This window comes from Meriones unguiculatus, chromosome 3 (assembly GCF_030254825.1).
Source record: "Meriones unguiculatus strain TT.TT164.6M chromosome 3, Bangor_MerUng_6.1, whole genome shotgun sequence".
In the NCBI taxonomy this organism is placed as follows: domain Eukaryota; kingdom Metazoa; phylum Chordata; class Mammalia; order Rodentia; family Muridae; genus Meriones; species Meriones unguiculatus.
The window spans coordinates 8,443,568-8,513,832 of NC_083351.1; the positions used below are offsets into that span (position 1 = coordinate 8,443,568).

At 51.0% G+C, this 70,265-nt stretch overlaps 1 protein-coding gene and 1 long non-coding RNA gene across 4 annotated transcripts; both read right to left on the minus strand.

Moving 5' to 3' along the window:
• Positions 1–630: 630 nt before the first annotated feature.
• Positions 631–4,352, minus strand: LOC132652721 (uncharacterized). The gene is made up of 4 exons (XR_009590292.1): positions 4,214–4,352; positions 3,239–3,401; positions 2,429–2,610; positions 631–907 (listed from the first exon to the last, which is right to left on the minus strand). It is a non-coding gene; the product is annotated as an uncharacterized LOC132652721 (long non-coding RNA).
• A 9,382-nt stretch (positions 4,353–13,734) lies between these two features.
• Dhrs3 (dehydrogenase/reductase 3) lies at positions 13,735–47,794 on the minus strand. 3 transcript variants are annotated; one of them, XM_060379125.1, is made up of 6 exons: positions 46,938–47,794; positions 22,112–22,255; positions 21,402–21,521; positions 20,737–21,068; positions 17,064–17,189; positions 13,735–14,250 (listed from the first exon to the last, which is right to left on the minus strand). In XM_060379125.1, exons 2-6 carry the CDS (start codon positions 22,193–22,195, stop codon positions 14,166–14,168), a joined length of 747 nt encoding a protein of 248 aa, XP_060235108.1. In that variant the 5' UTR covers positions 22,196–22,255; positions 46,938–47,794; the 3' UTR covers positions 13,735–14,165. The 3 variants fall into 3 exon arrangements, with proteins under 3 accessions (XP_060235108.1, XP_060235106.1, XP_060235107.1); XM_060379123.1 differs by having other exon boundaries at positions 46,590–47,790; XM_060379124.1 differs by having other exon boundaries at positions 20,830–21,068; positions 46,590–47,599.
• Between the last annotated feature and the right edge of the window lie 22,471 nt (positions 47,795–70,265).

The following is a 70,265-nucleotide window of genomic DNA, read 5'->3' on the forward strand; positions in this document are numbered from 1 at the left end:
TTTCCAGTTTCTTTCCAGCTCCAGGCTGGGTCTTCAGCTCTCCTATTTCATCTATTCTCGAGATAGGGATGTCCCAGGCAGTTGTTTGCTGTGTTTCCTTCCCACCCCAGTAAGACTGGAGCTAAGCGTCCATTTCCCAGAAGACTGAACTGTGCTCAGGATAGAAAAGTGTCTGTCACAAATGCCAGTGGCAGAGCTGGCTGCTCCATCCTAACAGCCATCCTCCTGAAGGGCTTTCCCTGTGAGATGGAGCCCTGTCCGAGAGATGTGAGGTGGACATTCTGCTGAGAAGCCTAAGGCTGAAAGACCAAGCTGAAGAGCCAAGTTCGTGACCCTGGCCTCAGCCCCTGCCCCTTACCTCTAGATAAGCAGGCCTGGCCAGCTCCTCACTTAGCCACTATCATTAGGACTGCAGTCACCCAGCCACAGTCCCCACAACCCTACTTTAATGAGTCAACAGGTCATGTTCTGGAGCCCGGATGGGCACACCCTTCACCACAGCCCAGCTCACTTTGTGCCATATCCTCCGTGAAGCTAGGCTGGGCGCGCTGGTGATGAGACAGTGGGGATTGGGGGTCCCCTCCAGCAGTTCTGCAGGCCCCTCCTTACTGTGACAAAAACCCCTGAAGCAACCTCAGGAAGGCTTTATTTCAGCTCACAGTTCCAGGCAGTTTGTCATGCCTGGAAGGCACAGTGGCAGGCATGCACGGCAGCTGGTCCTATCCCTCTGACGTCAGGAAGCGGAGAGTGATGCATGCTGGTGTCCAGCGCCATTTCCTCTTCTTCAGTCCTGGGATATTCCCGACCACATTCAGGGTGGTCTTCCTTACTCAGTCAGAGCTTTCTAGAATCATGCTCGGAGACACGCCCAGAGGTGTGATTCTGTGGTGACTCTAAATCCAGTAACCTTGAAAATGAAGGTTAACTAGCATGCCTCTCTCCTTCCTTCCCAGGAGGAGCCTGTAATGCCAGCTTGCCCTGACACACAGGCCCCCGTTTGCCACAGGTTCTGTGGCTTGGTGGCCCAGAGGACCTGGTGCAGGGAGGCGCCCTAGCTGAGGACAAGCCTCTCTGTGTCAGGATCCCAGATCTGGGGCTAGTGCGCTTAGCTTCTTCCCCTGCTCAGGAAGAAAGTGGGTGGCCTAGAGGGTGTCAAAGCTGGAAGCCGAGAACGGCTGGGGTTTGAGCTTGGAAGATGCCACACGTCAAATGAGACAGCCCACCTGTTTTGTTTGGCCCCGTCCTGGTGGTGAGAGTGGAAGCCAAGGCCGTCCTACCCACCGTGAACTTGGGGGAGGGAGGGAAGCCCACCGACTAGTTAAATGAGGCAGCTGCTCCCTCCTGGGGCCTTCATTCTCAGATTCTCACCTGGGCCTGTGGGGGTGGGGGACTCGGGAAGGAGGCAGGTGACAATTCCCCCAGGAGAGGTGACAGCCCCGAGGTGGGAGCCGCCACCGCCACCTGAGAGTGGGTGAGGAGCAGGTTAGCTGGGTGAAAAGTTCGCTGCGAGGGGAGCTGTCTGTTTCCTTTGCTTAATTTATCCACTATTTGGCTAACCTCACTCTGAACCCAGGCCCGAGACCCCTTGACTCTCTCCCCCGCCTCCCCACTGGGCTCCTGGGCCACCACTATCCCTCAGCCCGCCTGTGGCCAGTCAGGAACATGCTGGCCTTGAAGCAGCCTGGGGCCCTCGGGCTGCCCAGGGAAGAGGCCTGCTGCCTGGACAGCAGTTATTTATAGCCGAGGTCTTCTCCCCATCTTTAGTAACCAAAATAAAGTCCAGTTGCCACGAGGTCTGGGGCCTCGGAGGCCAGACATCCACCGAGGCCTACAAGATGTCCCACCCGCTGCCTTCACCAAAAACACAATGGCCCTGGAGATGGTGACCTTTCCTTCGTGGCCATCTGTCATCCTGGCCGAGGGCTGCAGCTGGACGCTCGGGCCTGGTGTCAGACGCAAGGCCAGCCTCCTTCCCTTCTGTGACTTCCATCTGTCCTCGGTCACTCGGAGCAGGCCCTGTAGACCCGCGTTTCTGCGTCTCCCTCTCCACCTCACCTTGTTTTCACCCTATTCTGCTTATTTACAGTATGTGGTGAGCGTGTGCATGCCGTACAGCACACGTGTGATGGTCAGGGAACAACTCGTGGGGACTGGTTTTCTTTCTGTCATGTGGGACCTTCCCATTGAATTCAGGGGGCTAGCCTTGACAGCTGTCCTCTGACCCTACGTCATCCTGTTGGCCCAGTCCCTGTTCTCTTTCTCACATGAAAGAGGGGTGCGTGCAGTCTTGGCAGTAGTGATCCTTCTTCATCCAGGCTGTGACAAGGGGACAAGCTGGGGAGCCGAGACAGCACCTTAGGTCTCCTCATTATTGTCACAGCCTAGATCACCCTGCCCCTCTAGCCAGTGTGATCAGGCCCGTACTCACCTTCTCTGACAGCCCATCTCTGTGGCCAGCTTGACACAACTGGGAAGAGAGGATTGAAGAGCTGTGCTCATCAGATTGGCCTGGGGTCATAGCTGTGGAGCATGTTTGTGATTGCTAACAGGTGTGAGAGGGCCCAGAGCACTGTGGGCAATGCCACCATCTCCTGGGCAGCTGGGCCTGGGCTGTGGAAGAAAGGTGGACATGAGCCAGGGAGCCAAATTCCTCTGTGGCCACTTGTTTCAATTCCTGCTAGAGCCCCTGCCGAGCTTCCCTCAGTGATGGACTGTGGCCTGGAAGTGTGATCCAAGCGAACCTCTTCCTCCCCGAACTGGTCTTGGCCACGGTGTTTCTCCCAGTAACGAGCAAACTAGGAACCTTCCTGTCTCCCGTTTATTCTCCTGTAGTGATCTGTCTGGCAGCTAGGACGGTCACATGTTCCCAGCAACCGGTAAACTAAAGACACAGAAAGGACAAACTGTCCTGTCCCCGCCACCGCCGGGCCTCCGAGGCCTTTCCTCCACTCCCTGCTCTGACTTGTGCGTGCACAGGTGCATGTGGTCAGAGCATGGCTTGTTGTGGTGGTAAAGAGGACCTCCCAGGCACGGGGCACACACCTCTCTGTAGCCAACAAGCGATATCAAGAATGCTTTCTCTGTGTATGTGTGTTTGTACATGTATGTGTGTATACGTGCGTGTGCAGGCCAGAGGTCGACATTGGGTGTTGTTTTAGTTAGGATTTCTATTGCTGTGAAGAGACACCATGACTGTAGCATCTCTTATAAGGAACACGTTTAATTGGGGCTGGCTTACAGTTCAGAGGTTTAGTCCAATTATCGTCATGGTGGGAAGCATGGCAGCCTGCAGGCAGACACAGTGCTGGAGAAGGAGCTGAGAGTTCTACATCCAGATCAGCTGGGCCTGGCTTGAGCTTCAGAAAACCCTGGTGACACACTTGTAATGCAAGTTTCGGTTTCTTAAAAAAACAACAACAGCTCAGTTATGTTATATAAATACGGTTTGTTTGAATCCCCAGTGTGGGGTTTTAGTTGGGCTATACTTTGTACAGTGCAGGGCACAGCTTTTGCCAGCTGGTAGCGGCCTTCTACCCTGCTGCAGGGAGAGGGATGTGGTCTAGGGCTCTAGAGGATATAAACTGAGAGCCCAGAAAGAGAACGCATGAGGCGGCCTGCAGTGTTGGCCTGTGGAGTGCAGCAGTTTGGAGAGACCTGAGAGACAGATTGTGTGGCAGTTTGGAGCTGACAGACAGAGAGAAATGCTTCGGGGTGCAGCGGCTTGGAGGAGAGTGCTGGCTGCATTTGCCGTTGACAGAGAATGGTATAGCCCCCGAAGACCCATCACTCATCTAAACAGCATGGAGATGTAAAAGCGTCTGTGCCCTCTCTCCCCACTAACCTTCTCTCTCCCACCTAGGGTTGGGGGGGATTGGAGAAAAGGAGGTAGATTTGTAAATACCCCCAAATAAAATAGAATTAAAAAAAAAAAGTGCTACATACACTTCCTCCAATAAAGCCCCACCCCCTAGTAGCGTCACTTCCTGTGGGCCTGTGGGGGGGGGGGGGCTATTTCCATCCAATCACTTTGCACCTTTGGCTAGGCTGGCTGGCCAGGGAACCCCAGGAATCCTCCAGTCTCAGCTTCCCTGGCCTTGGGATTAACAGATGAGACACACACCCCCCTCCCGCTGCTGCTGGGGGCCCCTTCATGCCTAGACAACAAGTCATCTCAGACCCCCCCCCCCCATGGGCTTCTGAGATTTGAACTCACATTTCTTCTGCCGGACTTAAAGGCATGCACCACCACACCTAGCCAGGCATTCTGTTCCATAGCTGTGTGCTATTCCTAATCTGGATGAACTGAGGTTTCTGCTTGTTTTCTCTGCAGTGAGGTCGGAGGTATAGTTGGTCCTAAGCATAGGGCCCAGTCAGTGTCACGTGGGTGGCTGTGGTTCAAGATCCTCTTGCTAAATATCCCTAGCCCTTTAGGACTTTGGCCATATCAGTCCCAAAGATAGTCACTAGACCTGTTTTGAACTTCCTATGAATTGAACCGTTCTGAGAAGAGTCTTTTTGTCTCCAGTTCCTTTTGCTCAGTATTGTGTTTTGAGCTTTATCTGTATTGATGTGTATGGCAGGGACCCATCTGTCTTCAGCGCTATGTAATGTTCCGCCACGGGAATCTTAACCAGAGCCTCTCTATACGACAGGAGGTAGAGATGTACACAGCTCTGTGCTCCCCTCAACAAACACAATCTGCAATAACTCTTTCTGCAAACCTTTGTGTGCACTAGAGCTTTGTGACTAGAGACTGCACATGTCCGCCTGTGGACAAGAATAAAAGGTTTCTTTCTATGCTTTGTCCCAGAGATTTTTTTTTTTTTTTTTTTTTTTTTTTTTAATTCTGGAAGATCATTCAGCAAAATTTGTGGAGCCATCATGGTCTGGGCTGAGCTGGAAAGGGCCTGTCCTGTGGGCAATGGTGAGCTATTGAGGGTTCCAAGCAGGGAGCCATGCATTTAGATCTGTATTCTGGAAGGCTGCAGGGAGGGCTGGAGGAAGGAGGGGACATAGTGAGCGACCCCATGGCCACCTCACCAGAGTCTTCAGTCATAGCAGGGTGACCCCATCTCAGTGTAGTATCAAAGAGAAGGCAGCCTCAGAGGCTCAAGTCTACAGTCACAAACAGTACTTCCTTTTCCTGGGGGCCTCTGCCCAATGGTCACTCCCTGACTCCTGGAGATCTCTGTCTGTCAGACAGGGGCCTCCAGCCGCCATGAGAAAAGGTAGGAAAGGGACCCTGTGGGAAGGGGTGCGTGTCTCCCTTCTGTCCCAGTACACAGAGGCCCTAGGGAATGGACCCATTCTTTTCTGTCTAGAAGCAGGAACTGCTATCTCCACTACAGTCGGGAACCAGCCAACCCTGACCATCTTTCCAAGCTCTGGGCTTCTGTCTGCCTCCAGCCATCCTGCTGTTCCTCCCCCGGCTCTGTTCTCAGCTCTGCTCTTAGTGCAGATGAGCTGGGCCACAACCGTGATGCTGGCCTCATGAAATCCCATTTGGTTTTAGCCATCTTCCAGTCCTGGCCCAGGTCACCTCCCTCTGCTGGTTTGAGCGTTTCCTCACAGTCAGTTTTGGAATCTAGGATTTCTCTACGGAACAGTTTTGGCTATGGCCCTTCCCTATCTCCTTCTTCTCTTTCTGGTTCTGAATCTCTCCCTGGGTCCACAGGGTTCTCTCAGCTGGCTCCATCTGTGGTCATGGTCCTCTTTCCAGCTGTTCTGACCTTTTTTGTTCTTCCATGGAGCTACCCTGGCACCTCTGTGTCTGTCTGTTTTGCTGTCAGTCAGTCTGTCTGTCTGTCTCTCTCTCTCTGTCTCTCTCACACACACACCCCTTCCCCACACCCACCTAGCACACATCCCAGCAGCCTATTTTCAAGGCTAGCCTCTGTCCCTGGGAACAAAAATTTCAGAGATAAATCAGGACCCTTTCCAAAATTTCTTAACCTCTTCCACCCAGGGACCATGGTGGCCCATGGCTCCCAGAAGACACTGCAAGCCCCAAACAGCCTCTTGCCCTGCTAGGCAGTGGTAGTTGCTACCAAACAAGGACAAAAGCTTCAGAGCCTATGCAGCTATTCTGTCTGGGTAGTAGGAAAAGCTGTTCCCAGGGCCACTAGTGGACTAGACGCCATATGACAGCCTGGGAGTGGGGAGGTGAGAGAGTCCCTCTCCCTCTCTTCCTCAGGGCAGCAGTGATGGGCTGACAGACAGGCTGGGTCTACTGCCAACCACCATGCTGCCAACTGCCCACCAGGATGTTAACTGACCGCCCGTCTTTAGGAGCCTGCCAATTGCCTGTCACCTTGCTAGCCAACTGCCAGTCAGTCCAAGTCCTGGGAACTCCAGACTGCTTGTCAGGAACTCAGCCAACTGTCTGTCACTCCCCAGGCCAGGGGCAAGGCGCTGGGGGGGGGCACCACCAGTCATTCTGGGGACAACTACTGTTTGTGCTAACTAGCATCCTGTCACCCTCTCCTTGGCAAAGTTCTCACCATCTCCAGCTCTCAGTCCATGGGCTGCAAGGGACAGAACCCAAGACTCCAACTTTGTCTATCAGAGCATCCTCTGACTACTATCATTGGTTTATATGTGACAAGGGACACAACCCAAGCCCCCTGTAGCCAATGAGGATCAAGCCTGGGTAACTGGCATCGTGCTTTTTCTACCTCCCTGCAGGAGTTGGGCAGAGTGCTGGGGGATTGTAAGGGGATCTGGTAATTTATTGATTGGAACAATATGTACCAGGTATTTGGTTTACATAATTTTATTTATGTGTATGCATGCATTCACACACACACACAAAGCAAAGGAAGACTGTGCTTTTATTCTATCATTTTCTGCTTTATTCCCTTATGCTATCTTGCTGAGAACTGAGCTAGCTTGGTAGTCAGTAAGCCCAAGAGATCCTCCTGACTCTTTTGTCCTACCCTATCTGCCCACAGATAACCATCCTTATAGGCCCTTAAGTATACCCTTTTACATGGGTACTGGGGATTTGAACTTGAGTCCTCATGCTTACACAGCAATGCTTTTATTGAGTCATCTTGTTAGTCCCACCAAGGTCCTAACTTTGTGGGAAGGAGAGGACAGAGAAAAACAGGGAGGAAGAGCAAATAGGAAGGAAGGAAGGAAGGAAGGAAGGAAGGAAGGAAGGAAGGAAGGTGGATTGGGGGGGGAGAGAGAGAGAGTGCAAGAAGTACGTTCTACAGCTTCCCGCAGTGTATTGGCAGGGCTGGGGCCAACACTCTAAACAGAACGTCCCAGAAGGCCATTGGAAGTCCACCTGCTGGTCCCTCCTGCTGCAGTTGAGCTGGGAGTTGTTTCAGATTCCGGCAGGGAAGGCAATGCCATGGCTGAGACGTGGCAGGAAGTATCCAGGTTGGGCCAGGTAAAGATGCTGGTGAGTCATCACATGGATGGCTTCTTCACAAAGACATGAGACCAGGGGTTAAAAGCGGGGTTTTGCGATGAGACCCTGGGGTTCAAATCCCAACTGTACCATTTCTTAGACTTGTTTCCTTGCTCATCGCGTAGCTCTGGATCTGTCCTACCAAGCACAGACTCACTACTGTTATCGCAAAGTAATGAGAAATACATTTATTATTAATGGACACCTAGGAGAGCTGAGTATGTTAGTTCGTTATTTTTATTTCTCTTTTGATTTTTCTCTCAGAGGCTCCATCCTTCCGATGAGGAAACTGAGGCTTACAAAGGTTAAATTCAGGTTAAGGTGAAGCTCAAGGTCCCACTGAACCAAGACTTGGAGCTCAGCCAGGTATGGATTGCCTTAAGTTCCAGACCCACCCCTGCCCTGCGTCCTTCCCTGCTCTCAGCTGGTCTGGATGGACAGCCAAGATGGCTTCTCTTCATTCGGCCTCCCACAAAGAGCAGGCAGCAGGCCAGTAAGTCTGGTATGGTAAAGAAGGGTTAGAGCCTCCCCTGCCTACCCCCAGCAAGATGAAGCCCTTGGACTCCAATGTGGCACTTGGAGTGTGCAGCCTCATATTACCCTCACGCTAGGGTGGAGCAGCTCGCAAGCACAAGCTGGGTCCTCCCTCCTCTTCTGGTCTGGTGTTTTGCCCTGACCCAAGTCACCTTCCCAGGCAGGATCCAACTACATCCTAGCAGCAGCCTGGATTGAGCACAGCCTGTGTCTTCTTCAGCTGCTTGTTTCCTTTGTCTTGTGAACCTGGGAAAATGAAAGGAATGATAAGGATTTGGGGGTGGGAGTGTTGCTGGAAAATTCTGCAGACACTGGATATCTTACCAGGAGGGAGGCATGGATGCCTGAGCATCCTGAGACCTTTTGGAGGATTAGGGATCTCCACCCTGGAACAGAGAAAGGCTCCTGCTCCTGGATCTTCTGTCCCTGGGGTCCAGGCCGCTAAAGCTTCCTGAACCTTCGACCCACAGATATGTGTGGCAAACAGTGCTGACTCCAGTGGTGTTTGTTTGTTGAGACAGGGCCTCTCTGCAAAACTCTGGCTGCCCTGGAGCTCGCTCTGTAGACAAGGCTGACCTCAGATTTACAGAGCTCTGCCTGCCTCTGCCTTCTGAGTGCTGGGATTAAAGGCCTGCGTCACCGCACCCAGCAGTTATGGGCTTTTGAAACCTCACAGGCCATTCTCATGTCACACCTCCTCCAGCAACTTCTCAGACAGTTCCACTAACTGGGGACCAAGCATTCAAACGGTACGGGTGCCATTCTCAGTTAAGCCACCACACTCCCACAGCCCTGAATTATGGCAAAGAAAAAACAAGTGGCCTGAAAACCAAGTGCTCCCAACAGGTGATTCGGCTCCTTAGGAAACAGTCCATAAACCTGTGTGGGCCCGGCTGCTGAAGCTTTCTGTGCGTCCTGGGCATGCCGTTTGGAGAGCAGAATCCCAGCAGTGTGATGGCTGTTATTCCCAACTGTGCCTTCCGAGGAGTCATCCCTCTTTCTTCTCTTCCCAAGCCACAGGGAGCGGTGAGTCTCAAAGGACTTCTCAGAGCCGCCAATGCTGGGTTAGCGCCCACTAGGCACAGAAATACTGCAACCCTGCTTTCTAGAAAGCACCTTCCATCAGGCTGGGAACACAGCTGCCCTCCCTTGAAGCCTCTCCGCACCCCTGAGTCATTGCTCCTGACTGGGTCTTCTGAGCCTCAGCCAATCATACCATAGTCAGAGCCAGACACGCGTCGAAGGAGGTCACCACCCCAGGCCAGGCCAAGGCAGTGTGGTCCAGGTATTCTGAGGGACCATCAGGTTGTGTCTGGGGCCTGTGAGGACCACAGATACCTTGTCAGTACTTTAGCTTCACTGTGCCTTTTCTAGCTCGGTTCATGCTGGACAGTCACCCAGCTCCAAGAGCCACACGGGCACGAGAGATCTTTTCACAGAGGACGTAGCTAAGCCCATTGGACCCCAAAGCTATGAATTCCTTCCTGGAATAGGGAGCGTTAATTGCTGCCAAGACAGAACCTAGAGTCACCCCGGAGGAAGGGCCCTGAGCACACCTGTGGGGAATTGTCCGCTATGGGAAGAACGACCTTCATTGTGGGCAAGGAGCCACCCCCTAGGGAGGAGATCCTGGCCTGTAGGAAACCGAGGTTCTGCTGCGCCCTAGCACGCATGCGTTCGTGACTGCAGCCGTCACATGACCCAGCTGCTCCAGGGCCCTGCTTCCTCGATTTCCCCACAATGCTGACCTGTCCCTAAAACGATGGGCCGAAGTAACCCTTCCCCCTAAGTTGCTTTTGTCAGAGTATTTTATCACAGCGGCGGGACAGCCTCCCCTCCCACCAGACCCCAGGATTCCTCACTTCCGGAGGCGCTTTCTGGCTTCGCGGGGCTGAGGGAGCCGGGAAGTTTAGGGTGGGCACCTAAGCTTTGGCTCTGCTTGGAGGGGAGGGCCTGAGAGGTGGAGAGCTGGCGTTTTGAACAGATGAGACACGGTGGCTCCTGGAGTGTGAAGAACCAACCCAGTCTCGCCATGCACAGGTTTCTAGCCCCCCGCCCTACCCCACGTAGACACATATGGAGTCGTGTGTGCACGCGTGTGGGGGGTGGGGTTACATGTGGAGGTCAGAGAATAATACAAGAGAACTGCTTCTCCTCTTCTACTATGTGGACCTCGGAAATCTAACGCGGGTCGTCAGGGTTCACATCTGCTGTCTCTCTGGCCCCTAGTCAATGTTTTATTTGTTTGTTTGTTTGTAGTCTTGATACAGGCTGGCTTCAAGCTCCTTGGGTAGCTAGGGATAGCCTTGAACTTTTGCATCCATGTCTCAAGGGCTAGACATAAAAGCATAAAAGCATGTGCCAGGTCTTTTTTTTTTTTTTTTTTTTTTACTGTACTGGGGATCAAACCCAGGGCTTAGACGAGCACTCCACCAACTGAGCTGCACTCCAAGCCCCAAGGAATGTTTGGGAACTTAGTAAGATGTGTCTGGGAGCAGTTCCAGCCTTCCGTCTGCGTCAGCGGATATTTGTCGCCTTTGGCTTTGCCTGAAGCCAGGGGCGCGTGTAGAGAGAAGTCCTATGGCCTAGTTCTGTCCCCGTACCCCAAGAATAAGGACATTCCTCAGGGGAGGGGGCACACATTTGTCTTCCATCAGTTAGAGACAACACAAAGGTAAAGCCTTCCTTCCGTCAGATGAGGCTCTCAGGTGGGAGGGGGAGGGCCTAGCGGTGACGTCTGGAGTCAGCCCAGAGGTTTTCAGTTCCTTCCCTTTAGGCATCAGCTTGTTCCTGGGGGGTTGATGTCTCAAAGTATTTGGTCCCTGGGAGCTACTGGTGACCACAGGACCGAATTCCTGACCACTGGTCCGGCCAGACAGCATGCTCCCCTGGACCAGGGCCACACAGGGCTGAGGTCTGATGCCTCCCTGAGCTTGGCACCCACGCCTGATCTGTTTTCTCCTTGGGGCTGGGGAGAAACCTCCAGCCTGGCAACTGGGTCATTTCTCAGGACCCAAAGCTTCTTTGCAGGGTTGGCACAGCCTGTTTCATCCCTCAGGGGGGTGGGGGGGAGGGTTGGCGCTTGTCGCTCTCCTTCACTTAGACAAGCAAAGAGACAGAATTAGCTCTCCACTCTCACTCTTGAAGCTCTCCAGGCAGTCAACCCATCCCAGGGAGGCACCAGAGAGGCCTCCTGGGAATCTGCCCAAGGCTTTTTCTCTGGTTCCTCTGGGAAACACTCCAAAAAAAAAAAAAAAAAAGAGCAAAAGTGGGGTACTGTTGTGTATCTAGTGCTGGTGTGTATCTGTTGTGGGGGACAGGCCCCACCCTACCACCAAGAGAAGCCATTGAACCATTGGCATTCTGAGAAACCAAGAGCTGCCCCTGTTGCCAAGGCAGTGATCACGCTTGGTAGGCCCTAGGCGGGGGGTGGGGTGGGGTGGTGGTGGTGGTGGTGGTGGTGGCTGGCCAGACCATGCTCATCCCAGTGACCCACCTTATTGCCCTGGGATTCTCACTACTCTTGTGTGGTTGACCTGAAGCTACTTCAAGTGTTAATTGCTTGTCTGCTCCCCCCCCCCCCCCCGAGATCTTTACTGCTCAATGAGCAAACGCTCACTTAAACCAAGTGATTCTGTGTAACCTTGCCTCCCAAATAATCCCTGATTGGCCAATGGCCTTGGCTGGGCAGAAGAGAGCTAGGTGGAACTAAAATTCACGGGCTTGGAAGGCAGAAGGATTATGGGAGAGACGTAAGTGCAGAGAGGAAGGAGGAAGAAGGAGAAAGGAGGTCGCCATGGGTTCTCATGAACAAGAAGCACGTGCCAAGGAGGAGTTTGCTCTGAGGATTGGCATGATGGAGAGCAGCAGCCCAAATGAAGCATGTGCAAGTACTAATGGGAATTTTGGATGGGATGTGCAGCTGGGAGATAACGAGGTAGCTTAGGGGGTTTAGGATTATTAAAAAAAAAAAATCTGTCTTTCATTTCTATAATAGCCAGTTAAATAATAACTACTGCATTTATCTTATTAATCAATATTAAGTACTAATAATTCTATAACACACTGCATTTCTAGTTTATAGGCCAAATGCAACTTCATGGAAACTCCAATGATCAAAGCATCTTCAAAAGATTGGCCTGCAGGCCATGAGCACAGAAACATATCAGCTGCTGCTCAGACATCGTCAGAAAATCCGGGCTCAGTAGACAGCCCCCGCTCCTTGCCCCACTCACTTATCTCTGTCCCCAGATCCAGCCTCTCTCCTAAGAGCCATCCACAGGCACCTGTTCTGGGAGATTGTCCAGACACCACAGTGAGCTGAGACAGGTAGTGACATCCCATGCACTAGAGGCATCTGTCCTCAAGGACCAAAAGGCAGATAATGGATGGTCCTGATTGACTCCTTGTTGCTTCCTACTATCTTGCCATGGAGACCTCTGTAGCGATTGCTTAGCACTGGTGTGGGCTCCAGGACCACTGCACCCTTGAGTTGGCTTCTCCCTATCCCTGGATTGAATTCTAACTTCTCCTCATAAAGTCTTCTTCTGTGCCCTGACAGACCATGTGAGCACTGTATTCAGCCTCCCTGGATTTTTGGCAGGCGTGATCATATGACTGGATTTGGTCAGTGAAATGGGGGTGGAAGGGACACACACTGTTTCCAGGCAGGACTTGAGGAGGGCATGAGGATGGACCAGTACAGTACATTTAGCTCCTGGGACACCTCCTCTTGGATAGTGGCTTCCCAGAGCAAAGACAGTTTCATGAATAGGTCGAGGCTGTGGTGCAGACACCTTCCCTGTTTGAAGCCCTGGTGTTCTGGGGGTCATGTCTGGCTGACATCCACCACCAAGTGGGTACTTTCTGATGGTTACTCTGAGCTGGTTGGTTTTTGTTTGTTTGTATTGTTCCCCTCCCCCCTTCAGCGGCTGCAGGGATTGCTGATATCCTACAGTGACAGCACCATGTCTCAGCCTGGCTGTGCCCTGTCGTTGCGCCATAAAGAGCAGGTGCCAGCCAGCCCACTCTCATCTGAGTCATCTCATCCTCCCTGCTGTGAGCACAAGGGTCCAGCCTGAGGTGCTCGGGTCTCTGTGGCCTATGTGCAGCTTTCAAGGTGTGCCTCACTATGTCAGAGGCCTAAGACCTTCTCATTCCTGTCTGGGGAACCCCTACCTGCTCCCTGCCACTTCTGCAAAAGCTGTATAGATGGATGCTATAGCCAGATGGTCCTATCTGAATTGAGAGTCTCAGCAGAGGACCATGGGAACCTCTGCCCTTGACTGAGACCATGCCAGCTTCTTCTACTCTCTGGGCTTTCCTTCTCCCACAATCGGATGTGCGGTGGGGACTGGAACAGGCCACAGTGCTGTGCTAAGTGATGGGCTGTCACTGTTTCTGCCACCTCAGGATGCTTTCTCTCCCAGATGAACGGCATCTTCTGCTGCTATCACCTTGGCTTCATCATGCGGGGTAGACAGCAGGTGTTCAGCACAGGCTGTTTATTCTTACGTTGGTAGCCCAGTGGGGCCAAGAAAGGACAGACGGTATTCTAGCCATGATCAGCTCTTCTGTGGACTAGCTGTTAGGGATCTTACCGGGGAAGCCGCGTATCTGGAGGGGCCTGGCCATACCTCCTTCCCTCACTGCCCCCTTGGGGGCAGTCCCTCATCCACTCTCTGTAGACCTTGAGGCAGACCCCTTCTCTCTCACAGGATGGGGCTTGTGGCTGGGACAGGCTCCTTCCCGGCTGCCTCCCTGCCAAGGATGTGAGCACAGGAAACTGAGAAAGCCACCTCTTTATTTTGCGTTCCTGCCGTTTAACCAGTTTGCATGAGCTGAGGATGAGAGGGTTTTGCAGGCAAAGGTGGAGGGTCTGGGGGCAGACTCTCCTGGAAATAGATGCGCACTGCCTGGGTGGGTTAGACTGGAGAAGCAACTTAACAATAAACCCTACAGAGCGAGAAATGTACAAAGTTGTCGGGTGGCTGCTGGCTGGCTTCTTGCCTCCCCATGGGGGTCAGAGTTATACCCATCAGTCCTGCACAAAGGTCCTGGAGGTGACCTGGGGAACTGCAGAATCCTCCCTGGGGACAGGAACGGTCCTGCTCGCCCAACAGACGTGCCAATGCAAGGGCACATGGGTGTGTGCCTGGTTGCTGTGGCTGCCCCTCAGGCTCCGTAGCTCCTCAGGCATGTCATCCTCCGGCCTCTATGTCCTCCCCTTGAAGGTGTTCATACAGGTGTAGGTCCCTGAGAACCTGTGGATCTCTTCTAGTGCAGCCTGTGGGAGTATGCTGAGGAGAGAAGAGCAGACGGTCAGTAAGGCGGGCGACAGGGGTGGGGTCAGCGGTGACAATGACAAACAGGGTAGTAGACAATGGTCTCAGGCACTCTCCCCGTCTCCTCTGCAACCCACACTCCAGCTCCTCTTCCAAAAACATCCCCTGAACCCTTCGGATCAGCGATTTCGCTTGGTAGAGGGCCAAGCACGGGGACAGACAGGGCACCTTGTGCTTTCCATGAGCTCGGTCTCTTCCCAGACGCAAGCCAAAACTTGACTGTCTGTGCCGAGACAGAGGTGACTGGGTCATGAAGGGATCCGCCCAGTCATGGGTTGATGAGCAGTCCGGGGAGTGGTACTATTGCTAAAGCAAGCTTGCCAGGCATACTTGCTCTGTCCTGTGTGGGGAACTCTCCATCACGTCAGGAGGCGGCGGGGAGGTCCTCGCCAGCATGCTACACTAGGCTCAGCTTCCAGAGACATGAGATACGAGCGCCTCTGCTGCTGCTGCTATTAAGTCTTTGTAATTTTTTTTTTAACTATGTGGATGTGTGTATGCCTGTCCATACACTTGAGTGAAGTTGCTCACTGAGGCAGAAAAGGGTACTGAATCCCCTGAAACCGGAGTTAACAGGAGGCTGAGGGCTGTCTGATGTCGGTACTGGGAACTGAACTCGGATGTTCTGCAAGAACAGCAAGTGCTCTTAACCACTGCCCATCTCTCCAGCCCTCGTTGAAGGAGATCTGTCTCTCTATGTCTCTGCCTCTCATTCTCTCTCTCTCTCTCTCTCTCTCTCTGTGTGTGTGTGTGTGTGTGTGTGTGTGTACACACTCACTTGCTGCAGTGCACATATGAAGGTCAGACATGGGTGCTGGGGATCAAATCCAGATCCTCCTGCTTACACACCAAACGCTTTACCATCTGTGCCATGGTCCTCCTCCTCTGGTGGCAGCCTGGTGCCTGCTCCTATGGAGGCTCCTTGGGCAGTGAGAGAGCAATCTTGGATTGAAGGCTGCAGTGTGCTGGGATGGTGTGGCTGTTCCAAGTGCCCTCTCCCTTGCTCTCTACCCTCGGCCTGCACAGGGGCTGTCAAAGGGAAGACCCAGGGCCAGCTGCCACTGTTCCGCGCCACACAGCCAGCGGCTCGGCTTTTCTGGGAGTCTGGTAACGACAGGGTGGGCCTGGAACGAGGGGCTGCCCTTCCTGACAAGCAGGAGCCAGGCTCCTGGCCGCAGGGACACAGCTCTCCCCGTACTGGGAGAGCCAGCCCCATGCGCTCGCCCCTTCCGCCCGGGCTTGTCTTGCTCTTCTAAGTCTGGACAGTTCTAGGTGAATTCAGTGCTGAAAAAATTTTAGAGGACACGCCTGTCATCCCAGTACTCTGGGAGGAAGGCTCAGGCAGACATCTGTGAGTTTGAGGCCAGCCTGGTCTATACAGCGAGTCCAAGACAGCCAAGGCTACACAGAGAAATCCTGTCTGGAAAACAAAAAACCAACAACAAAAATTCTAAAGGAGAAAATATCTACATTATGAAGCCCACATCCCAGGGTGGGCTTCCCCAGTAAATCCCACCTTGCTAGAGCTACGGCACTTCTCCAAATTCTGAGTCTTTGGCATGAAAAACCCTGTTCTCATTAGACTGAGCTTACCTGGGAGCTCAGGCCATGACTGACAGTCTGTGGAACTGTGGTTCTTAAAATGTGGCCCAGAAACTCTTGGGGCTGCTTGAGATCTTTTTTCAGGATATTTTAACACCTCAGTATAACTTCTCTGTCTGTCTATCAGCAGGGTCTTATATCACCCAGGCTAGCCTCAATCTGCCTATGTAGTTGAGGATAAACCTCAGACTTCTGATCCTCCTGCCTCTGCCTCTCAAGTGCTGGGATTACAGGCAGCAGCCACCACACCTGGTTCACGAAGCACGGAGGACAGACTGATGCGCGCCTTTGTGCACGCCAGACAGGCTCTCAACCAACTGAGCCACACCCCCAGCCCATCAGTTTTCTTATCCTTTTATTCTCTCTGCACGTGCGGTGGGGTTTCCCAGAGGTTTTGCTATAGGGGACTAGCCCAGCTCACTGAAATAGGAAGCAGATGTGAGGATCTAGTTGTTTCAGATTGAACCAGACAATGGAGAGATCTGCAAAAACACAGCCCAGTGGCTCTCCTGACTACTTGTCAGTGTTTCAGAAAACATAACTGCTTGCCATAAATATGTACTTATGGGTTGGGGGTAGATGGGGAGACCCAGTAAAGGCCTGTCTAAAAAGACTGAGAAGGCAAGCAAGCAAACAAAACAGCTGTGATAATTTCACAGTAACCAAATCGCTCTGTTACTGCTCTTTCCAAGTGAAAAATCTAGTAAATAGAAACTAATGTGTAAATCTAATTCCCCTCTCTATTTTAATTTCTAATGCAGTACGTAGCAGTATATTAAATTCACATAAACAAGAGCTGTTTGGATTCCCTGATAATTTTTAAACAGGCATGATAGTGGATGCTTATAATCCCAGTACTAGAGACAGGAGAATTTCAAGTTCAAGGCCAGCCTTGGCACTGAAGTGTATTCCAGATTAAGCCTGAGCTGCAGTGGGCTTTGGCTCAAACATAAACAAACAAACATCTCACAGAGACCTTGGACCACCAAGCCTGCCTTATTGGCCAGGGCAGTCAGAGGAGCCACTCCTTGACCTCTACCCTCAGCAGACACGACTAATCGAGCTCACATTCCCATATTCTCCTGCCTGTTGCCTTTTTCCCACTGGAGTAAAAGAAAAAGTTGGGTCTGAACCTGACCAAGAGCTGTCTCTCCCCCATTCCATACCTTTTCAAGATAATGAGGATGTTCATGGTCCACGGGAGCAAGAGAAGGGCCTGGTTTTGCTGCATAGCTTCCACCGTCCTCCGGGCTACTGTCTCTGGCTTCAATGGTGGGAAGAGGTTGGGAAACCTAAAGCAGGAAAATACTGGTTTCTCCCAGAGAAGTTGACCTTTCTGCCAGGGATGACCTTTCTGCCGGGCATCTTAGCAAGGGGCTGAGTTTGTGAGGGCATTGTCTGGTCTCTTCTGTGTGAGGGAGGCTGTGTGATTCTCTCCCAGTCCATGCCCGTTAGAGTCCTGCCCTCCATCTTGCTCCAGGTGAGTGGAGCCATGGCTAGCAGGGAGTATCTCTGGCAGAGTCAGGGAACTAGAGTTTACCCTGCTAGGCTCATTCCCCACAGCCCTCCATGGCTCCTGGCATGCCAGACTCCCTCCACATTCCACAGCCTGGTCCAGCCCTCGGCCTTCTTACCCTACTGCCTGCTCCTCTTCCTACTTCCTCTGCTAAGAGACCTCCACCTCCCCCACGGCTGGGTGGCCTGTGCCCTTCGCTCCTTTCTAGCTGTCCTCACCACGCCAAACGCCTGGAATGACCTGGCCTGTCAGGTTGTTCCTCCTCCATGGCCTGTTCCCCCCACCAGATTATCGGTTCTCTGAGGGCAGAGGCCCGGTGAGTTGCATCCATTTCACTCTTGGAGTCTACTGGCACACAGTAGGTACTCTATACTTGTCATTTTGCCCCACTCCTCTGTTGGGCCTTTCTGCTAGGGAGGTCCTCAGCCTGCTGGTTGGCTATCCAGTCAGTCAAACACTTACAAAGTGTCTTCCCATGGAACTTCCGGGTGACCAAGCGGTCATACTCAGACAACAGGGCCTCCCCATGCCTGTTCAGAGGCACCTGACCTCAGACCCGTGCAACCACGGTGTCCCCTGAGTCCTGGGCCCAGGCACAGACATTCTCTCCAATGTATGGAGCAGGGAACAGGCACAGCGCAGCAGGCGACACACGGGTGAGCTCCTGGCCACTATTCCAATGTTCCAGGGTCTCTGTTCTTGGCTCTTCCTGCCTCCCTCAGTTTGAAGTTATAGTGCACACCTTGCTGGCCCTGACCTCTGACCCTCCAAGGGCTTGTGATCCGCTGTGGCAGGAGTGAGATTAAAGGTTGTTGGGTCATCAGGTGTGATGCCATTCCTGAGCAAGGGGCAGCCTCGGGGCTCACAGACTGCACCCCTTCCCTGCACCGCCTCCCGTGTGACAAGCCCAGCTTCGGTTGGTTTGTGTGTGTGTGTGAGTGTGTGTGTGTGTGTGTGTAAGTGTGTGTCTGTGCAGGAGTGTTTACATGGGTGCCGGTCCCTAACATGTCTGTGTGTGGAGCGCAGAGCTTAACTTGCAGTATCATGCCTCAGGTGTCATCTGCTTTGATTTTCTGGCCCGGGTCGTTCACTGGCCTGAAGTCTGCTGACTTGGCTAGCCTGGTCGGCCAACAAGCCCTAGGGATTGGCCTGTCTCTGCCTCCACAGTGCCGCTCGACAAGTGTATGCTATTTTGCCTGGATTTTTATAAATGGGGGTTCTGGAGATCAGACTCAGGTGCTACTTTGCTGACTCGGTTTTCTTTCCAGGCCGAGAGAGTGATTCTCAGAGCCCCACGAACCTACGGCCTAGAAGGTCGTATGCATACCTCGGCAGCGGTGTGCATGCCGAGGTAGCTCACTGATGCCGCAACTCCAGTGATGGAGGCTGTATCTGCAGTCCCTAGCACTGTCTTTTGGGGGAGGAGAGCCGGGACAGCAAGGCCCAGCTGTATGGGCTTCTGGGGGACCCTTCCTGCAGAAGGACACAACGGAGAGGCCTCAGACCTTTTAAGATTTCCCCCTTTCTGTCCACGGTGGGTGGGGATAACAGTGAGCATATGTTTTCCGGCCATGCCCTTGGCTCTCACCAGCACGGCTGCAGGTGGCTAGTATCCATCCAGGAATCACAAAGCGGACAGAGCCAGTCTGTTCCCACAAGGCACTTCCCCAACTTGTGAAGTAGGGGGTGCTATTCGCAATCACTTTAGAAAACATAAACAGGGAAACTGAGGCACAGAAAAGTCAAGTCACTAGCTGGGGGGAGGGGTTTACACAGAACTGGGATTCGATCCCAGAACATCAGGACAGCCATGAGTATAACCTCCCTGATATTCAGGGTGTATGATAAATGTGTTTGCGAGCCAGGGAGAAATATTGCTTCTGGACAAGCTCTAAAGAAACTGTCTTCTAGGAAAACTGGTAAAACTCACTTAAGACCATGTTTAGTCTTGGTAAAAATAGTGACAGCACGGCACGGTCATACACTGTTATAATCCCAAGCACTCAAGTAGCTGAGGCAGGAGATCACTGTGAGTTGGGGGTCATCATGAGCTACAGATGAGACCCTGTCTCAAAAAATAACAGAGGAAACATTTCTTTTACGAGCAACTTGTGTGTCCTAGGGTTTGTGCTAGGCACCCAATCTTCACTATTTTACCAGCAAGCTACCAGGTAAATACTGTTCATCTATGACATTTCATAGATGAGCGAGGAACAGCTCTGAGAGGCAACAAGTCTTCCCCTAAATTAGGTGTGTGATGTGTAGCAATATGATGGTCCAGATCAATGCCGTTTATTGCCTGTGACGTCAGTCATCACCCCATTGTACAGACTGGCAATGAAGCCCACCCCAGGTCCTGGCATTCGAGCATAAATGCTAAGCCCGAGTGGGCCTTGGGATTTCCTCAGATGGGGCTGTAATTTGCATCTATTAATTAAAAAGTTGTGTGTTTGTGTATGTGTGTGTGTGTGTACATGTTTGTGTGTATGTGTGAGGGCACATGTGCCACAGAATGCATGTGGTGGTCAGAGGGCACCTTGCTGGAGTCAATTCTCACCTTCTACCATGTGGGTCCCAGGGATCAAACTCAAATTGTCAGGCTTGGCCTTTAAGCCCTGAGCCACCTCACCAGGCCTGGCTCTGTAATTAAGGCTCACATCTTTAGGGTACAGCTCAATGAACTTTTGCTTGTTTCACCAGCACCATGAAGTTTCCTCGGTCTCCTTCCCAGGCCTAGACCACTGATCCTGTCTCTGGGACCATAATTCTGCCTGGTCAGAATGCCATGCACACGGAACGGTGCAGAGTGTGCTCGCATGGCTTCTTTCACTCAGCAGCACAGATATGAGCTTGGTTATGCAGGTCACACGTCAATACTCGTCTCCTTTTTTGTTGCTGGGTAGTATTCTGCTACCACTACGCACTGTCAGGACTGGTGTTTTGTGGAGGCCCCTGTACTAAGAAGCAGGAACCTAAATAAATCCGGGAAGCTGGTCTTGGACTGAACAAAATGGAGAAAGCCAGCGGAGCACCAGCATCCAGCTCTCTCTGCTTCCTGACTGTGGATACAGTGTAACGTGCTGCCTCCTGTCTTCCTACCAGAACAGAGTGTAACCTCAACAAACCCTGCCTTCCTTAAACTGCTTTCGGCAGGCTGTTTGTTACAGTATCTGCAAAAGTAACTAATACAGTGTAATTAGTATCCTGTTGCCTTGGGAATGGAAAACGAGGTGAGAGTTGCCAAGGCCAGGGAATTTGGGGCTCCTTCTGTGAAGACCACTGGCTGGGCTGACCCAGGAGAGGGGCTGGCCTCACCCACTGACCTGACTCTCATGCCAAGGCCAGAGGATTCTGGGGCTCCTTCTGTGAAGACCACTGGCTGGGCTGACCCAGGACGGGTGGCCTCACCCACTGACCTGACTCTCATGCCCTGGAACATCTCGGTGCTGGTGTGGAAGGGCAGCACGGTGGTGGCGCCGACACCTGGACAGTCCAGCAGCCCCAAGGTCAGGCTCTCCATGAAGGCAAAGGCCGAGGCTTTGGACGTGCAGTAGTCGATGGCGCCGGGGATGGCCGACAGCGCAAGCACGGAATTGAGGCACACGATATGACCGTTCTGCAGCTCCAGCATGCGTGGCAAGAAGGCCTTGGTGGTCTGGGGACGGATAGCGGGGGTCAGTGTGGAGCACGCGGCTTCTGCCAAGCCCTGCGCTCCTGCACGGGAGAGAACAGCCCACTCTGGTTGCACAGTTACTCCAGTGACTCAGCCTTTAGCAGGGGAGGGGCTGAGGCCTCCCACTGCAGAACACTAGGCTAGCGGGTCAGAGGTTCCTGTGTGTCCCTGCCAGTCATCCCTTTTTACCTAGTCACTTTGCCGTTGAGTATCCCTGCTAGCATGAGCCCTGGTCCCACTAAGGCTCTCTTTCCGCCACCCTACCTAGGCTCCCTGCATTGCCTATGGCTGGCTCTGGGCCAGAAAAACCCTTACCCAGAATTGGCCCAGGGTGTTGACATGCTGGGACTTGAGGAGGGCATCATCATCGCTGTCCATCAAGCTTTTCCCATGGACCACGGCGGCATTGTTCACCAGGATGGTGATGTCACCCACCTGTGGGCAAGAGGGGGCTGTGGAGCCGTGAGGGCAGCCAGTCCCTGTGGGCTGTACCTGCAGGGGCACAGACCAGGCTCCGCAGCCACCAGCCACATGGCCTTTCTGAGCATCAGTCTTGTTTATAAATGGCGCTGGTGCCATACCAGCTGTGTCTGAGGATTAGAAATAATTTATGGTACATACTATACCCAGAACATAGCATATTTATAATAAATGAGGTTATGCACATAAAAATGGTTAATGTTACTATGAGTGGAATATGTAGCAAGGTGAATTCTTTTCCCTTGGCGCTCACTGGCCTACCCAGCCAACATATCTGGGATTAGGGAAGAGATTTTCCCAGAAGGCAATGGGACTTTTGTTCCTCTTGGTCTCAGAAAGACACGAATAGAGCCTAAATGTCCAAGGGAACACAGAGGTCTGCTCTCACTGTGTTATCACCTGTAGTCCCTGCCCAGCTAACCTGGACCAGCTTCATGGAGAGTCCCCAGAGGTACCCTGCACAAACGCCAGCCTGCCACGGCAACACCCCTCCCAAGACCACCTCAATTCAGTGTGCCGGAGCCAGACATACGCAGGCTACTGACCTTCTCTCGGACGGCTTTGGCCATCTGGTACACTTCTTCCCGGTTGCCCACATCACAGACGAAGTAGTGGCACTCTGTGCCCATCTGCCGAATCTCCTCTGTCGTCTCCTTCAGGCATTTCTCAGTCCGGCCCCAGAGAACAATCTGGAAGGAGAGAAAACCTGCATGGAATGGGTGGCTCTGAAACAGGCTATATAGATACCATGACTGATACCAGGGATTCAGAATTTTAATAGTCTTTAAAGTGCTGGCTTCCTTGATGCCATCCACAAGTACCCAAAGGTTACCGGTGAGTTTTAAGTAAAAATTATTGTTGTTGTTGTTGTGTGTCTATGTGAGCACATCACAATGCATGCTTGTGCAGTGTGGAGGTTGAGAACTTTTACCACCATGGGTTTGGGGATGAGACTTAGGTTGTCAGGACTGTTTTTAACCTGCTGAGCCGTCTTGTTAGTTGTCTTAGGGTTTCTGCTTACATGCATGTCTGTGTGAAGGTTTCGGATCCCCTGGAACTGCAGTTACAGACAGTGGTGAGCTGCCATGTGGGTGCTCAATTTGAACTCAGGTCCTGTGAAGGAGCAGCCAGTGCTCTTAACCACTGAGCTACCTCTCTAGCCTGTCTTAGGGTTTTTACTGCTGTAATGAAACACAATGACTAAAAACAACTCAGGGGAAGGAAGGACTTAGTCAGCGTAAAGTTTCAGGTAGTTAACAGTCCATCCCTAAGGAAGTCAGGACAGGAACTCACACAGGGCAGGATCCTGGAGGCAGGAGCTGATGCGGAGGTCACGGGAAGGTGCTGCTTACTGGCTTGCTTCTATGGCTTGTTCAGCCTGCTTTCTTACAGGATTCTGAACTAAAAGCCCATGGGTTGCAGAACCCACAATGGGCTGGACTCTTCCTCATCAATCACTAATTAAGAAACATGTTCTCTAGGCTTCCATATAGTCTCATCTATGCAGACATTTTCTCAGTTGAGTCCCTCCTCTCTAGCTTGTATCAAGTTGACATAAAATTACCAAGCACACTGGCCAGCAATGTTTTTTTTTTTTATTTTTATTTTATGTGTATGTATGTATGGGTATGTGTACATGGGTGCAGGGTACAACAGAGGCCAGAACAGGGTGTCAGATCCCCTGGAGCTGGAGTAACAGACTGCCTGATTATGGGTACTAGGAATAGCACTCGGGTTCTCCGGAAGAGCAGCAAGCGCTCTTAACCCCTGAGCCATCTCTCCCGCCCCACCAAGATTTTAAAAGGGACACCACCTAATCTCAAGTGAGCCAGCACACGTATGGCCAGTCTGCTGGCATGTTACGTTCAAGCCTTTCTGAGCTACCTTCCCCAGCAGGATACCCCTTGCCAGCCCAGTGCCAGCCTTTCCCTTGATTCTTAGCAGTAACAGAAAAGCTTTCTGTACAATACTCCAGAGTGTTTTCTGTTAGGAACCAGCGGGCCTTCTCACCAATTATGTTTGGAGCTGGGATTATTCCCACCAGCCACCAGGAAGGACGGGGTCACACTCGCTTTCTACAAGGCCTTGGAGAGCTGCCACCTCCCTGTGGTCACAGTGGGAAGAAAGGATGCGAAGATAGACAGGAGAGAGACAGTGAGAGTCCTCCTAAGAAGCAAGGGCTTCCTTAGCCAGCAGGTAATAAGTGAAGGATTGACAGAGTGACCTTGCGGGACCTGTAAGTGGGTGCTTAGCGGGGTTGGTCAGATGCATCAATGGTGCACAGGGGATACATGTATGAAAGGACCATAGAATTCAGATACACCAGCATAAGAGAGGCAAGGCTCCAGCCAGGGTCAGCATTTTTTTTTTCTTTTTAAAAAAATTTACTTATTTTTATTTTATGTGTATGTGTGTGTGCCTGATGTATGTATGTGTTCTATATGGAAGCCAGTGCCTGTAGGCCAGAAGAACATTCAATCCCCTGGTGATTGGGAAACACCAGGTAGGAGCTAGGAACCGAACCTGGGTCCTCTGCAAGAGCAGCAAGTGCTCTTAACTACCAAGCCATCTCTCCAGCCATGGGGGCTGGATGTCATTATGAACCATTGTGGTTTTCCTTAGCACAGGGAGGTGTGCACAGGGTTCCATCGGAGGGAGCCTGGGCGCCCCATGACTCTAGAGGAAGCACTCCTCCTGGTTCTTGGTTGCGTGCAGACGGCCAGTGTCTAAAGCTTGCCGCAGTCTGCTCAGAATATTTGCATCAGGAGACCAGCCCTGCCAGCTAGGCTGGAAGATGGCCCTGGAGAGATAGTGGTGGTCAGGTCTGTGGGGTGAAGGTCTGTGCAAACCATCTCCTGTAATCGGGCAGTGGCCACAATCCTGGTCCTCTTGAGATCACTGTGTGCTGGCAGAGCGGCTCCACCTCTTTCCCTGGTACTGTGGCTAAGTGCCTCTGTGAACCTGGGGTGCCTAGGACCCAGTTCTGTTCTGTTTACTTCAGCATCTCAGCGCCTGCCAAGGCACAGGCTGTCTGTTGGATGAACGAATGAATGTCAAAGGCCGAAGCTGGGACAATGTGGCTGAGCTCTTCGCAGCCCTTGAACCTTCCATACACAAGTCGGTGTGGACCCAGAGTCAGTGGGGCTTAGGGTTTCCTGAACATCCAGCGCCGCGCACGCAGATGAAGAGCTAGCCATGGTGCTGGGCAAAGGTGCGTGGCGGAGGGTGGGTGGGGCGGCAGGGGAGTCTCTCTGGATGAATCTCTGTGTCGGTGAATGCCAGTGCCTGTCTGAGTACTCACCTGTGTGTCTGCAAGTCTAAGTGTGCATTTGTGCGTCTGCAAATGTCTGTGTGTCTGATTGTGCACCCCGCCTGTGAGTGTGCACTCATGTGTCTATCTGTGAGTGTGCATGTCATCTGTGGGTGTCTGTGTGTCTGTGAGCTTGTTCTGTGTGTCTGCACCTGTGTCTATGAGCCTGCCTCTAAGCACAGAAGCGCATCTGTGAATGTGCGCAGCCCTATGCGCCTGTGTCCTCAGGTCCTCTGGTAGATGCACACAGTCTTTGGATAGGACACCTATGTCCATCTGTCCTTCTGAGCCAGCCTGTACCTCTGTGGTGACGGTGGCTCCCATGTGGCGTGGCAGACTGCTTGAAGGCACAGGCCTCCAGGGTGAAGCTGTTCCTCCTGGAGCCCCTCTCTGGCCTCTGGGAAACTGAGTCCCTGACAGGTGCGACGCATACAGCAAGTCTGCCCATGTAGCTCCGCCACAGTCCCCTGGGGGGGACCACACTGGTGATGGGTCCTGCCCTGGGCCAGGTGGAGGGTGGCAGGGAGAAGTGAGATTTGAGGGAAGGTGGCTAGGACCCTGGGAAAGGGGTAGCCTGGACGCTGGTTCAGCTTCCATGTAATTTCCTGCTGACCAGCTGGCAGAAGCAGGCTGAACTAAGCTTATGAAGCCAGGATTGGCGTTTCCACACCTCTTGGCCTCCAGTTTCCTGTGAGGTTAAACAGCAGGCTTCTGTCCCCTTCCCTTCCAGATAGGTGGGTAGCAGGAGGAGGAAAAGGGTCCCTTGGCCCTTGGTGTGGACTGCCAGCAGGGCTTGCCCTGCTTTGCCTTACTGTCATCTGCTAGTGTCAGTAGCTGAGGCCCTTCTCATCCTCTTGGTTAGAGACTTTCATTACCTACTTTCCACACTTGAGAACTGAGGCTCAATTAATTAAGACAAGTGTCCAAAGCCATGCCTGGGATGTGACGGAGGTGGGACCTGAACCTAGGCTCCATCCTCTGCAGGTGCAGTCCTGAGCCATGGCAGGCTAGGCTAAGCATTAAAGACCCAACTCCAAACCTGTCCACTGCCGACAGCCATTCCTGCCCGGAAGGTCCTCCTTGCACCTCATCCCCCCACCTGCCAGGGCCAGAGAACAGCTATGGGTGGGGGCTAAGCCCAGTGCTGGGACCTTAGAGAACAAACACAGTTCCCCCCTCAGGAGCCCAGTAAGGAAGGTTGAGGGATGAGGGAAAGCTCAGTCACAACTGAGGGTAGAGAATAAAGAGTAAACAAAGGTACTACGGGGACCCAGGAGCTGGCCAAACCGTGGCTGTTCATAGGGAAGGAAGCTGCAGCTCAGAGAGGCTAAGCACCTATCTGAGGCCACACACACTGAGGACAGAGCCGGCGTTTGAACACCAGAGTTGTGTGGCTCCAAGCCCAGGTGGCCAGGGACAGCTGCTAGTCACTGTCAGAGGTTCAGGAATTCAGGGTGCAAACAAAAGGGGAGCAGCATGGAATAACCCAGAAACGCCTACCTCTGGCACCTACACAGGCCAAGGCAGCAGGCAGCTGCAGAGGGACCCCGGGGTTGGGGGGGAGGATAGTGCCTGGCTGCCACTCGCTTCTTCATGTCTGTTATGGGAAAAGTCTCTAACGAACAAGGTCGCTTCGACCTTTCACACCAGGGGCTGGTGAGATGGCTCGGCGGGTAAGGGTGACAGCCACCAAGTTTGATGACCCGAGGTCAGTCTCTGGGACTCACACTGGAAGGAGACAAATGACTACTCTAAGTTGTCCTCTGACGTCCTCATGCGTGCTGTGGGTCACCCTCCCCTGACCCCATGTGAAAATCGACAACAACCCAGAAACGAGGTGTAATGACACACGCCTGTAAGGCAGGAGGATGGCCAGTTCAAGGCCCACCTGGGCTACACGGTAGGACCCTGTCTTGAAGCAATATGGGTACCAGTAAGAGCAGAAGCAAACCAAAAGGCACAATGCAGACTTCCTCATTGTGGCCCAGCAGCAGCCCCTGCTTAGCCTCAGCCTGCCACCAATACCTCTTGAGGGCTCCACCCTAAAGAGAGGGTGGCTGTTTGTTTTCTCTCCAATACCATTCCCTGCAAACTCCTATTCATCCTGCAGAGCCAAGCCTGAATGTCCCCATTTCCAAAGCCTCTCTGGATGTCCCTTCCACCCTTCCCACAACACTGGGCAACAGCTAGTATTAAAGGAGCCCTCGGTCACGGGCCAGGCCCTGTGTCGAGTCAAGAGGGCACACATGTGCCCTCTTTCATCCTCACACCTTGTGGGTGGGAATGTTACTCTCCACACAATACAGACAGATACAGCGACTTGCCCAGGGTCACGCCCCAAACCCTGCCTTCCCTGCTAAGACAAGCCCTTGTTTTGTGTTTCAGCTGGCACACCAATGAGCATGTTGACCGTTTGCAAGCCCCCTGCCTTGGCTCAGGTTCCCTCAGGGGCTCTTACTCATCTTGGGAATCCAGCACCGGCCAGTCACGTGGTGCTGGCTTTGATTTTAGGACACTGCTATTCCTTCCTACTCAGCCTTGCCTTCCCTCTCCTGGGATATCCCGGAGACTGGCTTTGCGCGTGGCAGACGAGTGGGGGTGGGGTGGGGTAGGGCATCCTACCAGTGACAAGAGCCTGTGGCTTGGAGGCAGGCTGATAATGCTGGCCTTGCAGGCAGAAGGGAAATGCCTAGCCGAGACCCCCAGCATGGCGGGCGGGGCAGCAGACCGGGTGAGGGAGCTTTGGGAGGGGTGTGGCTGCTTGCCACCACATCCAGCTCAGCAGGTAGGCTATAGGAGGGTGCTTATTAAGAGCCACCCTCATGGCTGGGTTAGAGTGAGCATGGGAGTTTCAGTTTACCATACAGAGAGAGCTAGGGCGGTCCTGAAGAGAAAGAGCTGGGTGCAACCCCGGGGAGCACCTGTGGTGTCTGAAACATGGACGAGGTACTCTCTATTGAATTTGTTTTTTTGTGGGACGAGGGACTGAACTCTGGACCCAGCACATGCTAAATATTCTACCAGTGAGCTATAATTCTCCAACCCCACCTCTTAAAAAAATTTTTTTTTCTATTTTGAGACAGGATCTAATGTTGGCCAGGTTGGCCTTGAGTTGGCTCTGTAGCCAGGCAAGCCTTGAGCAGGTGACTTCCACACTGGCCTCCCAGGTAGCTTGCCTTACAGGCCTGGGGTTGGAACACTCTCCCGAACTTAAAGATGTCAGGCATGGTGGCACATGTCTGAACTATGAACAGTGGGAGGCTGAGGCAGAAGGATCATGAGCTCATGGGCTGCCTGTCTCAAAAACAGCCTTTACATTCCTGTCTATTTTCTGTGTCTTCTTTTAAATTGGGTATCATGTAGGGGAAGGTTGGCATCGGACTCTCCAAGTGGCTGAGGGTAACCTTGAACTTCAGACTGTCCTGTCTCTTCCTCCTAAATTTTGAGATTACACGTGAGTATCACCACATCTGTTTTGTTTTGTTTTTGAGTCAGGGCTTTATGCAGCCAGTACGGAGCTGAGGATGATCTTGAATTTCTGATCCTCCTGCTTCTACCATCCCTGTGATAGGATTACAGGCATGTGTCAGCATGTTGGGTTTCATGCAGTGCTGGAGACTCAAACTCAGGGCTTCATGCACACTAGGCAAGCACTCAACCAGATAAGCCTAAGGCATTTCTAAATATATCCTAAGGTATTTCTAAATATATCCTAAGGTATTTCTAAATACATCCTAAGGTATTTCTAAAGAGAGAAAACCCATCTCTTGAATACATCAGAAACTGGCTCTGGCTTAACCTCTCTGATCTGTCATTGTGAACTTGGAGACCATAGGTAACTTCCATGAGTTGAAGTCTGCCTGCTTGGAAGGGGAGTGGGGGTTAGGGAGGACTCATCATGAACTAGCTGGGGTTATCACCAAGAACACAAGAGCCACAGAGCCCTCTTTCTGTGAAAGATTTGCCAGGCCCACAACCCTGGAGGCGTTGAGGATGATGGCGGCCCAAAGCCCCCATCTATTGCACCCTGTCTTGCTTCCCCTAGACACAGCCTTGTCTGGGCCAGAACTCCAGAGCTGTAGTGGTATCTCTATCTCATCTTTCCCCTGACATGAGAGACATCCTTCAGCCACAGCTACGGGCCAGGCAGGCAGAGACCAAGGTCCAAGTTGCCCAGTCTGCAGAGGCAGCTGCAGGACCTTGGTGGGCAGATTTCTCTAGAAGGCTGGGTTTTCAAGCTGGACTCTGGGAATTCCTGGGAGTTCTAGGGAGGGCCTCTGGGGCTGGTAGGAGGGAGGAGGATGTGACTCCCTCGCTCTTTCTCTCTGCCTGCCAGGGCATCCACAGTTGTGCCACTTTAATTAAGCTTCTATCACCTTTGTCTCTACAAAGACTGGTTCAAACAGTAAGAGGCCTGAAGTTCTAGCCCCCAGCTGGCTCTGATAAGAGACCCTTTTTCCTAGCGACAGGCCCTAGGTGGTTGCCCCAGTCCTCATCCATTGCCAGTATTGTCCTGTCACCCTGGGCACAGACCGGAATCCCCCTTCTTTCTAAATGACAGTCATTCAAAGTGAGGACCGTGTGCCTGCTGAGCTGCCTGCTTCGCCGAGTCGTTCCCAGGGCTACATGCTCCACACTCACAGGGGACAGGCAGGGAAGTGGGGCTACTGCACCCAGCACGCTGTGACCAGGGCAGGCAAGATACAAAGCCTCAGTCTCCTAGCACCACTGGGGACAGGTCTGGTTTTACAGGACTTGTAAAATTTGTGTGCATGTGTAGGTCAGAGAAAGATGCCTACCTGAGACAAGGGGCTCTCCCAGAACCAGCAGCTCATCGATTCAGCAAGACTACCTGGTCAGCAAACCCCTGAGAGCCTCTTGTCTCTATCTCCCTGGGGCTGGGATCACAGAGCTGTAATAGTGGGCTCAGTTTTTCACATGGGTGCTGGGCATCCAAACTCAGGTCATTATGAGACTAGAGTAAGTGCTTTGTTGACGGAGCCATCTCCCGAGAGGCAGGATCTTTTATGAGAAGGGGTATCTGTTCCTTCGTTTGCTATGCTGATATCAATAATATTAGTATTTGACAATACTAATGTCCTTAGATTTATTACAGGAATCCCATGGCCAAACCCAGGTCAGAGGTGACAAAGCCCTTCCACAAGCCCCTGACTGCAACCTGGGGCCGGGTAGCAACTTCATCCAGGCCAGGTGCCACTACCCTGGAGTCTGGGCTTTTCAAGGTGTCACTATAGCAACCAGGGGTTCTAACACATGTCTTAGCAGGCTCTGGTAACACTAAGAAAGGGTCCACAGACACTGATACATGAGGAAACTGAGGCACAGAGGCAGACCACACAGTTTTCTCATAGGCTACCTCATTCTCAAACGTGTGCCTTTGGTCGCTGACTGCTTGCAGGAACAAAGAGACCCTGTGTGCCTGTTCACTACCCAGGTGTCACTAAGGACAGTGTCCGGGTATTACAGCGCCCACGTGCCTGCCTGGATGGTCTCCCAGAGAAGGAGGGGCATTGTGGTCCTGTATTTGTATGGCTCCTGCTCCTGCTGGCCGGGTGGTCACTGAGTAGGCAAGGATGCCCACACAGGTCCTGCAGGCTGGACCAAAGGCCCAGAAGTCATCTGCTCCTATTGGTGGCAGCATAGGAAAAGCAGGTAGGGTGAAGGAGGCCGCAGCCACCACTTCCTGGGCTCTTGCTTTGAGCATTTCCCTATTTTAGGGGCCTTAGATTAAATCCCTACAACAGCCCAGGAGCTGGAAGAATGGGAGGATATGTGACCTCGTGTGGTTCTGCCCAAGTGCTGCAGCCAGTGCTCTCAACTGTGACCTTATTTGCAGATACAACACAGTAAAGGACCTCAAGGAGAGATTATCGTGGATTCCAGTGGGTCTGAAGTCCTTACTCAGATGAAAGGGTTGAAGAGAGCTATCTATTGAGGGAGTGGGTCCCTGAGCTCGGAAGGAATACATTTTTTTGTTTTTGTTTTTTTTGCCTGTTTTGTTTATTTCTCATGGGGGAAGTAGGCCTTACACTTGGCAATCCACCTACCTCAGCTTGTGCCACTGTATTAGCTAAGACCTGTAGTTCTAAGTTACCTAGCTTGGGGTCACCTCTTGCAGCTTCCATAGGTGGGTCCTGATATCTCCATTCAACAGAAGTCACAGTGTGTGACACTGAGGCCAGAGAGCCACGGAGCCTGTGGGCTCAGTCACCACTGGCTTTCCCTGAGCACACCACTGTTCACATACGCCTCCTCTGCCCTCCCCAAAGATGCCATGTGGTTCCATATAGGTTCTAACTCTGCACACAGCCCATCCGTGTCTTGGTCATCCAAGTGGCTCTGAATCCAGCCACCGTAGGCCCACCCTTCCTCTCCCCTCAAGCAGACTGTGGCCATGGCCCCAACTGATCCCCTGCCACCCTGCTGCTGCTTCAGGTAAAACAACAGCCAGAGCTCCTCCTTGAACCTAAGCTGGACTTTGTCACTGGCTTTCATAACCCACTCGGTACAATTTAGCAATGCCATGTTTGCTATCTGCCAGCTTTCCCGGGACATGGGACACAGTATGGAGAGCGCAATCACCCAGCTTGGCCCTGCCTACCTCAGTATGGCATTTCTGTGTCCGTGAAGAGCGTCCTATCTCCCCGCGCCTGCTCCAGTATATACCCAAGAGACCTTCAGGAAATCAGCCTCAGTGACTGACACCTGATCCAACCCCCATCCCCGCCTGATTTCCCGTCCCATCTTCTCTTTGAAACGGATGTTCCCGTCTCTCCACAATGGATCTCTCTTGAGACCATAAAACTGCTACCTGCCAGGAGGCAGTGTTCAGCCTGCTCAAAAAACCAAGAGGGACCTGAATGGAGTTTCCCTCCCCCGCCCACCTGTGGTGTGATGCTTACACTGGTTCTGAGTCAGCTGCTCTCTTTAGTTGGAAGAACAAGGGCCCTTACTTCTTTCCACCAATATCAGTTACCACCGCAGACAGCAAAGGGCAAGCCACAGAGGTGGAGACACGCAGGCTACAGTTCCTGGCTGAGGCCCTGGGGGCTCTGTCCTGGTTCCTCCAGTTGGACTGTGTGGAGCAGAAGGCCAGGGGATCTTGGGGTAGTAGCTGAAGAGGGAGTAGGGAGACAGAATGTGTGGAATGTCACACAATGGCACTATCACCTTCTAGCCAAGTGGGATTTGAACCTAGGCAGGTCAAGGAACCTATGCCAGTTTCCCCAATGTGGAGTTTCAAAGCAGTACATGGACTTCAAAGCCAAGCTAATGCAAAACTTTGTTTCTCTGTCCACTCACTCATGGACTGTTTACTGTGTTTGTAAGGCACACTCGCAGTCGGTGGGCTAGAGCAGGGACAATTTATCCCATTCACGTGTGTAGTCTGCACATGGGTGTGTATGTGCAGGCGTGTGTATGGGGTGGGGCAGGAGACAAGACGAAACATGTGAACAAATGACCATATAGACTGGTGAGATGGCTCAGAGGGTCAAAGTGCTTGAAGATCAGATTTGGGATTCCCAGAGCCACACGGTGGCCCACCGGACATTCCAGCATTAGAGGCAGAGACTGAATCCTGGGAGAAAACTGGCTAGTGAGACCAGCCCAGACAGAAACCCGGGGTTCAGTGGGGGATCCCGCTGCAATATATGACCTGGAGAGTGACTGAGGAAGACATCCAACTTCAACCTAGGGCCTCCATGTGCACAACCTGGCACACACGCACTCATCCAAACATACCAGCACAAATGCATGCACACCACAAACACACATACATACACACACACTCACAATCTCCTCAAAACTAAACAAAACTCCAGATAACCATGCAAAATATGGGTGGCTATAAGCTTCCCAACACAAAGCTTTACAGGGATGGAGAAAGATGGTGTGTGTGTTGGGGAGGAGGAAGTTGGCTGCTGGAATAAGGTAACAGTTCAGCAGAGACCTGAGGGATGTGAGGGAGGCCAGGCAGATATCTCGGGGAAAGAGGCACACAGAGCAGCCAATGCACACACAGACCTTGAGCAGGAAGGCGTTTAGTGTGATGGTGTGAGGCCATCCAGAAGGAGGCCAGTGTGCCACAGCTGAACGTCGGGTACCAGCCACCATGGGCACTGGATTCCACTTTAGTGTGACAGTGTGAGTGACAGAGTGGTAGCAGTACTATGAGCAGAGACATGACAGCGTCTGGTTTGGATGTTGGGGGAAGTTTGGAGTCCTGAGAGGGGAATTTAGGATTCAGGTGGGGTAGGACTGGCTAGGAGGTATGGCACACTCAAGTGATGAGGTGTCTGGGAGTGGGTGATGTGAAAGGAGAAATTTAGCAGGCTTGCAGGATTGGCTGTGGGCTCTCAGAGGAAGGAACCAGGCTTACAAAGGGCTGAGGAGGAGGTTGGAAAAGAAAGCTGCCATCTAGAGCTCCATGGCTCCTGTCCCCGGGAAAGCGAGCTCTGCTAAGTCTGGCTATCTGGGAAGAGAAAGAGCTTGACCAAATAAGCCCCCAGGCTGCTTCAGTTTCTGAAAGCATGGCCCTGGCGAAGCGGAGGGAAGCTGAGGGCCAGGCAGGCTACCACCTCGGCTGTAAACACAGTTTCCCACAACACAGTGGCCCCTGTCCCTGACAGCTACCACACCGCTGCCTTGGCACTCTGTGTTCCACGCAGAAGGAGCAAGGCTGGCCAGCACGCTCACATGACGGAGTCAGTGGCCAGGCGCAGCACTCAGACAGCTGCTCTGGCAGGAGGTGCCAGGCAGTCTTTCTGCAAGTCAGGTGAGGTAGAGCAGGGGTGGTGTTGGTGAAGAAGGGGCAGACGCAAGGGGATGGGGGCATCTGGATTGCAGTGGGTAGGGACTGGTGGGTGCGTGTGGGTGATTAGGGTTCCAGGCTGCATGGAGAAGGGAGGAGCATGGATGCAGCAGCTTAGTAGTGGCCAGAGGCTGGAGTCCAAAGTGCAGATAGAGGTGGGGTGAGGCGTAGGGGTCACTCTGGCTAAAGACAGGGACAGGGGTGAGGAGCAGGAAGCTGGTGTTGGGGTCCTGAATACATGTGGGGACAGAGTAAAGGGTTGGGGTTAGGATCCTGGGTGCAAGTAGGGGTGGGGTTATAGAGAAAATAGGGGCCTTGGGTGGGGTCTGGAGTAGAGATAGAGGAGATGTGGGAAGAAAGAAAGGGACTGGATTGGGGTCTCAGGTGCAGAAGGGAAACGGGGGAGACAGGAGACGGACACTGGGCTCAGATGGCCAGGGACTGACGATAGAAAAGGGGTACAGCTCTCAGGCCACTCCGACCTCAGGCTCTTCCTCTGTGACCCGCCTGGCAGTAAACAAATGATGTCCTGGGTGCTGCTGACTGGTGGCTGAACCCAGAGCAGCAAACGGATGGGCTCCGGGAAAGCGGCAGCCCCGGGCCATGCAGCCTGTTAGAGTGCAGCCTTGTCCCAGCCACACGCTTGCTCCTTGCTCTTCAATGAGGGCGGTTCAGCTGTACACGCCAACAGGAGGCTGCAAAGAGCCACCAGACATTGCAACACGCAGCCAGTCTGCTGGCCGCTGGGTGAACCGTCCGCCATCCCCTCCCGCCCCCCTCAGCCATAGGCACCCGCCCAGCTGGAAGGCTTGCCTGGAGCATCCCCCAGGACTGGCAGCTTCCACTGTCTGAAGTCAGCCTCCCCTGTAGGGACTGCAGGGGGGATCCCGGACATGCACCACCCTCAAGGGACCTCCAAATTCAGGGGCAGGGTCTTAGGTCAGCTCTTGGTCTTTGTCCAGCGGGTTGGGAAGTATTACTCTGGCTCTCCGTGTCTGCAGTGGCTCTGGACTTTATGGAAAGTTCATGGAGAAGGCATGATATTCTCTAGGTATAACGACAAGCCAAATCGATGACGCTTGCTGTCCCCAGCCAGACTGTTTAGTCCAGAGGTCTCCCTGGCTCCAGCTCCTTGGACATACTGCCCTTTTGGTGGGAAGCTCCCTGGTGGGGAGGGGCAGGAAATCTACTTGGGAGTGGACTTGCTACGTGGCTGGATGAGCCACCTGGGCTCTCTCTCTGGGCTCCATCATTTGTAGCTGGCTTTCTTGTACTGGAGAAGGTCAAAAGTGCACAAACATGCTCCTGGAACAGGAAGGCTGCTGCTGAGCAGCCAGAGATGCTGGGCCTGCCTGGGGACAACCTGGAGCCACAGACAGCCCCGGGCACATGCTGTCCCCCACTGGCCCTCAATCATTTACAATGGGAAGCCGGGGCTTCAGCCCCTTAGGGATACAGAGTTCTGTGGGCCTCAGGAACCCTTACACTGACTTCCTTGGTGGGTCCTGACTCTCATGCCTATCCTGCTTTGGGGGGGGACAGAGAGCCTTGAAGTGACCCTAGATCCCTGTGTGTTAGGTTGGGGGAGGGGAGAGAGGTCAATGCCCTCTATGGCTCTCCACCTTCTTTTCTGAACATGGGTGCTGGCAGTGCTGGCTAGTCTGGCTGGCCACGAGGATCCTGGGATCTACCTGCCTCCTCTCCCCAACACTGGAGTTACAGGTGCCCACAGCACCGATGGCTTTTCCATGGGTGTCTGAACGCAGCGTCCTCATGCTTGCACAGCATGCTCCTCGCCCACCAAGCCATCCCGCAGTCCTGTGACCCCCCATAACGATCACCCTTGGAATGTGACTTCACCCTTACTTCCGTCCCTCCCCTCTCACTGTCCAGCTTCAGTATCTTTGTAACATCTGGGTATTACGTGGAATGACAATAGTTAGCATGTGGTGTCCTCTCCCCACCCGCCCCCTGCAAAGAATTCATGCATTCTGGGAAGCCGGGTGCCGGGCGAACATGCGAGAGATGAATGACATCATGTTGTCAGCAATGATAAAGCTGCTGATTACCGCTAGGACCAGCCACAAAATGCGAAGACCTTTGCTCTAACAACCATGAAGAATTTAATCACAGAGACTCGAGAAAAGGAAACCAAGTGGAGGACCAAGCGTGATCGCCTGGTCGCACCAGCACTCACGCCAGCAACACTCAATGCTATTGCTCAGCCATGGGCCTTCTGCCCGTCCTGGGTAGCAGGCAAAACAGACCCGCCATTCAACATTTAAGATGCAGGCTGGGAGATGGCTCAAAGAATAAGGGCACATACACACATAAAATAATCTTTAAGATCTATCTATTGGGCTAGAGAGATGGCTCAGAGGTTAAGAGCACTGGCTGCTCTCCCAGAGGACCCAGGTTCAACTCCCAGCACCCACATGGCAGCTCACAACGGTCTGTAATCATTTCCAGAGGTCCCGACACCCTAAAACAGACGTGTGTAGGCCAAACACCTAAATGCACATAAAAAACAAAAAAGATCTATTTATTTTTATTTTATGTGTATGGAGTATTTGCCTGCCTGTGTGTACTGTGTATGTCTGGTGTCAGGAGGCTCTAGAAGAGGGCACCGGAGCCCCTGGAACTGGCATCATGGACAGCTGTGAGCCATCGAGTGGGTGCTACGAACTGAACCTGTGTCCTCTACAGGACTGACAAGCATTCGTAACCACTGTGCCTTCCGTCTTAATCTCTCAAAGGAATTATGATCACTGCGTGTCTACGCGCGGGGTGTGTGTGTAGTGGCGTGTGTGCCGCAGCTGTGTGTGCGGATCAGAGTACAACTTTGTGGAACTTGTTTCCAACTTCGCGTGGGTTCCAGGGGACCGAACTCAGGTCACCAGGGTTTTGCAACAATTCTCATCTGTTGGGTAACTTGCTGGCTCTGACTCACTTCAGACATGGACACTGGGGCCCTAGAAGCACGCCAATCAAGACTGCAGCCAGGAAGTGGTTGGGTGGCCCTGGCCCTGGCCCTGGCCGGCGACACCTCCTGCAGAGGTGAGAATTCAGCTGTAGCTTAGAAAGATGAACTTGCCCCTCCACTCCCCCTTCCTTCCTCAGCATGCCGAATCCTGAGGTGTACCCAGTAACACACCAGGTCTGGTGGTTCCCAGGGAGACTTAGCTCACTAAGCTAAGTACTTTATTAAGGCAAGCTTTAAGGTACTTAGAGGGTGTTCGAGGGTGTTTGAAGGTCCTCTGCTAAGAGGACACAGGCCACATGCTTTGGAGTTCACCTTCCAGGTGACTGCTGGTGGGCTGTCAGAGTGGGACCTAGGCCTGCAGGGCTGGGGAATGCAACAGGAAGTGCTGCAGCATGGCAGGAAGTGGCTGGGTCAGCACATCCTGCAGGGAACAGGATGGTGGGAGTGCAGCTGTGGGTCACCAGAAAGGCAGGGCTTTTCCTGAGGACCAGCCCTACAAAAGGCCCTTCCACAGAAGGCACCTCATTGCTCCACTCTCAGAGAATGCGTGTTCAAGATCAGACTCCCTTTAACCGTTGTCACGCAGTTCTGTGGGAAGTCTAGGGCTCCCTGTTTCTCTGCCCATCAAGTCCAAACTCTACCTGCAGCTATCAGCTTGCAGGTACAGCCCTTTCCTTTTTATCACCGTTCTCTGACACCTCTGCTCAGGCTATCCCATCAGCTCCCATCTGTTCTTTCCCAGACGTGCTTCCTTCTGCCAGCGGCTACAGCCTCATCCTCACATCGCACTTGGACCCTGCTCAGGTCATGCTCAGGATGAGGGGAGTATTTTCTTTTCTTCATAGTGGGGCCAAAGATAGAGGCCACATCCCTGCAGCACTTGCCATCACACCAAGATGCCATGCAGGCAGCTGCTCCAATTCCCCTGGTAGGCAGCCCCTTTCCACACTTGGGCAATGCTGGCCAGGTCCCCGTGTCCTCAGAACGATGCCCTTTCCTTCAGTCTAGCCCTGTGGGGAATCTTCATGGAGATGAGCGTATCTCAGCATGTCCTTTCCCATGGCTCAGCAGGACACAGTGAACTTGCACTTGTGTTTTGCTCCCCAAAGGTGAACTCTCCCAATGTGCCTACAGCCACCGTCCTGCTGCCTGCTGGGGCTGTGAACTCTTCCAGGCCTAGAGACTCTGGGTACGGCTTCTGGAACAGGGCACGGTGAGATGCAAGGCCTAAGCCTGAGCATTAGGCAGCTCTCTGGAAGTCTCTGAGAGGCTGGGTAGGCATGGCCATTTCATAGATGAGAACACCAAGGCCTACACAGAGAAAGGGGGGTGGCTCACAGGAAACCAGCCCCCAAGGGGTCATCGTGGATCCCCAGAACTATGAGCATGCTACTTTACAAGGGAAAGGGGTGGAGAGCCTGTGGAACGGAACGTGCTGACCCTCTGCTTTTCAGATGGACTGTCCTAGATTATTCAAGCTAGCACACACAGTCACAGGGTGCCTTAAAAGCAGGCAAGGAGAGCTGGAGAGACGGTACCCCAGTCAAACTGCTCGTGCAAAGAACCCGAGTTCAGTCCTTAGCACCCACGCGGTGGCTCCCGATCACTTATAACTCCAGCTCCAGGGTTCTGATGCCCTCTTTCTGCCTCCATGAGCCCTGCACTCACATGCACACACCCTTTTCTTCACATTCACACAGTTAAAAACGAAAATAAATGTAAAAAGCACGCAAAGGAAGGGCTGGGCTTCTGACCTCCAGAGCACTTTTTGAGATTGTGCATGCTATTCTGAAGGCGCTGACTTTGTGAGCACCGGCAGTGTGAACACGGAAGCTCAGATAAAGAGCACCGTCCGTGGGCCTCTGCCAAAGTCAACAGCATAGCAACTCCCGCCAACCTATCAGCAACAGTTCAAAGAACACAAACCATCTGTGCCTTAGAGACTATGGCCCATAGCTTCTCCACAGTGGCTGGCATTTACCCATCAGAGCATTCACCTTGTGCTCTGAACTGCACACACATTATCTTACTTCATCTCGTTTGGCAGAGAAAGAAAGTGAGCGTCAGAGAGGTATAGCAACTTGCCCAGGGCAACATGGCGAGCAAACAGAAGAGCCGACCTGTGAACTTTGGTGTTCCTGACTCCTGTGTTCAAAATCTGAATTGCCTCATTAAACGCGCACGCGCGCGCGCACACACACACACACACACACACGATACAAGACAGTAATTGTGCCAGCCAAGGAGGTGTGAACCCCAGGAGAGCTGTCTCCAGACGACGCAGAACCTGCGCCTTGCTGTCCCTAAGGCCCCTGCCCACTCCCCTGCTCACTTCCATTGGGAAGTGGCTGTGGCAGGCCAGGACACACTGCTAGGTCTTTGCTAGCTGAGACCGTGGGAGGGGAGGCCCAGGGTGGATGAGGCCCCATGTGGGTGTCTGGCAGCGCCACCTGCCTACATGGAGGTGAGGCTGCCCTCTGCAGTCATACTGGCCTCACCCCCATGGTGACCTTCAGTGTGGCTTGTCACTGGCTGTACACTACTGTGTGCAGGAGCTGCAAGAGAATGGGGCTGAGGGCTGGGGGGTCAGGAGTGGGATGGTGGGGAGTGGGACCTGGCTGCTTAAGGGCCTGAGGCTGCGGGAGGAATGGCACAGCCACAAAAACGGCCCCAGACATCGACCCAGCAAAGGCCTTCCTTCACTTGTACAGCACAGTGGCTTTTAAACCTTTGCGAAGTTTGCACACGAGGTCCGTAGGTGACCGCTGGACCACTCTTGAACCACTAACTCTGGAGAATGGAGAGGTTCCCTCTTGACCCCAAGAAGTCCCTTCTACCACGGATGTAAGCCAATGACCTGATAAGGCCTGCTGGGCTAGCCCTCAGAGGGCAGTCTCTACTGCGGGTGACTAAGGGGCAGTGTGAGCAGCCTCATGGCAGAGGGGGCCGCCTGATAACAGTAGGGGGGTGATAACGCTAGGGGGGGTGACTGAAGCGGCCCCGGATTGCAGGTCTGTCTCTCCACTGCTGGAATTACAGGTGTGTGCCGCTGCACTCGGCTTTTTTACGTGGGTCCTGGGGGGCTATAACTCAGGTCTTCATTACCAATGGAGCCATTTCCCTGGCCCACAGCCTGTTCTTAGAGTCAGGTTGTCAGGAGAGGGTAACAGTGGTAGCCCTGTTGGAAGGTTCATGGTTAACAACAACTGTCTGAGAGGATCTAGAATCACCCAGTGGGCAAACATCTGGGTTTGCTACAGCGGTTATCTAGCTCAGGCTAACTAGGGAGAAAGACCCCACGCTGAATGTAGGCTAGGTCCAAGACTGAATAAAAAGGAGAAACTGAGTCAAGTGCCAGAATTCACCTCTCTGCTTCCTGACTCTTCCTGAGTGTGATCAGCCGCTCACACTCCAGCCACAGTGACTTTCTGCCACGATGCTCTGTGGCCTTCAAACTGTGCCAAGACAGAGCTTTCCTCCCTTAAACTGTTTTTGTGAAAAGTTTTGTCACAGCAGTGAGAAAAGTGACTTGAGAAAGTGGCCTTGCCATGTGTGACCAGAAGAGTCCTTGCATGTAGCAGGTAAACCCTGGTTTTCAAATAGCAAGGGTATGTGGGTCCTATGTCCATCCAGACAACTGTCATTCAGGAAGTGCCAGAACCCAAAGACGCCTGGTCAGCAAGAAAAGCCAGAGCCTGTCCGGGGGCCTCTTCCTTCCTAGGGGATTTTGATGCACAAGCTTGTCAAGCAGCAGCCATAGTATATAGTTAGTGAGTTGCCATGGTAACCCATGGGCTCACTACAGAACCCATGGGTTTCCACTGCCCCAAAGATGGGACACTCGCTTCTTTCATAAGCAGCTAGAGGTTTGTATGAGTTTTTGACTGAATCCTTATGCCTTCATTTTCTCAGACAAGGGAACCAATGCCCAGAGAGATACAGTCACTTGCCCACCTTGGATTGGAAAAATACCTTGGCCCAGTTGCCATGGCAACTAGAGCAGACCAATACAGAGGTGGCCATGTCTATGGTACTACTAAGGAAGCCACTAACATTCCCTAGAGGATGGAGTGGGGGAAGATGGAACACCTTCTACCCCACCCCACATCTAACCCCAGCTATAAGTGGTCCTGGGAGACACCAGTATGTAGAAAATGAAAAGGTCACTAAAGGGAGACTCAATGATTAGAGTCACCATCCTGGGGTCACCATCCAGGATGAGGTGGGACTTTACTGCATTCCCCCTAGCAGTCACCTCCTTCCAGAAGTCTCCCAAGGTGACCTACACAGTAACCTCTCCATGCCTGCAGGTTTAGAGGTCACAGGTCATTTCTTAGTGTGAGGCTCCTGGCATGGAGGGAGTGAGGACTCTCACCCTGTGACCTAAAGAGAGATAGTTATGCTCCTCCCCCTTTTTGTGACCAGGACTTATGTCAACCCCTGGTCCTTTACTTAAAAGGCCAATCCTATATTAGTACCCCAAAGATGGGCTTGCTTGCTAGTCTTGTCTGTTTAATTGGTGTATCGAGAAAGAATGAACAAGCCTCATTTTCGAGGGCAGCCAGGACCCAGACTTTGGGCTTTAAAAACCCAGTAGCAATCCTTTAACAGTGGGCCCTGCATCTTTGAGGCACCACAACAGATGGCCACTCCTTTTTGGAGGGTGGCTGAAAGCCAAGATGGTTGAAAGTCTGCTTGGGGACTAGAGAGATGACTCAGCAGTTAAGAGCACTCTTGCAGAGGACTGGGGTTCTGGTCCTAGCACCCACACTGGGAAGTTCATGAACAGTTGTAACTTCAGGGCATCCGATGTCCTCTTGTGGCCTTCATAGGCACCTGCACACAGACAGTGCACTTATGTACATGCAAGCACACACACACACACACACACACACACACACACACACACGTCTTTAAAAAACAAAACAACAAAAGCTCTACTTAGCAGAGGCCAGTCCTGAGTTCTTGATCAGCCAGCCTCCTTCTCCAGTGCTAAAATGATAAGCCTGGGTCACTAAACCTGGCTTAAAATTAACCCAGAGGCCTGCAAGCCTGACCCTTTGGCAAGCACACCCCACCCATTGTATTTAAATACACCCCAACACAGTGCTTTGAATAAGTGGGCTTATCCACATCCTGCCTGCATCCTGTTGACTCCTGCCCTGCTCAGCAGACTCCCCCTCCAGAAACCTCTGTAGACCAGGCCCCAGGACTTAACAGCTCCCGTCTGACCTCTCTGTGACCCCGAGGGAGGCAGCTGGGTGGGGCTGAGATTATCTGGCCCAGAAAGAGAAACGCTGGTTGTGAAACTGGGCATCAGCGGTTCAAAGCTGGCTTCTAGCAAAGGACCCTGGTCCCAACTGCATCTTCACCTCGAATACAAGTTACAAGTCGCACCTGCCTCCGAGTGCCACCAAGGCCACTCAAAACAATGATGCAAAAAGGCCCTGCGGTCATGTACGCTACCATGCCACAGAGGTTGCCACAGCCGCATGTAACGTCTCCCTCTCCTACGGCGTTACGTGTGGGATGAGTGTTGTGTACAACAACCACAGTCATGCTTGTGACCTCAGTCGTTCGTGTCGCCAGGAACACAGATGATCACAGCCAGGCTGACAGATCCAAGTATCACCGGGAGCCAGGACCACCCAAGCAGCTGTCAGCATCACTTCTAGAAACTCACAGCATATTAAGATTAAACTTGAGGATGAAGGCTGAGAACACGAGCTTGCCTGGTTATACTTCCCTGTAGCACCCCGAAAAACTGTTAACTTTCCAAGGTCCTGCTGAGGGCATGCTGGGAGAGCTGTCTTCTTCCATGTCAGGCAGGGACCACTCCCCCTTCTGAGATTTGTTCATGCTTATCAGTGTTTTGTCTGTGTGTATGTCAGTGTACCACACGAAGCTGTGCCCTCAGGGGCCAGAAGAGGGTGTCAGATCCCCTAAAACTGGAGTTTCATACCATTGTGAGTTGCCATGTAGGTGCTGGGAATTGAACCTAAGTCCTTCGGAAGAGCAGCCAGTGCTCTTTCGTGCTGAGCCACCTCTCCATCCTGAAAATATTCTGTTGTAAGGGAGGACCCATCAACTGTGCAGGAGTCTGATGGTGGCAACAGGGCTTTAGGAATGACTTACCGGGACGTGACAACCAGACCCCTTTCCTATGTGGAAGAACAACAGAGATCTGTCTCACAAAGTATGGTTGGTAGGAAGTTAGTGGCTGTTGGAAGGGCTGGAGGTGTGTGTAGAGTCTCCTGTAAGTGGGGGCACAGTCTATCCTCCAAAGCTTTTCTTTGCTCAGTGAGATCTGATGGCTAGCAAGAAAGGCTGAGGTGACAGTGACAGGGTCCAGCTCCTCCAGCTTCCCCACAAGTTACCGGTCATCAGCTTTCTGATGTGTGGTTAAGTTATGACAGAGGCCACTGGAAGCTGCCACACACTGATCTGTGCCTTTGCTGTAACATCCGGGTGTGATGCGAGCCTTCAGGGATCTTTGGTGTATCCCTGCCTGCCCTCCACCCCCCCCCCCCCGTCAGCACCCCAGAGCACTGCCACCACCCGTCAGATGCCATAGGCAGGCTTTGAACTGGGTCTCTAGTCATGGGAATGGAGAGCCTGGGCCACCTTAGGCGCTGGGAGTGGGAGGGAGGGCACAGAAAGGAACGGAGCATGGGGGTAGAATGAAACTTACAAAAGGTTCTGAAGGCAGGCCCTGGCCAGCAGCTTCACACCCACACCCCCTATAAATACAGTAACACCAAGCAAGCTACTTCCTGTACTGCCTTCCTGAAATGGGACCTTGGGTCCTCAGGGGGATACTGGACCCTGTGCTCTTGCCTCTGTAGGCCCTCAGTCACGGTCTGGAGGCTTGCCTCTAGCTGGACCAAAAGATGGGGTACTCAAACACTTCCAAACAAGCCCTCCATAAACCTTTCTCCTGCTTCCATCAGGAGCTCCTGTCAAAACCTTGCTATACGCGCAGATGTGAGAGGATGGGTCTGAGTTTTGTGAGCAGCAATTACGGGGGAGGGGGGCACAGAAAATAAAAATTAAAAAAAATAAAAAAGGTTTGCTCAGGGGATGAAGCAACAAGAGTCCCCTCCCCCCAAGTCCCTAGGGTCTGTCTCTGTTCATCTTGGTGTCTTGTGGTCAAGAAGAGCTGTTTCCTGATAAAAGAACTTTTGAATTCCTCACATCCGTGTTCCTTTAAGACAAACTGTTAAGGGCTGGAGGGATGGCTCAGTGCTTTAGAATATTTGCTACTCTTTCAGAGGACCAGAGTTCAGTTCTGAACACCCATATCAGGCTGTGACTCCGCTCTAGGGGATCAGACATCCTGTGGCTTCCACAAGCACCTGTGTGTGTATGTCACACACACACACATATACAAAGGAAATACATCTTTTTTTTAAAAAGGAAGCCCTTTATTTGGGTCAGCTTTGTAGTCTGAGGCTCCCCACGGTCTACAAATATTGCAAATCCTACTTAACTCAAGGTCGTTATGGGAAACTGGGTTGTCCCGCCCCCTCCTGGACTTGCCAACTGTTTGCCGAAGGCTCTGAGCCTCCTTTCTTTCCCATTTGGGGAGTCTCCCCTGGATTCCATCTCACCAGAGTTCAGGCAGGGAGCTCGCTCTTAGCGCAGCCTCCGTTTTCAACAAGGCTGGTGCTGGTGCTACCTCTCTGCACCAGGCACACCACGGCCTTTCCTGGCTTCCTCCCATACTCCTGGGCCACCCCCAGGTGCCCAGTTCACACCTGTCTCCAACCAACTCAACTTCGAATTCTCAACGTCAGCCCTTGGTGGCCAAGCCCACGGGGCACTAAATGCTGCTGGCTCTGGGGGTTTTGCATGCACCGGCCCCAGACACATTCAGCCAAGAGGATAAGAGTGCGCATTCCCACGGGGATAGCTGGAGAAAGGCTTGGGGGGGGGGAGCAGAGGCTCCCGCCACTCTAGATAGTTATGATTCCTAGGGTTACGGAACCATGGGGGAAGAGGGGGTTATTCTGCCAGCCAAGCGAATGGCACTGGGAGTTTCCCAGGCCCCCCTGGATTTTCTTTTGGGTGACCCTGTCACCAATTAAAGGCCCATTTCTCACCAGCCTGGGCTTGTTTCCTGGAAAAGCCTGTCCTTTCCAAGGTAGGTGGGTGGTGCCTTCTAGGGTACGAACCTGCTGGACCCACTCTGCACTAATCACCCCTCCCCCCACCCCAAGTGCCTTCTTCTGACTTCAATTTAGGATTGTTTACAGTCGGTCAAGTTTTTCCAGATTGACAAAGCCTTCCTCATAAGCCTACTGCAGTCTGCCACAAGAGCAGTGAAAGGGCGGCAGGACCTGGGCCAGCTGGAAGATTCAGACAACGGGGACACAGACAGCTAACCAGTGTCAAGCATAAGCAACTGTCACCACGTATCCCTTCCGAAAGGGCCCCCTTTTCTGCCTTCTTGGTGCCCCTCCACAAGGAGCTTTGGAAGCCTTCCACGGGGACACCCTCCTCCTGCTCCCTTCCCCCCAAGAGAACAACTCCTACTTCCCCTTAATTCAGTGAAGCCAAGGGTTAAAAACCCTTCTGAACTCTCTTTCCAAAGGCAAGGTTAAGCAGCTGTCCAAACCACCCAAGGAGATTCAGGAGCTCCAGAAAGCTGGACGCCCCCCCCCCCCATCAGCTGTGCTAGGGCAGTCCAGCCAGGGAAGAGTTAACGGGCCATCAGCTTTGGCTGATAGCTCAGACTCCAAAGTTCAGTCCCAGGCACCGAAGGAATTGTAAATCTCAGGGCAGTATTTAACAAAACAAAAGCAACCTGGAATTACATGAAGGTTTGGCTTTCCACAAAGCATATTTACTAATCCCCAAGGTATGCAGCTCCATATCAGATCAGCTGGCTAGCCTGGTCCTCCCTTTCCCCGCTCCTTAGCAACAGTTTAAATTTCAAACTAATTCCCTGGTTTGTTCTCCGTCTTCGCGGGCCGGCTGCCGGCCTCAAATCCCTCTCCATTGATTGCTCTAGCCTCTGGATGAGTCAGCCTGGTCTGCAGTTCCAAGTTGGGTGACAGCTGGCTCTCCCTCCAATACTCTCCTGCACCACGTCTCCAATACCTGGAGCAAGGGGAGCCGCTGCCACCCACACAGCAAGAAGCAGTGGTCAGTGGGGCGTAGTGCCCCCCCATCCAGTGGGGGAAGGATCCCCTCTGCTCCAGAGGATCAGGGTTGAAGGTGAGGACAAGGGCTCTTTATCAGCGGCCGGTTACCCCCCACGGTCCTCTTCCAGGATTTTAAACACCTGGGCCTCCCAGTCTCTCGGCCAGGCTGGACCAACAGAGTCAGCTCCCCTCCTTTACGAATCCGAACAGAGACTGCATTCCCGGCCCCCCTCCCAGCCCCCACGTCCCTGCAGAGCGAAGCCTTCCAGGTTGGGACTAGGCAGCGAGTTGCCAAGCAAAATACCAAGCGCAAGCTTGCAGGAGGCTTCCCGCTCCACCCAGGGGCGCGCACGCCCCGCGCTCAGCAGGGTGCCGGCGGAGAGAGGAGGGTGGGGGGCTCAGCACCTTGAGGGAGGGAGTCACGCGGCGGAGCGGGTGGGTGTCCTAAGTCCGGGAGTGGGTGGGGTTAAACAGCCAGCTAGACACCAACCCCAGGAAAGGCCATCAGCTCGGGGCCTGGCAAAAAAGACACTCTGGTGCCTGGGAAATTTACAGACGTTGAAACCGACTAGTTTAATAGCCCCAGGTGATGCACGGGGTGGGTGGCCCGAGGCTCGGCTGGCTGGCACTGGTTTCCGCAGCCGCGGCAGGTGGGACACCCCCTGCCGCCCCCCGCCCCGCGCCACAGCCCCCTCACCCTGGGCGCCCACTTCCAGGTGTGGTAGTGACACCCCGCCCCCACGCCATGTACCTTTCTGGCGCCACGCTCTGCGAACTCCCGAGCGAGGTGGCGCCCGATGCCTCTCCCACCGCCGGTGATGAGGACTGACTCCCGCGACAGGTCCCGGAGCTTGGGGGGGAACGCCAGTCCCAAGGCCGCTTTGGTCACCAGATAGATCATTTGCAGAGGGAACACTACCAGCGCGCCCAGCCATTTCCACCCCATCCTCCGCGCGGCAGAGCCGGGCACGGGGGGGGGGGGGGGTAGAAGGCGGCGGACAAAACTCCCCGGACTAAGCAAAACAGGAATTAAAAAAAGAAAGAAAACACCCCAAACAATAATAAATAAACTAAATAAGGAAAGAGAGAGGCGTCCCACCTGGCCCACTCCTGAACTGATCTCTCTCCAGATGCAGAGCAATGGTCGAGGAAAAGTGGGGGATTAAAAAAAAAAAAGTAAAAGTAAAAGATAAAGTCTGCTCCGGCTTAGGAGGGGGAAAAAGTCTCAGAAGATTGGGACGGTGAGAGGGGCGGAGGGGAGGCCGGGGGCTGGGAAGTTCTAACAAGTTTCTTGCCCCAACAGCCTTTTCGGCTGGGAAATTCACAGGTAATGTTTACAGGCGGACAGAGGAGTTTAGGCAAGGCAGGGGGAGGGAAAGAAAAAAAAAAAAAAGCACCAACCACAAGCGCGCACACTGCCAAAGTCCGCGGTTTCAAAGTGCAAGATTTAAAAAACAAACAAACAAAAAAGCTGTTTCCCAATTGTAGCGCCCCCCTCCAACTTTCTCTAGGAAAAGAAAGAAAGAAAGAAAGAAAGAAAGAAAGGGGGAAAAAAAAACCCACAAAAACACCACACACACAAAACCTGGGGAGTGACTGCAGCTCCCAATTTCAGTCCGCGAAAGTCTCCCGACTCATTGCTATTCTCGGGCTCAGGAAATTGCTTAAACGCGATCTGATTGCCAGCACCGTGCGGCAGAAGTGGGGGGTCCGGGTGTCAGTTTCTTCCCGTGCACAGCTCGCCCTCGCGCGCGCCCGCCCGCCCGCTCTCTCCGGCTCCCTCCTCCCTCCCTTGCAGCCCGGGCTGGGAGTTGCCGCCGATGTGGCGGCTCCCTCTCCCTCTCTCTCTCCCCTTTAGCATTTATTGCCTTCTTTTTTTGTTCTTTCCAACTTGGACGGGCCCGACTGTGGAGCACCCGTGGAGAGGACGCCCTGGTCTGTACCGCCGTATTCGTCCGTTCGCGGGGCAGCTGCGGCGTGGACCGAAAGGGCGCCCCCTCCTTTTTTTTTTTTTTTTTAATACCCCATTAAGTCTGATTGACAGTTAAAGTTGTTGGGAGGCTTCCCTACTATGCCTTTGAGTGGCTGCGGCGACTTCCCCTCCCCCTGCGCCGCGGCGGGGCACGCGCCTGGGCGCGCACCCGCTCTCGGAGCGACCGGCCCTCTCCTGGGACCGGCTTCTCGGTTCTGCAAGCCGGGACTTGCCGCCCTGGTCCCCGAGGGCTCGCCACTGGAAGTCGGACGCGCCGGAACCGACTCCGGCAAACCAGCTCGCTCCCTCTCAGCCCGGGCCAGGTGACCCACCCCCGAGCGCCGGGCGAGCCGAGGGGGAGCTCGCGCAGGCCTTGAGGCAACCGGGTCGCCACGGGTTCATTTCAGGTCACTTGGTCATCCTCCTGCATCCAGGTAGGACCAGGAAGTCACGCTTCATCATCGCCTGGTCCCCTTTTAACTTCGGCGTGTACGTCCGACGTGGTACCAACGTGAAGTCTCCCACGTTGCTGAGGTGGAGGGACCTCTGGGGAGCAGGATTTTGCTTTGGGAGAGAGGGGGCCAGGGTAAAGGCACCTCTAACCCCAGGTGCCAATAAACTCCCGTGAGATTAGCTGGGAGCAGATTTATTGCTTATCTGGGCTAGAATTACCTTGACTGACAGCAATTTCCTTAATAACAAAAGCCTGTAAACAACACGTCTTTAAACCCACGCCACTGTTCGGTTCCCGCCGCGCCCCCTCTGTCCGGGTGCCCCTCCCCCACTGCCCTGTTGGGCTCCCACCTTGTAAAACCTCTTGCCCACCCCACTGCAAGAACGTCTCCCTGTTGGGAGGGTGGGACCCAGCTATTTAGAGCTGCCTGTTGCGGGAAGTCTAGGAGGTGAGTCACGAAAAGCAGGCCCGAGTTAAAAGTGCTGATGAGACTTGCCCGCCCCCTCTGCCCATCCCTGGGCGGGAGAGGGAGAGACAGCCAAGGAGCTTGCCCCGTAATCCGGGGCAGCCCTTTCCAGCCCGAGACGTGCTCGGGCTGGGAGTCCTGGGCCTCAGCCCCAAAGACTGATCCAGCAGGCCCGGGGCGCGCTGGGAGCTAACTGTGCTTTTAATACTCCCCGCCTGGGTGTGAACAGGTCCCTTTGAGAAGTGCTGATTGGGGAGTGGGTGGGGATCACCTCCTCATTTGCCAACTACTGAGGTTCTGGGGAGAAGCTGGGCCTCAGAACTCCCAGGTTCTGGTGGAGCAGAGCGGATGGAGGGGCCGGGAAGCTTCGCTCCTGCAAGGAAAGCCTTCATTCTGTGCTGACATTCCGCCCTCCGGCTGACCTCGCTTTGGGGACTTTGTCATCCCGTTTCCCAGGTTATCGAGCCAGGAAGCGCAGGAGGGAGGGATTCAATCCAGACCTAATTTCTCTTCCTACCCCACCCCTCTCTGGCAGGAAGGCAGGACGAGAAGGTGGAGGACAAGCTTGGCCAAGGACTGCAAGTCAAGAGACCCCACAGGCTCCACTCCTCCTTTTAAAGGCCTGTTGGAATGGCTGGCCATTGCCTTCGTTACCCTCCTCCCCCATGAAGACCATTAGATGAGTGACCATTTCTCCCCATCTTCTAGGTCTTTTAAACAACAGGAGAGAAATGGCAGCCAGGAAGAGTCAAGCTCCTGGGGCCCAGCTGTTGCCAAGGCCTGTGCCCAAGCCTCCAACTAGGGAGACCCCAACGCACTCACTGCACAGCTGCTGCCCTCATCTATGATCCTTGGAGCCGCCTAGTGGCCAACGCGGGGCACTGCATCTCCAAGCTACCGGCACTTCCAACACCGCGGTGGGGCTGAGATACACTCTTTTTGCTTAGGCCTTTCTCTCCGTGTAAGGCTCAATGGAGCCTTTTAAAGCTAAGGGCCTGTAAAGATCACAGCCGCTTCTCTCACTGTTTCGTAGAAGAGGTCACTAACACTCAAAGAGAGGCGCATGCTCATCCTACTAGTTCAGAGCAGCTGAGTAACCAGGGCATGTCCAGTAGGGTATGTGTTTGGGACAGACGGGAGGTCATAGGTGGAAAGATACTGAGAACCCCAGTGGACCTTCACACGTGTCCTATAGACACCCTAATTTCCCGAATGGACCAGAGGTATCATGTGCCCTTTCAAAGCAGGAGGAAGTTAGGCCCAACAGCTCTAAGCAACTCATTGAAGGCTGTACAGGGTGCTCCCTGTTGAGTCTGAGCCGGAGCCGGAGGGGATCAATAGCAACAAGGAACCTGCCAGGCAATTCCAAAAGGGACGGTCAGATCCAGGCGCTGGCTCGAGATGGGCAGTGGCTCTGTTTCCACACGGCCCACTTTCAGGATGTGGAGTTTGTGGTCCTGGTGTCCACGGAAGCCTCAGGCTTCCTCAGCACCAGCTTTCCAGAGAGGATCCGTAACTGTCTCTAGCCATCCCCCAGCAACCCAGTTCCCAGGAAGATGGGGGTAGGTGAGCATTGAGCTAAGGGCTCAGGACTCGGTAGGCTGGCCTGGCTTCGGGAAGCAAGCTGTGGTATGGGATATGTGCCTCCCTTTTTTTCTCCCTTGGTACCCGCCCATTCTGTTTCCTTAATGCAGGAGATAGAGTCTAACTCCAGAGAGAAGTGGGAAATGTTGCACCCAGCCTTGGGTGGAGGGCCCCACACTTTTTTTTTTTTTTCATTCCCCTCCTGACAACGTGAAAGGAGCCTTTGTGGGCTTGATGGGAGAGGTGAGCGGCCGCCTGCAGAACTAACTTTTCCATGACTCAGCCTTTCTGGGGTTGGGCACAGCTAGGGAAGTGCAAAGAACAGCCCCCCTGTAGGGCTAGCTGGAGCTGCCTTCCAGCTTTCCTGGTTTTCAATTAGAGATACCCATAAGAGGCTGCTGGCCTTAGGGTTAGAAGTAGGCTGTCTAGGGACTGGGGAGAAGCTTTAGTGGATAAGAGCACTTGCTGTGTATGCTGGCTAGTTCTTATGTCATCTTGACTTAAGCCGGAGTCATCCGTTGAGGAGGGTACCTTAATTGAGAAGTTGTAAGATCAGGCCGACGGCAAACCTGTAGGGCATTTTCTTAATTGCTAATTCATGTGGGAGAGTGCAGCTCATTGTGGATGGTGCCATCCCTAGGCCGGTGGTCTTGGATGCTGTAAAAAAGCAGGCTGAATAATCAATGGAGAGAAAGCAGGTAAACAGCACCCTCTGTAGTCTCTGCATCAGCGCTTGCCTCCAGGCTCCTGCCCTGGCTTCCTTCAGTGATGGTCTGTGATGTGGAAGTGGAAGCAAAAGAGACGCTTTCTTCTCTAAGTTGCTTTTGGTTATATTTCATCACAGCAAAAGAAACCCTAACTATGGCACTGTGTCCACATGAGGACCTGAGTTTGGGTCCCCAGCACCCATGTAAAAAGATGGATGTGGCCATGTGCTCCTAGAATTACAGGGCCAGGGTGGAAGTGGGCAGGGCAGACTGGTGGGTGGATCCTGGGGGCTTGTCAGCCAGCCAGCCAGCCTAGCTGGAAGAGCAAGGTCCAGGATCAGCGAGGGACCCCATCTCGAAAGCGACAGGAGAAATTTGAAGTCCTTTTCAGGCCACCACGTGTGCACTGGTATGTATACTGCCATTCACAAGCATGTGGGAGCTTGCACACCCACAAACAGTAGACTGCCTAATGAGCTAGCTTTACGTGGTCTTGGGGCAGTTAGTGGCTTCCTGACCACTGAGCCGCTTCTGTTTTCCACCCAGTACCAAGCAAGGCTGAGACTCTTTCTTTTACAAAGCTCTCTCCTTGCCACCATTGCAACTGGGCCTCCGGAGCTAAGATTTAGTAAGGCAGGCCTCAAGCCTTGCTCAGTACAGGGATGGCTCAGGGGGGACCAGCTGAAGTACCAGCTCAGGGACCTTGCGGTGCTCCCTTCCCTCCTCAGGGACCCACATCTGGGCAGCTGAATCCTAGAAGCCTGTACTAACACCCACTGCTGAGCTACTCTGCCCACTACCCACTTCCAACTCCTTTATTTTTTTGCAGTGTTGGGAACAGAAGCTAGGGCATGGTCAGGGCAAGGGTCTACCACCAAGCCCCAAGCCCAGCCCAGCTCTCAAGCACTAGAACAGGATTTCAAACGTTCAGTACATACACAGACACACACAGACACACAGACAGATGGATGAGTGGACATACACACCAGATATGTACATACAGACAGATAGACGGTGGATGGACGGGCAGATGGGGACACACACAGACACACACACACACCCCAGATACACAGAACTACCCCCAAACCCTGAACAGAAACAAGCCAGAGGAATTGAATGAGTAGGGTCTAGAAAAATATCTGTTCTAGTGGAGAGAGGTCTCCTAAGCTTATGTTGAGCTGGGTGTGGTGGTACTCAGGGGACAGAGGCAGGAGGATCCTGAGTTTGAGTCCTGCTCTGGCTCCATAGTGAGTGCTAGGCTGAAAAGTTTGAGAATGGAGGGTCTTTCCAATTGGTGGATGCCCCTGGCACAGGAGCTGTACAAGGCAACCAGCCTGGTGTCTTGCCAGGCCAGAAGAAAGAGGGAGAGGCGGACTTTGGGTGTGTGGAAACCCCTGTGGGGAGGGGCCGTGAGGGTCCCTCGGTACACAGGGAGGCAGTCTGCAAAGGCTCCAGACTATTTCAACCCCCTGTAAAACACCTCCCCGTCTAACACAGAACATCTGCCAACGTGGCCCTGTTCTTTTTGGTGGGCCTGGCTGTTAGGACTAGAGAGAGGCGTGGGCAGCAGGTGGACTGGCTCCTTTGAGCCCTCACAGTACCCTAGACCCCCAGTGCCCTGAACACACGCAAGCACACTTCCCATACCCCATCCCGTCCACAGGCTGAGACTTTCATTTTGTTACCCAGATGTCAGGCTGGCGAAGGGGAGGGGCTTCTGAGGCTGGAGATGTGGTAGGAACAGGGAGGGGGCAGGGTGGGTGGGGTAGGGGGTCAGCTCACAGGTACCTGTAACTCCAGTTCTAGGGGATCCTATGCCCTCTTCTGGCCAATTTGGGCACCCAAAAGGTTGTGTGTATGTGTGTGCACGTGTGCAGAATTAAAATAAGGAAAAGACTAAAAATAAGTAAGGTTGGTAAGATGGCCTGCTCCAGCCAAGCCTGATGACCTGGACTGAATGCCGCTTGGAGCCCACATGATGGAAAGAGAGAGCCGGTTCTGCCTGTGTTCCTCTGGCCTCCATGTGTACACGGGCAGGCACACGTGAAAAATAAATATTATAAAAATAATAAAAAACTAAAAATAATAAAAGAACTTTAAAAAAATTGAACATGGCCTAAACATTTTGAAAGCATCTATTGCACCCCAAAAGCCATTCTAATTTCTCAAAGTTCATGTCTCATTTACTCCTAGTGGACGGGGACACTGAGGTCCACATAGTTTCCCCATGGCCCCAGGTCTGTATGCAGTGACCTAGAGTTAGGCCTACAGGTTCTGCTTGAGATCCTGGGCCTCAGCTCGTTGCTTCCCGACAGTTGGCCTTTCCGGGGACTTCTGATGTCACCACCATTTACCCAGAGTGTTCTCAGGCCACAGGCAGAGCTTTGTTCCTGCCGTGGGCACACAGAGGCTGCTAGCTTTGCGTGCCCAGCCTGGCTTTTGGCCGCTTGTTTCTTTAGCTGCGTCTGGCCTGCTGCCTGCCAGTGGGCACGGGGCTTAGAGGAGGTGCTACTGCCAGCTGTGACTGCATTTATTGCAGCTCCGTCACTGAAAAGACTCTGGCCATTTCTGTCCCTGCATTATTGTATGTTGTCCTAATTAGACACACACACACACACAAACTAAACCAACCCTGCCCCCCCAAAAAACCCAAATAGCAGATAAATATAAGAATATATATACAAACATATTTATAACAAGATATACATTGTTTTAAATTTCGTTATTTGTGTGTGTGTGTACGTGTGTCCCGTGGCATGTGGGGGTCAGAGGACAACTTGTGTGAGTAGATTCTCCCCTTTGCTATGTGGATTCTGGGCATTGAACTTCATTCATCAGGTTTGGTAAAAAGCCTGCTTACCCCTGAGCCTCCTTGCTGGCTAGCTGTGTATTTATAAAACAAGGCTTTAGGTCTCAGGCTAGGGATAAGTGTAGCTCAGTGGTAAAGTGCTTGTCTAACGTGAGGCTCCGGTTTCCATCCCTACCTGCACTCCTGTACTCCAGAGGTTGGCAGAAGGACAGTCATAAGTTCAAGAGCAGCCTGAGCCACAAAGTGAAACCTTGCCTAAAAGTAAGTGAGTGAGTCAAATTTTATGAAAATAAGTAAGTAAATAAATAAACAAAAAATTCTGCCTCCAACTTTGTCACTAACTTTACCTTTTCCTGAGAATGTTCCAACTATGGGGCCCATTGCTTTGTACAGTTGCCATGGCAGTCTCCTGCTGAGGGGTGTGGTGTGTGTGTGTGTGTGTGTGTGTGTGAGAGAGAGAGAGAGAGAGAGAGAGAGAGAGAGAGAGAGAGACTGGTTTGTCTCCATTTAACAGAGAAGGCAGCAGAGATGAGGGCAAAGAAGTCGCTTCACTGCGCCATGTGGGTTTGAATGACTCGGATGGGGACACGGGTGTAAAGAGCAGGGTTTGCCTTCTGGGGCTGTGATGCTGGGCTGTCATGGAGGAACTGATCAAAAGCAGGTGTGTGACACCGACAGTTGGCTTGATTAAAAGTGTAAGTGAGGGCTGGGGATATGGCTCAGTTGGCAGAGTACTTGCCTAGCATCCACCGATCAACACCCAGCACTGGCACTGGCGAGGTGGAGGCAGGAGGATCAGAAGTTCAAGGTTCTCCTGGACTGTATGAAACTTTTATTTATTCATTTATTTCATTTCTAGAAATCTGGCTATTTGCAAATTTTTGAATTCAAAGTTTATTTCCTTGGGAGTTGAATTATTTTAGCTGGCTCTGTATGGCTATCCTGAAATAACCAAAGCAATTAGCTTATAATCAAAGCCATAATAATTATAATTATAATCCTATCATCTCCCTCTGAGCCTCTGACACACCAGCCTGTGGGGACACTCATCAGCCCGTGACAGACGCCCAGATCCCCACATCCATAGCGATGAAGAACTCCAGGGAACAGAGTTCAGTCACTGTGGGATCTCGGTGTGTAAAAGAAGGATTCTGGAGTGCACGCTTCTGTTGGTTTAGTTGCTACTCAGCTGGGATTTATCTCAGGAGGCAGTACACGAGACACTTCATACTGTGATTTCATTTCACTTGGTGGACTGACTCCCTGGATGCCTGTCCTGCATCCGTGGGTCATGGAGCCAAAGAGGGGCAGGTAGAGTGTCAGCTGAGGTTCGATTCACAGGACGCCCCTCTGCTTCTGTTCCTGCTCCATGCGCTAAAGCTTTGCCTGCCTCTGTCCCTTTCTATGTGAGCTCACCCATGCGTGCACTCATGTGCACAGGCATCCACACAACCACACGTACATGCACATGACCACACACGCATCCGTACGATCACAAGTGCACGCACATGCCTTCACAGAGAGAGAGACAGAAGGGCTTACCAGCATGTTAATACTGCCTGCTTAGTTTTTAGATTTATTTATTTATTTATGTGTATGAATGTTTTGCATGCATGTATGTGTGTGCACCAGGTGCCCTTGGAGGTCAGAAGAGGGCATCAGATTCCCTGGCAACTGGAGTCAGTCACTGATGGTTGTGAGCTCTCGGATTTGAACTCTGTAAGAGCAAGTGTTCTTAACCCCTGAGCCGTCTCTGTAGCCCTCTACCTGTTTCTTGATAATGACACTGCTTATGCTTCCGGTGTCCCTTCACCTTTGCCCCACCTCGTGTGTGAATGTGTGTGTCTGTGACCTCCAACTTACTGTGCAGCTGAAGATGACCTTAAATACCTGCTCCTCCATCCTCCACCTCCTGAGTGTTGGGATTATGGGTGTGTGGCACTATACCCAGTTTATTTGGGATTTGAACTCAGGGTCCGATGCATGTTAGGCAGGTGCTCTACCTTCTTACACATATCACCAGTGTTGTACACTGAGATGTTAAAAAGCATCCACCTAGTGATTGGTTATTAGTATTATTTTACTTCTAGTGATTTATTTTGCAACAGTAGGCTTTTAAAAAGGATCAGAAGACCTGGTGCGAGGTCTCAGAGTGCCTAACCACAGGCCTCTACAAACTCCAAAAACAAAAACAAAACCAAAAACAAACAAAACAAACAAGTCAGGCCCTTTGCTGCTCAGAACTGTGTAATCCATCCTTGAACGCTGTGCTTTGCAAGCAAGTTCTGTGCGTAAGTCCCATAAAACCCCCGTCATGTGGAGCCAACCCTGAGCCCAGAACAGGATCTGCTAATGACCACTGCTTGCCAGGAGCCCGCAGGAAACCACCAGACGTGCCGCAGGCCCCGTGCCTGCCTCCCGCCCGAGTCCTCGCCAATAAAGCCTCTTTTCATGAGTTTATAAAAACACTGCTGAGATACGTTTGGGTCTCTGCCCCTTCCGAGGTGAACGGGGCTGTCTGTGGGGCTGGAAGGGGCTGAGGCCCGCCTTTGAGACTGAGAGAGAGCCACAGCTTTTGAAGGTAGGGATGGTTCCCTGTCTACCCTCACGCCTCTCTCTCTAAGGATGCTCTCAGGCTGATTTGATTGAAAGGTGGCTAAATGGGACACACTGAGCGTGAGTAACTAGCAGCAGCTGACCTCCCTGGCAGGTCTTCCTAGAAGTGGGTGCTGCCTCAGTGAACCCCAAATGACTTCAGACTGGAAAGCTAAACACCACATGCCTTGGTTTCCCCAGGTTGAAGATAAGGTTTGATTGTTGAAGATAAGGTTGTTAGGAACACGGGCGTCACCTGGCACCCGGTTGGTGTTCTCTGTTCTCTGGTTTCCTTCCCTGCCCCTGCTATATTGCCCCTTAGACAGTCACCTGCTGCTCAATTGTCCTTGTTTGGTGTTTAAGGCTTCAGAAAAGTTGTAAAAAACAGAAGCAGGAATTTCAAGTACCCTTCACCTTTATAAACATTTTATTTTTTATTTATGTGTTTGTGCATACTCATGGCTACATGTAGGTACCATTGAGGCCAGAGAGGGAGCCAGATTCTTTGGAGCTGGAGTTACAGTTGTTGTGAGCCCTCCTGATGTGGGTGCTAGGAATTGAATTCTGGTCCTCTGGAAGAACAGCAAGTGCTTTAACTGTTGATCTAGCCATCATCATCTCCTTCCTTCCTTCCTTCCTTCCTTCCTTCCTTCCTTCCTTCCTTCCTTCCTTCCTTCCTTCCTTCCTTTCTTCCTACCTTCCTTCCTCCGCTCCCAAGATGGCCTCCAATTCTCTATGTAGCTGAAGATAGTTTTGAACTCCTGATCCTCCTGCTTATACCTCCCGAGGGCTGGCATAACAGGTCTGCTCCACTGTTATCAGTTTATGCTGTGCTGGGAACAAAACCCAGGTTTTGAGAGTGCTAGGCAGGATGGGAAAGGAGAGGGGAGACTTGAGGGGCACAAGGCTGAGAGAGAAGCCCCTCACACAGGTATCTGGAGGTCTGGCTGTGGCTTCTTATTGTAGTGGAACAGGGCTCTATCTCAGTGATTCTCCGTTCAAAGCCCCTTCCCGGCTGTAAACCTACACGTTCCTAAGAGCCTGCCCAGAAGGCTCCTTTATGGGAGAGACATGTGCTAAACTCCCTGTGTAATAGCAGGAAGGGCTGGTCCTACCTTCACACATCATAGAGCCATCCAGAGCCATCTCATGCAGCTCTGAGAGAGAGAGAGAGAGAGAGAGAGAGAGAGAGAGAGAGAGAGAGATAGTTCCTTAGGTATTATTCGGGATGTAACTTCAGAATTACCAAAAGGCTACGCACGGCAGGCAATTCATTACTCATCCTTCCCCGAGGAACCTGCATTCACACTTGGGTGTCCTACTTTCCCATGCTCTCTCTTGGGCAGCACGTAACCCCACGTGGGCGTGCTGCACTTGGTTCTGAGAACCGCTCTTTCTTTTAACTCCCATTCTTAAGCTTGTATTAATGATCTTCAATGAAATCTCCAACTCTACTTCGTACTGGGTAGCTGTAAAACTCCTTCCAGCGTTGAAGCCGTGAATCCCAGTTTGGTCTGAGTGAAAGTCCCTAACCACCACAGGAAACTTCGGGCTGCTGAGGGTGACAGCGTGTGCAGCTGTGCCTTTGCCACCAAGGGTGTGGGAACAGATTCATCTTTTCTCCACTGATTAGAGAATTAAAAGGCTGGGTGGACATAGTGGATTTCACTGTAGAAAATAAGTTTAGCACTAGCCAGAATGGAGCAGAATTGGAGCTTATTAAAAAAAAAAAAAAAAGAAAGAAAAAAAAAGAAAAGAAAAAAAAAAAAGCCCTTTAGGGCCTGGAGAGAAGCAGCCCAGTGAGTGAAGCCCTTGCAATGCAAGCAGGAAGGCCTGACTTTGGATCCCCAGCACCACTTAAAAGCTGGGTGAAGCAGCATGTGCCCGTAATCCCAGGAAAGGGTGATGGAGACAGGCGGATCCTTGGGATCCACTGGCCTGCCTCAAAAAGGAGGGTGGAGGGCGGCTGATGAAGACACCAACATCTAACTACCTGTGGCCTACACACACACACGCACACACACACACACACACAAATACAAATAAACCTTTAAAAGTTAATCAGCTGTTACGATGTTAGTGGCAAGAGATTGGAGTGCAGTAGCTGGGAACGGTGTTCTATTATCCAGAGGCAGGGTGCAAAGACAGAAAGCCACAAGGGCATGGGAATAGAAAGGAGATGGTCGCTCTGAAGCCTGGAGCTGGACAGATGGCTCAGTGGTTAAGAGCACTGGTTGTTCTTGCGGAGAAGCTGGGTTCAGTTCCCAGCACCCACATGGCAGCTCACAACCATCTGTAACTCCAGTTCTAGGGGATCTGATGCCCTCTTCTGGCCTCCACAGACTCCTGCATGCCCAGGGCACACATATATACATGCAGGCACACACGCATCATATGTACCCATGAAGTAACAAACACTTATTTGTAAACCTTTCCTTCTCCCCTCAACTGCTTTTGGTCAGTGTTGTATATCACAGTAACAGCAAAGAAAGTCAGACACTGGGTATTCTGCTACTGGGCTACACCTCCTCTGGACCCCACTCCTTTTTTTTTTTCCCCAGACAGAGTCTCATGTAGCCCAGGCTGGCCTCAGATGCCCCAGATAGCCAAGGATGACCTTGAACTCCGGATCCTCCTCCACTTCTCAGTGTTGACACTAGAGCATGCACCACCATGTCCAAGTTTATGAAGCGCTATGGAACAAACCTTGGGCTTTTGGACACGCTAGGCAAGCAGTCTGTCATGAGCCACATCCCCAGCCCCTATCATTCATGTTTGACAGTTCTCTGTAGCCTGTTTTCCTGGCCTATAAAACAAGCCCAATGCTCATTACGCGTTTACCAGGGTTTAACTCAGTGCTAGAAAATGCTGTGTGGTTGTGAAATAAAGACCATATTCATTTTGGAGGACATTCCTCTGAGTCTGAAACCCCATCAAGTTTCCATTTGAGGCAAAACTGCCTCCTCACTGCTTGGCCCCACCCTCCTTCTAAGGGAGGCTCACACCCAGGAAGGCCTTGGGCTGCTGTCTCCCAGCCAGCACAGTTCAAGCTGCAATAAAGTGGATGCGTACCTTGGCCTTTGCTACCTCCTGCCCGGGCTTCTCCCCAGGAGGACAAGCCTAGTTCCAGGCTGGAAATAGAAATGCTGTGTTGGTCCAAGGATCAAGCTTGTTTTCTTGAGGGCTCCCCACCACCCCCTGAATTCTCAGAATTCTTGGCCCTTGAAAATGACCCTAAGGGATCTGCTCCCAGGGCTGGAACTGTGGGGAAGATTTACACTGTAGTTCACAGGGCCTGGCCTGGGTCCACAGAGTGGATGGAGTGGGGAGGTGGGTACAGGCAGATGCATCAGCATAGCCTGGTAAGACCGAGTGACTCAGCAGGGCACGGGCCTCGGCCCACCTTCCCTGGTTACTTTGGGCCAAACACAACAAGTTATTGGGAAACGCTGGCTTCCTTCTCCTCTCTCCTGCCTCTCCCAAGGCCAAGGACATTGCAAGATGGAGATTTATTGCATGGCTGGGGTGTAGTTATATGGTGATCGAGGCTGGAGCTGGCTGTGGACTGAGGATGGAGTCTCTGGCACAGCTGTTCCTGGAGGTGGGGGTCTGTGCGGGTGTTTCCAGGTTCTTCACCTCTTACATAAAGAACTGAAAATTAGGGCTACACAGATTTGCAAAGGAAGTGAAGTTCATTAAGAGTGAAGGTGTTGTACAGACTAGAGAGGATATAGTGTCAAGGCTGCCAGCAGGTCACAAGAATGAGAACGCTCAAGGGTCTTAGGCCATGGCCTAGGATTCCTTTCTCTCTCTCTCTCTTTCTTTCTTTCTTTCTTTCTTTCTTTCTATTTTTCTTTCTTTCTTTCTTTCTTAATTTATGTATGTATTATCTATCTATCTATTTATTTATTTATTTATTTATTTATGTATTTATTCACTTTTCATCCCTATTGTGGCTCCCTCCTTCCTCTCCTCCTGGTCCCACCCTTCCACCATCTTCCCTATTTTCCCCTCCTCCTCGTCTCAGAAAAGGGGTGTCCCCCGCCCCACCCCTGTACATCAAGTTGCATCAGGATTAAGCGCATCCTCTTCCACTGAGGCTGGACAAGGCAGCCCCACTAGGGGAGAGTGAGCCGAAAACAGGCAACAGAGTCTGTGACACAGACAGCCCATGCTCCCGGTTAACATCAAGCTGCCATCAGCTGCATATGTGTAGGGGCCGAGGTCCAGGCCGTGCATGCTCGTTGTTTGGTGGTTCCGTTGCTGTGAGCCCCCATGGTCCTCAGTTAGTTGACTCTGTTGGTCTTCTTGTGGAGTTCTTGCCCCTTCTGGGTTCCTCTATCCTTCCCCAACTCTTCCCGCGAGACTGCCTGAGCTCCAGCTAATGTGGGTCTCTGCACCAGTTTTGATCCGCTGCTGGGTGGAGCCTCGCAGAGGGCAGTTAGGCGAGGCTCCTGTCGGCAAGCACAGCAGAGAATCGCTATCAGTGTCTGGGGCTGCCTCTCTCCCACGGGGTGGGTCTGAAGCTGGGCCAGTCGTTTGGCCCTTCCCTCAATCTCTGCTCTATCTTTATCCCTGCACATCTTGGAGGTAGGGTAAATTTTGGGATCGAAGGTTTTGTGGGTGGGTTGGTGTCCCCCTCCCTCTACTGGAAGTCCTGCCTGGCTGTAGGAGGTGGCCGCTTCAGTCTCCATGTCCCCTGCTGCTAGGAGTTTTCAGTTAGAGCCACTCCCATGTCCTCCCAGGAGCCCACCCATTACGGGTCTCCAGCTTGTCACAGTGATGCCCCCCTCATTGGTTTTCCTTCTTTCCCCAGCCCTCTCACCTCCCACCCCGCTCTACCGTGTGATCTCCATCCTTCTTCCCCTTCACCCCCCTCTCCCACCCAGTTCTCTCTCTTCATCCACTTCTGATGTACAGTTTATTTTCCCTTCTGAGGGAGATATAAGCATCCTTCCTTGGGCCCTCCTTGTTATTTAACTTCTTTGGGTCCGTGGAGTGTAGAATGGTTATCCTGTACTATATGGCTAATATCCACTTATAAATGAGTTTATACCATCTGTGTCTTTCTGGGTCTGGGTTACCTCACTCAGGAAGATATTTTCTAGTTCCATCCTTTTGCCTGCAACTTTCATGAATTCCTTGTTTTTTAAAGCTGAGTATTATTTCACTGTGTAAATGTTTCACATTTTCTTTATCCATTGTTCAGGTGAGGGACATCTAGGTTATGCCCAGCTTCTGACTATTACGCATAAAGCTGCTATGAATGGAGTTGAGCAGGTGTCCTTGTGGAATGGTGGAGCATCTTTTGGATATATGCCCAGGAGTGGTATAGCTGGGTCTTGAGGTAGAACTATTCCCAGTTTTCTGAGAAAGCACCAGATTGATTTTCAAAGTGGGTTTACAACTTTGCACTCCCACAAGCAGTGGAGGAGTGTCCCCGTTGCTTCATATCCTTGCAAGCATGTGCTGTCTCTTAGGTTTTTGACCTTAGCCACTGTGATGTGTGTAAGATGGAATCTCAGAGTCATTTTTATTTGCAATTCTCTGATTACTAAGGGCATTAAACATTTCTTTAAGTGCTTCTCATTAGACAGTCCTCTGTTGAGAACCCTCTGTTGAGCTCTGTACCCCATTTTTACATTGGATTATTTGGTTTGTTGGTGTTTAATTTCTTGTATTCTTTGTATGTATATTTTGGATATTAGCCCTCTGTCAGATGTAGGATTGATGAAGATCTTTTCCCAATCTTCAGGCTACTGATTTGTCCTATTGATAGTTTCCTTTGCCTTAAGAAATCTTTTCAGTTTCCTGAGGTCTGATTTCTTAATTGTTGATCTTAGTGCCAGAGCCGTTGGAGTTCTGTTCAGAAAGTTGTCTTCTGTACTAATGAGTTCAAGGCTCTTTCACACTTTCTCTTTTATTAGATTTAGTGTATCCAGTTTTATATTGAGGTCTTTGATCCACTTGAACTTACACTTTTTACAGAGTAGTGAAGATGGGTTTATTTGCATTTCTACATGTAGACATCCAGTTAGACCAGCACCATTTGTTTAAGATGCTGTCTGTTTTCATGGTATGGTTTGGCTCCTTTGTTTTAAAAAATCAAGTGTCCCCAAGTGTGTGGGTTTATTTCTGGGTCTTTGACTCAATTCCATTGATCTGTTTCTATGCCAATACCATGCAGTGTTTAATTACTATTGCTTTGTGGTACAGCTTGAAATCAGGGATGGAGATACCTCAAGAAGTTCCTTTTGCTCCTGATGATACCTAATAGACTAGGATCAGAGGGAAAGGGAGGAGGACCTCCCCTATCAGTGGACTGGGGGAGCGGCATGGGTGGAGAAGGAGGAAGGAGGGTGGGATTGGGAAGGAAGGAGAGAAGTAGCTACAGAGGGAATATAAAGTGAATAAACTGCAATTAATAAAAAATAAAAATAAAAAATTAATTACAAAAGAGGTTCCTTTCATTGTATAGGATTGTTGTAGCTCTCCTGAGTTTTAAATTTTTCCACATGAAGTTGAGGAGTACTCTTTGAAGATATGTAAAGAACTTTATTTTGATGGGATATATTGCATTGACTCTGTAGATTACTTTTGGTAAGATCGGCCATTTTTACTATGTTAATCCTACCAATCCATGAGCATGGGAAATCTTTCACCTGCTGTTATCTTCTTCAATTTCTTTCTTCAGAGACTTGAAGTTTCTGTTGTACAGGTCTTTCACTTGCTTGGTTAGAGCAAGATATTGTATATATATATTGATATTGTGAAGGGTATTGGTTCCCTAAAATCTTTCTCAGTCCATTTATCATTTGTGTGAAGGAGGGCTGCTGATTTTTTGGAGTTAATTTTTTACACCGCTACTTTGCGGAAGATGTTTATCAGTGGTAGGAGTTCTCTGGTAACGTTTTGGGAGGTCACTTCTGTAAACTATCATATCATCTGCGAATAGAGATACTTTGACTTCTTCCTTTCCAATTTGTATCCCTTTGATTTCCTTTAGTCGTCTTACTGTACTAGCTAGAACTTCAAGTACAATGTGGAGAGAATGGAGAGCCCTTCCTTGTCCCTGATTTTAGTGGGTTTGCTTTAAGTTCCTCTGCACTTAATTTGATGTTGGCTATCATTTTGCTGTATATTGCCTTTATAATGTTTTGCTATGGGCCTTGTATCCCTGATCTCTCCAAGACTTTTAATATGAAGGGGTGTTGGATTTTGTCAAAGGCTTTTTCAGCATCTAATGAGATGATCATGTGTGTGGATGTGTTTTTTTTTTTTTTTTCAGTTTTTTTATATAGTGGACTACATTGAAGGATTTTCGTATGTTGAACCACCCCTACATCCCAGGGGTGAAGTCTACTTGATCATGGTGGATGATATTATTGATGTGTTCTTAGATTCAGTTTGTGAGTATTTTGTTGAGTAATTTTTGCATCAATGTTCATGAGGGATATTCGTCTGACATTCTCTTTCTTGGTTGGATATTTATGTGGTTTAGGTATCAGGGTGACTGTAGCTTCATAGAATGAGTTTGGCAATATTCCTTCTGTTTCTATTTTGTGGAATAGTGTGAGAAGTATTGGTATTAGCTCTTCTTTGAAAGTCTGGTAGAATTCTGAGCTAAAACCATCTGGTCCTGGGCTTTTTTTTTGGTTGGGAGCATTTTGATGGCTGCTTCTATTAGGGGTTATAAGACTATTTAGATTGTTAACCTGACCTTTATTTAACTTTGGTAAGTAGAATCTATCAAGAAAATTGCCCTTTTATTTAGATTTTTCCAGTTTTGTGGTGCACAGGCTTTTGAAGTAAGTTTCTTTGGATTTCCTCAGTGTTTGTTGTTATGTCTCCCTTTTCATTTCTGATTTTGTTAATTTGGATACTGTCTCTCTGCCTTTTAGTTAGTTTGTTTTATAGGGGTTTGTCTTTCTTGCCTTTCTTGTTGATTTTTCTCAAAGAACCAGTTTTTAGTTTTGTTGATTCTTTGTATTGTTCTCTTTATTTCTAAGTTACTGATTTCTGCCCTGAGTCTGATTATTTCCAACCATCAACTCCTCTTAGGTATGTTTGCTTCTTTTTGTTCTAGCGTTTTCAGGTGTGCTATTAGGTGACTAGTATGAAACCTCTCCAATTTCTTTATGAAGGCTTTTAGTTCTATGAACTTTCCTCTTAGCACTGCTTTCATTGTGTCCTGTCAGGTGCCATTCTGTTGAAGGAGCTCTCATTAGGCAGGTGGGCTTTCTGGAAGGGGATTCAGTATTTTGCACGGTCTGTACTATGATACACCTCAGGATTGCTTCCAGCCTCTGACACTCATTCTTTGTGCACAGCTGCATCTCTCTGTACTCTGGTATGGTGTGATTCATCACTTTCCAGGTATTTACTGCTGTTCAGATGAATTAATTCTTGATTATGCAATTTGTTATTTGACTTAAACAATTTTAAAAGTTAAATTGTTTTAGAACTTCTTAAACAACTTTAAGAAGTTTATAGCTGCAATAAACACCTTTGTGGCCCTCCAGATGCCTCACTAGGAGACAGGCTTCAGACAGATTTGTGTCTTCAAGATAAGCCTCCATTATGACTCCTGGCCTACACCATAAATATGAGCAAGTTGGTTTAAACTTCCCATGAACCCAAATTATAATGAGACTACTAAACAATGTCTGATTAAGTACAAACTTGATGTCATTATATATAAACTGTTCTGTTGTAATCCCTTATACTTTATCACCTTATGGCATTATATACTGTCATTTTAAATTTACTTTGTTTCTTGGAATGAAAGCAGATAAGATTATTGCCCAAAAGATATTTGAAAATATGTATCCAAGTCAGTCCTAATTAAAAAGACATACATTCTTCTAAGTTTTAGAATTTGTTAACCTTGAGGCCTTGTCAACCTGTGTCATACTGAACTCACTATGAACTTATGTAATGGATACATAGATAAGAAATGTTTAGTTTTAAAACATGTAACCTGTTGTATTTTAAAATTCATCTGTTTTTGTGATTAATTGCCTTTTTGACTATGAGGTAATTCCTTTTCTGGGATCTTTCTCTCAGAGGTATAATAAAGACTATACAATAAACAGTGGCACACACACACACACACACACACACACACACACACACACGCACCGTTAGCAGAAGCCAGGTGGTAGAAACCCATTGAATGAAAGCTGGCTGGAATTCGCTTCATCCATGCGTTGTAAATATGCATATAGATATGTGTGTTTGCATGTAAATATGTACATCTGTCTGGTTTTTGTTCATATGTTACATGAGTGTATGTCAATTGTTTATCTGTATATAAGGAGCTCCTTTTGTATTGTCCATTGAATGTGTGTATGAATATGTACAGGTCTATATGTCTGATTGTTTGTCTTTGTGTATATATGGGCTACAGAGGAGATGCTAGCAGAAATCAACATCATCATCATATGTAAACTTGTAGGAATTCATTGAAGTTAAAATTCTTAACTTCATCTACCTTTTCCCTTTAGCATGTGTATGTGAATGGTCTTTGCTTACTTTCTTCCCCCTTTCCCTTTTTAAAACAGATTGACAAACAAGTTAACAGTGATACAGGATCTAACTATCAGCCTAGGACAAGCAGGAAAAAGTTTACTTAAGCCTGTGGAGGCCTCTGAGGCCTGCCCCTGTGCAGGAGCTAATTTCAGATCAAATAGGGGCTTTTTAATAACCGCTTGTGGCTAGAAGCTGCCTTTCTCTTGGGCTCCTTCCCCTACTTCTTTTCATTTCAGTCATCTTTCTTGATCATTGTTGATTGGTTGCCTGAACCATCAGCTCAGTGACCCAAGAGATAACATGAATGGGGGAACTCCGCAGCCTGTCCTAGATCCTATCCTGAACCCTGGAACCTTGCCAAAGCAGAGAGAAACTTTGGCAACCAGACCCTAGAAGATCTTAACAATATCCCATAAATGGATACATTGTGCCTTTTCATTTAATGCTAGAAAGTCTCTAATTTCTTTATTTCTTCTCCGACCCAGTGGTCATTGAGTAGAGAGTTGTTCAGTTTCCATGAGTTTGTAAGCTTTCTGTTGTTGTTAAAGTCCAGCTTTAATCCATGGTGGTCTGATAAGATACAAAGGATTATTTAAATCTTCTTGTATCTGTTGAGGCTTGCTTTGTGACCAAGTATATGGTCAATTTTGGAGAATGTTCCATGGGTGCTGTGAAAAATGTAAATTCTTTTGTGTTTGGGTGTAATGTTCTGCAGATGTCGTAACATTGGCTAGTTTCATTCTTTCTCTGCCTAGCTTCTGCCTTGTTGACTTGTCCATTGGTTAAAGTGGGCCATTTCAGTCTCTCACTATAAATGTGTGGGGTTCAATGTGTGATTTAATCTTTAGTAACGCTTCTTTTAAGAATGTGTGTACCCTTTCGTTTGGGGTGTGGATGTACAGAATTGAGATGACATTTTAGGTAGATTTTTCCTTTGATGAGTATGAAGTGTCCTCCCCCATCTCTTTTGATTAATTTTGGTTGAAAGTCTACTTTATTAGATATTAGAATGACCAATCTAGCTTTTTTTCTTGGGTCCATTTTCTTGAAAGATCTTTTTCCAGCCCTTTACTCTGCAGTAATGTGTAATTTTGTTGCTGAGGTCTCTTTCTGGCATGCAGCAGAAAGGTGGCTCTTGTTTTTGTTTTTGTTTTTTTTTAAGTCTTAGAACATAATATATTTTATTTTTTTTTTTGAATTTTATTTTTTTCTTATCAGTTACATTTTATTAACTCTGTATCCCAGCCGTGTCCCGATCCCTCATTCCCTCCTAGTCCCTCCCTCCCCCCCTCATCTCCATCGTGCCCCTTTCCAAGTCCACTGATGGGGGGGACCTCTTCCCCATTCATCTGATCCTGTTTTATCAGGTATCTTCAGGACTGGCTGCAAAGCCCTCCTCTGTGGCCTAACAGGACTGCTCCTTCCTTGGGGGTGGCTCTTGTTTTTGCACCCACTCTGTTAGCCTGTGTCTTTTTATTGGGGAATTGAGTCCGTTGATGTTGAGAGATCTTAACGACCAATGATTGTTGATTCCTGTAATTTTGATGGTGATGGTGGTAGTGTGTGATTCTCTTCTTTTGGTTTTGCTTGTGTGAAATTATTTATTTCCTATGTTCTCTTGGGTGCAGTTACCCTCTTTATGTTGGAGTTTTCTTTCTAGAAACCTTTGTAGGGCTTTAATGAAAAGTTATTTTTTATATTTGGTTTTGCCATGGAATATCTTGTTTTCTCCATCTATGGTGATTGAAGGTTTTGCTGGGTATAGTAGTCTGGGCTGACATCTGTGGTCCCTTAGGGTCTGCATCATATCTGCTCAAGCCTGTCTGGCTTTTAAAGTCTTGTTGAGAAGTTTGGTGTTATTCTAATAGGTCTACCTTTATATATTACTTGGCCCTTAACCCTTCTGGATCTCAATATTCTTTCTTTGTTTTGTATACTTAGTGTTTTGATTATTATGTTGTGAGAGGATTTTCTTTTTTGATACAATCTATTTGATGTTCTGTAAACTTCCTGTACATTTATAGGCATCTCTTTCTTTAGGTTAGGGAAATTTTCTTTAGGTTAAGAAATTTTCTTCTGTGATTTTGTTGATGGTATTTTCTGGGCCTTTGAGCTAGAATCTACTCCTTCTATTCCTGTTATTCTTAGCTTTGGTCTTTTCATGTTCCATATTTCCTGGGTACTTTGTGTTAGAAACTTTTTGCATTTAACACTTTTTTTTTTGGTCTGATATGTCAATGTCTTCTGTCATATCTATGCCTGAGAGTCTTTCTTTTATCTCTTGTATTCTGTTGCTGATGTTTGCATCTGTAGTTCCTGTTTTCTTTCCTAGGTTTTCCATCTCCAGAATTGCCTCAGTTTGTGTTTTCTTTATTGATTCTATTTCTATTTTCAGGACTTGAACAGTTTATTTATTTCCTGTTTGCTTGTATTTTCCTGTATTTTTAAAAGGGATTTATTCATTTTCTTCACCTGTTTGATTGCATTATTTTTTGTATGTCTTTGAGGAATTTATTAATTTCCTCTTTAAAGGCCTCTATCATCTTCATAAGTTTAGATTTAAGGTAGCTTTCTTGCTCTTAAGTTGTGTTAGGATATCCAGGGCTTGCTGTAGTAAGATAACTGGGTTTTGTGGTACAATATTGTCCTGGATTTTGTTGAGTGTGTTTTTACGCTGGCCTTTAGCCATCCGGTTATCCCTGGTGTTGGCAGGAAGGCCGGATGGTCCCTGATGGGAGTAGGCCTCTGGGGTTGCAGGAGTTGCTGGTAGACCCTGATAACTGCAGGCCTTTCGTGATCCCTGATAACCAACTGCCTCCGGTAGTCCATGTTAGCTGTTTATCTCTGGGATTTCAGATAGAGCATGGGAGTCCCTGATGGCTGCTGCTTCCTGGGATTTCAGGTAGAGCTGAGTCCTGGGAGGTAGTGCATGGAGGGAATGGGGTGGGGGGGGGGTAGACGTCACCACTGCTAGGTTTTCCTAGAGGAGGTGGGGGAGGGTCTGTCCTGGTAGTCAGGATTACTTTTCTATAGGGCCTGACGGATAGTGCAGGAATTGGTTTGAGTAGTTCTATATTTTGATTGATGGGTTAAATTGTATGTTCATTCTCCCCACAATGCATCTGATTTTAATCGTATGCATGCCGAATGATACATAGGCATAAGATGGTAAGAAGGGGGTTCTCTCTGAGTGTTCACTTGAAAGACACAGCTTGCCATTCTGCACGTGCACCCAACATTGGTTCATGCTGGCTGCCCATTTCATTCTTCATATAGGATGCATTGGACATGTACTTGACTATAAACTGTCTGAATTAGATTGCTAATAAAAGTGGAGAAATCTATGCTATTATCCAGGGACTCAAGTATGTGTGACTAGATACAGGTAGAGGTTCTTAGGTTGCTTGGTACATTGTTTGGAAAGATGTGTATGCATAGTACATGTAAGTGAAGGAGCTAAGTTGCCAAGTGCATTGTTGGAAAAGGGGGGTATGCACAACCCTTCCCAGTAGAGTCCCAGGCCGCCAAGCCCTGTGCTTGCCTCCTGCACAACAACAGTTTAAAACCCCACCACAGGGCTCTGCAGGTACAGGTCAGTGGTGGCCCACTTAGCCAGCATGTGCAAAACCCTGGGTTGTGGTGATACATTTTGGATCCCAAGTTTTGGGTTAGAGAAAACACTCATGCCTAAGTCCAGGTGCCCTCGTCAGCATCTGTACCAGGGTGGTGACGGACACCGAGGAACAGAACGGGTAGAATGAATGTATAGTTCTAAGGGGACTCATTAGGTTGGCTCACGCAGCACAGGCTGGGTAGTCCAACAGGGGCTGTCTCCATGCTAGAGAGGCTGAGCACCCTGTGCCCAGGGCATGGCCTGGATACTTCAGTCATCCGGGTCTGACATCGAAGGCCTGGGGGATTTCTGGAGAGCTGCTGGTCTTCAGTCTATGCTGGAGTGCTGTAGAAGCTGGGCTCTGATGTCACTAAGAATGGCCGCAAGTTTGCTCCCAACAAAGCCTCATGCACTTACCAGCCATGAGTGGAGGTGAGTGTACAAAACCAGCCCTGCCTTTTGGAAAGGGCTAGTCGCTCTGGGGAGGCTCTCCCCCTCTCATTTAGTCCTTCCTGGGAACCTGGAAAACCTGTCAGCTTGCCGGTCCACTGAGAGGTATGGCACTTAGTGGATACCAGACGTAGTAAGAGAATAAACATGCATGCAGCCTGGAGGGGGAGGCAAAAAACATTTCAGAAGATGAGCTTCTGTCTGTCTTTCCGTCCATCTTCCAGCTGGAGAGACATAGCAACTCTG

Bases quoted from the DNA above. Each gene is read 5' to 3' on its own strand.
- Dhrs3 (XM_060379123.1), bottom strand. From the start codon at position 46,784: ATGGGGTGGAAATGGCTGGGCGCGCTGGTAGTGTTCCCTCTGCAAATG. The intron at 22,256-46,589 runs GTACATGGCGTG...CTCTCCTTCCAG, and splicing joins CAGAGCGTGGCGCCAGAAAG to ATTGTTCTCTGGGGCCGGAC. The intron at 21,522-22,111 runs GTCAGTAGCCTG...TCTTGCCCACAG, and splicing joins CCAAAGCCGTCCGAGAGAAG to GTGGGTGACATCACCATCCT.